The following is a 71,124-nucleotide window of genomic DNA, read 5'->3' as shown; positions in this document are numbered from 1 at the left end:
AAAAATAAAGGGTGTTTTTTTAGAGCTTAGGTTTTCAAGATGAAATAAAACGTATATAATTTAATGTTATGGCCAAGAATTTAGCTTTATTATAAAGATTAGGGTTTGTCATTATGTTTTAAAAATGATTTCAGGCAAGTGGCCGCCGCGGCTGGCTCGAATAAATTCCAGTCGAGAGGCCCAATTTTCGACCACTTTTTGCAGCAATTGGGGCCGTATGTCAGCAATAACGCGCCGAATATTCTCTTCCAAGACGTCAATCGTCTCGGGCTTATCTGCGTAGACAAGCGACTTCACATAGCCCCACAAGAAATAGTCCAGCGGTGTTATATCGCACGATCTTGGAGGCCACGCCACAGGTCCACGGCGCGAGATAATGCGCTCACCAAACGTTTCCTTCAATAAATCGATTGTTGCGTTGGCTGTATGGCATGTAGCGCCGTCTTGTTGGAACCAAAGGTCGTCCACCTCAACATAGTCCAATTCAGGCACGAAAAAGTCATTAATCATGGCTCTATAGCGCTCTCCATTGACTGTAACATTATGGCCGGCTTCATTTTTAAAGAAATATGGACCAATGATTCCCTCTGCCTATAGAGCACACCAAACAGTGACTTTTTGAGGATGTAACGGCGTCTCAGCAATGGCTTGTGGATTATGTTCACTCCAAATGCGACAATTTTGCTTATTGACATACCCATTCAACCAAAAGTGAGCTTCATCGCTGAACAAAATTTTCTTCGATGCGTCGCGCGAACCGAACCATTATTTTCGTAATAAATTTGCACGATTTGCAAACGTTGTTCAAGTCTATTCATTATGAAATGGCAAACCAAACTGAGCATAAATCAAGTGACAGCTGTCAAAAAGACCATCTACGAAAAAAGTAGTGCCAACTTGAAAACCTAACCTCTAAAAAAACACCCTTTATGTGCACTTGTCAATTTCAATGATACAGAAATTTTTACTGCTAGATGTGTGACCTTAATTTTCATTATTTGCGGCATACCAAAAATTTACATCAAGCCTTTCTCAAAACTACTTATACATTTTTCAACAAAAGTATTTTAAACGAATTGTCTATGGATGAAAATCGAAGTACGCCCAATTAGCTTTGTAAGAGTAACTAAAAGCCTTTATCTACCTAAATATTTGGCACTTGTCTTATTAGAAAAGAATTGCTAATTCAAATTAAAACATTTTTATGTATTAATATATTGTTATTAGAAATAACTATTTACTAAGTTAAGCTTAAAATTGATTTAACGGTAATTTTACTCCACTTTAAATGACGACATAACTAACTTAAATTTATTGCTGGCGTTAATAAGTGATAACAAAAAACAGGCCTTATGGTGAATTCCGACAAATTCCAAACAAATAAGAATGATTTCATAGCTAGACTAACGGGTGTTTTTTTAGCTGCATGAGAACTATCGATATCGATAACTATGGTTTGACTGCTGAGAATGGCAAACTTTGAACACATTCCACCTCAATAAGGTTTGGTTCATCATGAATCGTTTAACCCCAGACAGACGTTTCTAATTTGTGGAAATTTACTTTAAAAAATAAATAAATAAATCTGTTCGCGAAGCTCATAGAGCACTGGCGGCATTACCGGGCCTTATTTCTTACGAAGGAGCTGTCGTTACGGTGAATGGCGAACACTATCGATCTATGCTGACCAGTTTCCAAAAAATAGTCGGCTAAACATCGACGATATTTGGTTCCAACAAGACGGCGCAACTCCCCATACAGCGCTTAACAATCGGCCCGATTTGTTGGTAAAAGTAGTCAAAATTTGGACTTATCGAATAGACGATATAATTCGTAGCTGCGGCGAATTATCTACCAGATTATAATAAAAAATTATTCGAACAAAATTTTTGATTTGTATTATAATTTTAAGTTCTCAAGCTCATGTACTCACCGACTTACCAATGTTTAAAACCTTTGTGTATCTCATTTCATAGGGCAAGCACCATTTGTCAAATTGCATTGCATAGCACCTCAATTCAACAGTCCACAGGCAACAATGCAACGATTCGGATGTCAACGCCCTTTACTTATTTTGGCACTTTTTGGATTCGTTTGTTTGAGTCTCGCCGGTTTCGTAAGCGCTGTAACTCAAATCAACCAAGATAGCTATAGTAGCACCGTAGTTGGAGATGTGGTCGTATTCAGAAATAAAAGTAAGCCATAAGGGGTAGTCAGAAGCCCATTTTTTTATTTGCTTGTCAATTGCTTTATTTTACAGAAATAAAAAATAGCATTAATACATCATGTTTCGACTTGACTTTAGCAAAATTTAAAAAAAAAAATTAATAATTGTAAAAGTTATCGCTGTTTTTGTGGAGCCCGTTTCTCCAGAAGTCCTTGGAGATTCATCTAAAATCAATCGGACCAGAGAAATTAGTTTTATTAACAAATAATCTTGTGCCTGATCGAAGGTTTTTTTCAAAATTAACAATATGGCGGCCTCAGGAAATATTTTTCACATTTTCGAGAAAAAAATCGACAATTAATTGTTTAAAAAATCGAATTTTTGAAAAAAAAAATCCTTCGATCAGGCACGAGTTTTTTATGTTTTTCAAAAGCAGTATACATTTTATTGAAATCTACCAAGCGGTTTTTAAGTTACAGTGATCACCACTTCAAAAAAACATAGTTTTGATAAAAATGCATTTAAAGTTTTGCTATCGGCTCCGGAACGCCCAAGCGCCCTTTGTTAATTGTTGAATAGCTCTAAAAGTATTTTTCGGATTCACTTCAAATTTTCACACAATTTTTTTAGGATAAAACTTTGAGAAAATTCTGACTACCCCTAACCCCATAAATCGCCAGAATAAGAAAATAACAGATACTAAAATATCCAATTCTACTTTATCATCGCGCATTGATTTTATAGCTACTTGGCAGTGTGATCGCGTTTTCTGTCCAATAGATACGGAGCAATGTGTGGTAACAAAGTCTATGTCGCCTGATAGTTCAACGGTGCTGATACGGAGAAATATTTGCTTGTCGTCAAAAAACGATGCTCTCATTGATACAACTTTTAATGAAACAGTGGAGCCAAATACAAATGTTGAATTAAGATTGGTTAGTACGAAAAGTGGTTCGTATGTTAACGGAGGATCATCTAGCGACATTAACATCGCGGACGTGAATCAGATTAACGAAAAAATTCAAAAAGATGTCGAGAACATTATACGGCAAAGTACGCAGAATGCACAATTAAACCTTCGGAGAGCACAGAATGAAGCACGAAGAAGTATGCAGGAAGCACACCGCGATATTCAGAAAACAACAGAGGAAGTTCTAAGAAGCCTACAGGAAACACATCGCGAAGTTCAGCGGGCACAATTCGAAGCAGCGCAATCTCTCAGAAACGTGCCCTTCTGGGGGTGGTGGTAATCGTTATGGAATCCAGTGTGCACAGTCCCACACGGAATCATCCTATACTACTGTATATATATTTATATGATATTTGAATAAATAAAATTATTAAACAGTGGCTTTACTTTTACTAAAATAAAAAAGACGACAAGTCAAAATGAAATGAAGCCAGTTGGATGAAGAAATAAAATCAGGCAATTGGCGAACTATAGAAAGACAATAAGTGGCACTTTGCATTTTGATGCCATGAGATGCTACATAGTTGTGGAACGGCAAAAATAATCTAAGTAGACCTGTGACGCTCTTTTCGAAGCGGGTGGTACAGCAAGAAGTAATACACCCATATTTTATATAAGAAAAGAGTCACAGTTATGCTGCATGGCGCACTATTTTATTTTTATTGTAGGACTTTACCCTCGACAGGCAGCTTCGGATGAGCCTACGGATGAAAGCGCACCTCGGCTAGATCAGCCGTCAAAGTCGTCAAAAGCGGGAGATAATTTTCTCCAAAAGCACCATTGCAAGCTGGCAACGTATCTGCTTGGCAAGTTAGGATATCAACACAAGGGGTGAATCACTTTTTTATTTGCTTCTAAGCATAAACAATTGGGGAAGCCTGTAGGTTACTAATCGCAGATTTCTCTGTTAAGGGCAATATCGCTATTCTTTCGGATAGCCAAGCCGCAATCCAGGCGCTGAACGCGACTATAACAACCTCTAAAGTGGTGGAGCAAAGTAGGAATAGCCTCACCAACTTGAGTGAAAACCATAGAGTAACCTTGATTTGGGTCCCGGGACACCGGAACATAGAAGGTAACGAAAAAGCAGATGAACTGGCAAGAGGGGGATCTGCCATGAATAGCGCTCTTGCAGTACCAGTATTCACTCCACTAGGTGCGGTCAAGAATGCAATTTCTCTAAAATACCTTCGAATTGCAGATTGTAGATGGAGAGACCAGACGAAATGCAAAATCAGCAGAACGTTATGGCCCACCTACAACCTCAAGCAATCGTTGACATTAATAAACATGAAACGACGGGACACCTGTAGACTTACGGCAGTCATAACTGGCTTCTGGTCTATCGGAGAACAAGCCGCCAAAATGGGCATCCCTCACAACACATACTGTCATAGTTGTAAACAACCGGAGGAAAAGAAACAATCTTCCATTTCCTCTGCGAATGCCCTGCCCTATGGAAGGACAGAATGTTAACCCTGGGAAAACCGCTGTTCGAGAGTCTCGAGCAACTGTCTGGCGTAGACGTCAACAACCTAATAAGGTTCCTAAACCGCACAGACTGGATATAGTCCTGCTGCAAATAACTGTTAAACAATTTGGTAACGTGGATGTGGCAACAAAATGGTGCGGAAGCGCTAGTTGGATTCTGGATGAATCACCACTCTAACCAACCAACCAACCAAGCATAAACAAAAGCATCTGGAATAGAGGTAGATAAGCTACGTTTATATAACAGCAGCCAATGTGTGATCGATCGTCGTGATATTGAATTTTCTCCTTTTGAAACCCGGTCCAATTAATATCCTACAGATGCATGAAGAGTACGGACTGGAATATTTAATGCAGAAAGTTGAAAGAAATCCTCCATAGGTATCCAATTAGAATATGGATTTAATAAAACCTTTAAAATTAATATTTGAAAAAGGCGAGCCAAGAAGCCCCAAGAAATTGGTAACTCCTAAAACACATCGGCTAAAAAGTCCATTTTATTCAAAGCTCTGGAAAGTAAAAGGGCAGGTAGTTTAGAAGGAAAGGAGAGAAGTAACAGTAAGAAAGAGGCAGGATAGAGTAGAGACAAAGACAGATATAGCCAGTTCTGTGAGAATATTCCAGATTCTTTGGCAAATCTGAAAATATCCTCCAGCTTGAGAGAACGAATATTACTAATTCTCATGGCAACTCAAATTTCGTGGCCTTGCTCTAGCAAGGGCAGGACACTTTGAGAGAAAATGCTAAGTGCTCGCCACCTCCTCTAAGTACGGCAGGCAAATTGGGTCCTCAGTGACTCCAATGGTGGTCATATGCTGACCCCATGGATTGTGTATTGTAATAATAGTGACTATCAATCGAACGTCTTTTCTTCCGAGTTTTAGAAGAAAGTTGGATAGTTTTCTGTTCGGGCTTATCACAGAACACTTGGCAGTTTTGCAGCGTTCTAGACTGGACAATCACTCCTTATGTAAATTACATACATATTCGCTGATCCAATTCGTGATTCCTGGAGAACTGATTCCGATTACTGGCTCTGGTCTCTGTGGGATAATCGCTGATTCGCACTTCAACAATTCATCGTCAATTTCATTTCTTTGAACATCCCGGTGTCCTGGAACCCATATAAGTACGAGCCCATTCTGTCTTGCATTTCATCACATTACAATTTTCAGCTGAACTGAATTTTTTTTGCAATGTGTTTTATTGCTCATCCGCATTTTTGGCACACAAAACTTTCACGAAAAATTTCAAATTAATAAAAATAATCGACCAAATAAGTGAATTTAAGTGGGCTATGCTTGAGAAATTAACATGTCAAAGAAGAAGAACTAACTGAACCTAACAAAAATAACTAAAAAGAGAAAACTTTATTGTGTACATATTCTTGAAATAAAATAATTTCTTAATGAAAACTGCTTTTTTCTTGGCATTGTAAATGTGGCATTTCCCCTTTACCCCTATTATCATTAATTAGTAACTTTTTAGAATGATTGCTTTATTTATCTACCAGCATAGGCTGAACATTAGTCACATTTGAACAGCTAGTAATAGATTGAAGTGCGTAGTGGATGATTTTACCTTGCTAAGAATTGTAGTTATAAACAAAAATTGCCCTTCAGATATTCTCAAAGTCTACGGCAGCTGATAGTGTCAATACTTTGATAAGAAATGTTATTGTATAAATCATATCTAATGTTTAAATTTGATTGCGTCCACCTAGCAGTGAACACATTTTAAATAGGTTTTAATAACATTTTTAAACTGCTTCCAAAGCTAACTCGAGTAGCGATTACTCAAAAGTTTTTAAACAACCTAAAACGATAATGCCTTAAACTCAAAATAAGCAACATCTGCTATGAAATGCGAGCGAGTATGCATTTGTACTATATGTGGGAAGTTGGCTATAAGTAAGTAAATAGTATGTAAATATTTTTCATCGAGCAAAATTTCTGGCAAATTACGTCCACGGCTGGCTTTACAGTAACTGATTCGGTCAGTTTTTCAGTTCATTTTTATGAGTTTCAATTTCATTTTTTATGCTTCAACTCTTGAAACTCTGCCTGGTTGGTGCAACATTTAGCTTAACGGCGCCCCATAAAAAACATAAAAAAAATAGCCTAATGGTCAATGGCCAATAGTCAAATCGCAACTTTTAGACGTTAAATTTGTAACACCATTTCGGCTGATTATTTGATTCTCAAAGATATTCGAAAGGTTATAATATTTCTCAACTTTGATAAATGGAAAAGTAATCGATTTTGTAATTGTCCAACCCTATACCATAAAGGAATCGTAAAAATTGGTGTGGGAACTGTCGAGGAATATCTATTCTTCCAGCTACTACAAAAATCTTCACTCAGAACGAATATCAGCTCTACTAGGTAAGCTTATTAGGCCAAATCAAACCGGTTTTAGACCTGTGCACTCGTGTATCGACAACATCCATGGATGATAGATTTAAAATTCGTTTCATTACACCGCGTTACACACATTCTGTCCTATGAACGAAATATACTTTTTCGGAAAGGGGATAAAAAATAAAAATACACGTGTATCGGCGATTTTCATGTACACGTCATATTTTTTTTTTTGTATTTTATAACTTTAAACGAGCAATTCTTGTATGCATATCTGTATAGCCACACGATCTCAGGATTAGCTTAACGGATTTGAATGAAATTGGGCACACAGATAGTGTATCTCATTTCTAGACATTTCACCTAGGTGTTGCCACTGACAATGTTTCACAAGGTTGCCACCTGTTAGAAATTAAAAAAAAAATTGCATGAGATGATCCGATGTGGGTATCAAAACAAAGGTATTTCACTCTGCATTACAATAGAGATATAAAACCCCGAATTTTTTTATTAATTTTATTATATTAAAATTAAAAATTGTTACATTAAAAATTCTAATGCTTTTAAAGAAACTTAGGCCTTTTATTTTTGCGTTTGTAAGCATTTGTGTCAGTATCGCCAAGCATATGCGTAATGTCTTGTCCTTTAAAGCGCTTTTTAATAGCCGCAATGTCCTGATGGAACCTTTCGCCATGTTCATCGCTACAAGCTCCTAAATCACCAGTGAAACAATCTAAATGATTGTGAAGGAAATGGATCTTTAGCGACATTAATATGCCCATTTCGCTGTGCCTTTCCATGCACGTTGTTCGATAGCATTCAATTTTGATGAAAATTCATAACTTGCAACTATTTTTTTATCTGTGGACCACCGAAAACACCTTAAATTATACACATCATTAAAAAAATAAAGTTACTAAAAGCCTTCGTAAAAAAATACCTGCATGAATCTTTGCGCCGCTCAGTTTCGGAAAAATATTGCGCAAACTTGCAATCGCCTCGCCCTCTCGATCCAGTTTTTTAACAAAATTTGATACGACACCGAGCTTAATGTGTAGTGATGGCAAAATGATTTAAGATGGCTGCACTAATGGTAGATTTTCTATACTTTCTACGCCTACTTTGTAGCATGTTCGCGGCTTCCACTTAAATTCAGTGTAATACTGATCTCTTTTGCGACCTTCCCATGTACACAAAAAGCACTGGTGGGTTGGAAATCCACGCTTAACAACCATGAGTAATCCGACCACTTTTAGATCGTAGCATATTTTTCAATTATGCTCTTGGTAGTTTATCAGCTGTAATATTAATTCCATGCCTTCGTATGTTTCTTTGAGGTTGATGGCATATGCGATCGGGACAGCTGGATGTTTGTTACCGATATGAAGCAGCACTACTTTAAGGCTGTTGACCGATGAAATGTCGCCACTCCTCTGAAATATGAGGGTAACCAATTTTTTCAAACATCGAATCAATATCACAACAATAAGCCAGGTTTTTTCCCGATCTTCATGCAATTTAAAAAATTCGTCATATGGAATACTGCTACGTCGATCACGAGCGGCTGTTATTTTAAAATCATCCGCCACTATATTCCACTGCTTAAAGCGTGATGCAAAGAGTTCGGCTGTTCTCTTTGACAAATTTCCTTCTCGTACAAGGTCATTGAAGTCGGCTTGCATTACTAAATGTGGCACTGTAGTCCCAAGTTCACTGGGTGTTGGTACAAATTCCGATACTTCTGGTTCCCCGCATCTCGCATTCGATGCAAGAAATGTTGATAGCATTGTTGGTGCTACTGTTGGTTCTCCATCCCTTAATTCGGGAACATCATCAAAAATCTCCATTGAAGCCGCTATACGTTCTTCTGGTGAGTACAGAACCGCTGGAATAACCGATTCTACATTAGCGTAGCGAATTTTGTGGCGGCGAAAGTATTGGTACCCTTTAGTTTGAGTAAAAGTTACGCAAAAGTAGCACAGTTCACTGCAGTGCTCCGTACGTGGTAGCCAAATTGTTGGTACAGAGTACTTCATTGTTGACCTTCCATCAGTAAACTTGCATAAATTTCTATAGCAATAGTCGCACACGACTTCCGGAGTATACCACAAGTAAGGAGCATAAGCAGTCTTGAATATTTTCTGAAACGAATTAACCACTGTTTTCGTAATATTTTTAAAATTTTTACTTGGTGCGAATAAGCCACAAACGTAACAAAAGTTATTTCGAGTCGGGCACTGCATTTTTCGTAAGATGAAATATACAGAAAGACGTTTTCGCGCAACAGAACTTAAAACAATTGTCAAAGTATACGTCTCCTAGTAGCGCAACTGTCAGATGATCGGAACTGTAACAAACACACAAACGGCACAGAGTGTGTTGTATGAAACAATAAATTAAAGGTTAATAAGTTGTTTAAAAATTTGGAGTCCCTTCAAGTTATGCCGAAAATTTAGAAAAAATTTGTTTTTTTTTAGAAAAAAAAAATTCAAGAAAATCTGAGAATTGATAAATTTTTTTTTTTAATTTTACATAATAAAAACATTTCCACGAGTCTGCCTGCAGAAATTCAGCGCGATTGGATCACGGAAAAAGGGTTAAAAATTGATCCAAAGTTTTTCACACAGGCAGACTACGAGCTCTATATTTTATACATTAAAAAAAAAATTCTCACGTGTACATGAAAATCGTCGATACATGTGTATTTTTATTTTTTCTCCCCTTTCCGAAAAAGTATATTTGGTTCATAGGACAGAAAAAAAGTTCGTTTTTGTAACGCAGTGTTATGGACAGCATCCATATCGTTAGAATTTTAAGTCTGATGAGTACAGTGACGACTTTATCTGACGTTCGTCGACTTCGCTAAAGTATTTGATGCCTTGAGAGGTGACTTAAGCTGGTATGCACTATCCGCTAGAGTTGTTTCCGACAAAATAATTAACATTATTAAAAACATATACGATAGTAATGCTGCCCAGTTATACACGATGTTGATCCCCGTCGGTGGTACAGCGTCTGACATTCAGCAAAGGATGCCCAAGGATTCCTGGGCTGTCTCGAGTGTGGTCTAACAAAGCGATTAAACGTGTAAAAAAAACGATTTTTGATACTTGTATAAAATCAGTTTCCTTTCAGTGCGAAATGTGCACTTAAAGCAAGAATCGACACGAAAACTGCAGTCATTTGTAAGTACTAGAAATGATTGCGTCGTATTATCGACATTTGATGGCCATGAACAATTTTTAACCACCGTCTGGGGCAATTAACCAAACAAAAACCAAATGAAAAGGAAATTCAGTTTTGCCTCAGTTGACTTGCAGAAGATGTATTGTATTAATAAGGGAATCAGCAAATCATTCAACGAAATAAAATATGTAGCAAGAATATGTGATTTGCGTATAGTAAATCGAATCTCTGGACTAAGTCCTTAATTTCGATGTGACGTGCAATACTGGAACATGTCACTAACAATATTATTGATAATGATAATAATAACCATATACTAAATTTCTGATACATCCGCAAAGTTGTTTCAGCTATTATAGTCCAGAAAAATACCCCCTGTTTGTATGCATATTATTTTTCTGTATGCTACCCTTAAAATTTGGTCTATGGCCATATGCCTTATTTAAAAAACGAAATATAATATTTCAAACTATATTATTTTTGTAGATTCCCTGGCCAAGAAACAGACAGAAATAACAGAGAAAATTGTTCTTCTTTTAATTTGAAATGGTTTTTGAATACCTTAAATAATTAGTGGCTGATAAAATTTTTTTTGTCCTAGCCAAAAAATTGTAGTTTTTTTCAGGCTCCCTTTAAAAATCGTCACAATTATTTTTTTGTTCGCATAGCGTATATTCAATTAACCCCTACTAATACTATATTTTTTTTTTTCTTTAATGCGTTCTACAACTTTCACTTTTTTACTACTAATTATAAATGCAATTTTAGTTTTATTGTTAACTAGCTTTAACCCGCGGTCCCGTTCGCGTAGGAGTAGTTTTGAGGGATCTAGGATATGTATATTCTAAACAGTAGTTGTAGGCATGTGCTTATATATACTTACGTAATTAGCCCTTAAGACTTATTTAGTAAGCTTTCGTTGTAATTAGACCTTAAGACTCGTTGATGGTAGCGTTTGGTACGATATGCCGTTTGGCATAAATAAAGATTCATTCGGTTTATAGCGTAAGACGAATACGGTGCTATCGTCATTTTTAACAAGTCATATATTATATCAGAAGTGGTTTTTTTTAAATAATGGACTCAATTAACGCCGATCTCCCTGATGCAGCTGAAGGCCTGGTGCACCGCTGTGGGCATTAACGCTAGTGGCGCAAAAGCTTCACTGGCCGCCAAGTTGAACGAACTTTCGGCAGAGGCGCGAGGACTGTGTCCATGCGATAAATGGGGAAGTCACACAGAAGACAACGTAGAGGACAACGCAGAGGACAACGTGGAGAGCAGCGATCAGGACAACGGTGAGAATGTACAGCAACGGCAAGGTGATACGGTCGTGGAAGTTACTAACGACGACGGCGCGGTTCGTGTGCAAAACGCGTTAGCACATATTATATATGTAGCGGTACATTTGGAGACCGTTTAACGAGAAACAGTTCAAGCGACGCCAAAGAAAAAAACGGTATGTCCAACGGAACAGTAGAAGACAACATAAAAACTACACTGCTGCAGAAAGAAATAGAGCTGCTTAAATTACAAAAGGCTCAATTGGAAAAAGAGAATACAAATATAAGCAAAGTAGCAACTGAAGGTGTAACGTTTGAAACATTGAAGGACATAATACCTGTGTACGATGGCGACAACGGGTTCAAAGCCTGGCATAACCAGTTGCTGCATTTGCGCGAGGTAGTATAAATAAACGACGCTGTGCTAGGAGTCGTTATTCACACCAAGCTAAAAGGTATATTATAATATAAAAGAATTACAAACAATAATTTCATAGAAAATAATTTTTTATTAATAACCATAGTATTACAATACCCGGCATCCGTTGCTATGCCTCATTGAATAAAATCAAAACATGCAATCAGAAAAATATCAAGCAAAATTATTTTTATAAATTTTCTATCTCAAACCGTTTTTGAACTTTGGGTCATAGTTGAACAGCTTTGCGGATTATGAAGTCTAGAGTGTGTTATAAATAGTGGGAAATAGGAAAAACTAAGATTTTTTAGATTAAATTTAAGCAAAAATTCGATTATTAGTGACGAATGAGAGTGGTGGCGCGGCCTGGGGGCTGTGGGAAGGGAGTTCCATCATAAAAACATGTCTATAACCTTCATTGGGTGAAAATATGAATGTATAAAAATTTGTTCGGCATTTGGTGTTGTCATTTCGTAGTGATGCGCGAACAACGTAGAGACATTCACCTTTATAGTATAGAATTCTTATATCTAGGATTTAATTATGTGAGCTATTCTTAAGCTCAATCATTAATAAATGAATGAAGTGAAGAATAGTAGTCTAACTTTTTTGGCCATAGCACCAATTTAGGGGTTAGCTTCAAGAAAAAACGTTTTCTTTATGTTTTTGAGCCGTACTAATGTGTGTATACACATATATTTTTTCTCTCACTCCTGTAGGTTATCTAATGGCATCAAAACTAACAAGTGCCTAATACGTAAACAAATTTTTTTTAAATATGTGTGGATCGATCGTTACACATGAATAAATGTAAATATAGTAAATGTTTGTATGTGTACAAATTGATGTTTACATGATTCGAAGAACGACTGTTTAGCGCAAAAATATGCAGTTGACTCAGCGTCAACTTTTTAAATGTGCATGAATTAATACGAGGTGTGTTCAAAAAGTATGGCGAATTTTTTGTTTTTTTCAAAAATTGTTTATTTATTCATTAATATCTATTTTGCCCCTTCAAAGTTATCCCCATGAGATATTATGCACTTGTGCCAACGTTATTTCCAATCTTCGAAGCACTTCAAAAAAAATTTTGTTTTCTTGTTCAGCTCCTCCTTCGGTGCCGTCTTTATCTCGTCAATCGTAGCGTAGCGTCGTCCTTTCATGGGCCCCTTCAGTTTCGGGAACAAAAAAAAGTCACAGGGGGCCAGATCTGGGGAATACGGTCATTAGTGTGTTGTTTTTGCCAAAAAGTCGCGCATAAACAACGATGTGTGAGCAGGGGCGTTATCGTGATGCTAAGCCCACATTTTGTTCTTCCACAAATCCGGGCGTTTCTGACGGATTGCTTCGCGCAAATTGCGCATAACTTGCAGATAATATTCCGTATTGACCGTTTTACCCTGCGACAAGAACTCAGGATGCACAACGCCCCCGCAATCGAAGAAAACGGCAAGCAAAACTTTTACATTTGACCGAAATTGGCGCGCCTTTTTCGGTCTTGGTTCGTGCGGCAGCTCCCATTAAGATGATTGAGCTTTGGTTTCCACGACATAACCATAAACCCACGATTCGTCACCAGTAGTCCTCTGGAGCACATTTGGGTCGTCGCGGACAGAGTCCAACATCTCATTAACAATGTTCATGCGATGCTGCTTTTGGTCGAAATTGAGCAGTTTTGGTACGAATTTTGCGGTGACCTGTCTCATGCCCAAATCATTGAAAAAAATCGAATAGCTCGAGCCAATCGATATGTCTAGGTCCTCAGCAACTTCTCTAACGGTGATTTGACGATTGGCCAATACCATTTACTTCACATCATCAATTTTTTCGTCTATTGTTCAAGTGCTCGGGCGTCCGGCACGCTTTTCGTCGTTTGCATCTTCTCGGCCTTCTGAGAACATTTTGTATCACCGATTGTGTTGCTTTGGTCCAAAGTAGCTTCTCCGTATGACACAGTCCACATTCGTTTTTCACACAAAATTTGATACAGGTTCTTTGATCCATCTTTTTGAAAAGGTAAAAATCGAAGACTTAACTTAACATTCAAAATGGCCGAACTCGTCGGCATGAGGGAGGGACATGAGTACCAACATTTCGTCATAAAAAATCGAAATTCGAATATACGTAACCTGCGAAAATTCAAAATTCGCGATACTTTTTGAACACATCTCGTATGTATGGATGTGTATTCGTACATGACTGTAAGTTAAGTTAAGCTAGGTTATGGCGGTTATCCACTATGGTACACACTCAGATTCATAGCCCATAGTTATACCGAGTGGGGAACTTCTCCTATTCTAAGTATTTGGTCACACACTTTCATTTTTTTTATATTCATTTTTTCCTCCAATGCATTTATCTTCCCATTAAGCAAAGTTATTACTGTTTGTAGGATTTTAAATAGTTTTAACCATTGAGCGCTGGCATATTCGTTACACAATACTATGTGGGAAGTAATTCCGCAGCGTAATTGTGGGTGACATGTCAGAAATAGGTTATTGACTCGTCCCCTCCTTCGATATGCAGGAAAAATGATTTTCTTCTTTTTCGAGTAGCGGTTGCCCTCTGGCAGGCATTGAAGCACCTCGGAATGCATTTTTGTTATGAAAAAGCTTTGCATTCGAAGACAGCATGCAAATGTAGAATTGCATTAATAGGAAAAGAAACGCGCAAGTATTCACCAGCTCGTTTGCAACGTTCGAGCTACATGGAACACTTCTCTGAAAATCCCTCGTTTAACCTCTACTCCGATTTGCCATTTGCACCTGTTAGAATAATTGATAAAAATACTACATAGACTTGCCCACGTCTCCGCTCGCAAAGAGTTTTTCATTTGGCATAGCAAATTTATTGGATCCGTATGTTTTTGTTTTAATTCAAAATATAAAACTCGGAAGAGCGATAGTTAGTCGAACTGTCGATATTATAAGATTCGCCCTTTGACGTTCAAATACGAGAAAAAAAGTCACTCATGATCAATGACTATGAGAGGGTCGATAATACAGAGTCGAGAAAGCACCGGCTTATACTAATTCTTGAATGGAGAAGAGAGCAAATGTATTTTAATTTTTTATTTAATTAAATTAAAACAATTATTACACTTAATAATGCACTTGCAATAATCTATAATAATAAATCTAAAGCACTGGCTGCCGTGGCCGTCAGTTAGACCAGCAAAAAGTTGAGTTAGGGAAGCGCCGGATGTAATTAAGAGAATAACAGGAAGTTTTTGATTAAGTTTTTTGCTGTCTAACAGACTAGAGATCAGGCCAGAAGATGTTTCGGATTGGAAGGCGTACCCTTGAAGAAAAATTTACTCTACGAATGAATCCTTTCCTTTGTTCCTTATATTGATAAAAAAAACAAACAGGAAATAAATATCAATGAAGTTCAATTACAAGGAAAATGCCAGGAAATACTTTTAAACTCTCAATTCACATTTCCGGATATGAATATAGTGTTAAAGCCGCTTTAGTTACCCGTAACAGGTAACAGAAAAAGTTTTTTGCTAATAGCGATCGCCCTTCGGAGGGCAATGGTAAACCTCCGAGTGTCATGGAAAAGCTCATCATAAAAACCATTTGCCATTCGGAGTCGGCTTAAAACTGTATTGGTTTTCTTACAATAATCTATAAAATCGAAAAATCTATACGATGCTAACAATTGAACATCTGCCAAATAGGCATAAATGGTTTATCGATTTTAATAAAAAAATAGCTGCTGCATTTAATTAAGTAAGTACTTATTTTATTTCCGCCTCAAAATAAAATACAATTTTTTCATTACATATTTACATATATGAAAACGGTTAACATTTTTCAGGTCAGTCCTTCAACTGACCCATGGACTCATCGACAGCCTTCATATTTTCTCTGGTAATCTTCTGCACCGAAGCCCAGCCTTTTGGATCTATGGTGCCTTTCACTTCTTGATAACTCAAGCTGTAGCTGGTAGTATATAGTGACTTGGCATCCACATACGAGTCGATGTCAATTTCAACAGTCTTCGGCTTCGCCATATATTGTGGTTCTGATACCTGCTGAGTAATGGTGCCACCTTTCAAATAGCATTTGCTCGTGCGAATCAATTCGTCCTTGTTGCTGGGGTTGTTTCGAATCGAAATCTTGCATCCATAGACGTTATTTAGACAAGTCAAGCGGTCACATTGCAAAGTCCCTGGAGATGAAGAAAAGTTATTCCTTAATTGTTAATTTACTACGGTTTGTTGTGTATCAAAACGGCACGTAAATGCTACTTGAAGCGTTACTTGGGGTACTCTTGCCATCTTACGGTTTGTTGTAATTAATTGTTATAAAATGATTTACCATTATTGTAAGAGAGTTGCACGTCGTCAATATAGGAAATACCAGGCACATATTTAGCCTCAGTTGGGGAAAACAAAGCAGCTAAGCTGACGCAAAAAAAGCTGATGAAACGCAACATTTCTGGGCGAGAGAATTTGTGTTGCTTGAATGGTTAAATTTGAGCCTTTATAAACATTTACTTTTTCAAAACAAATAAAAGAAGAAACACGCGCGGAGGCAACAGTTATTGCCAGCTAACTCTTCTAGTTCAGTTGGGAAACTAATTCGGCATTGATCTCAGAGAGTATTTATACCTCATTTGTTTTCGTAGCAAACGGATAACATTGAAAAAACATAATTTGTAAAATTATCAGCAATTAACACTTAGGTGCTTCTGTACATATTTTGTCAAAATGCAAATTTTATGTTGGGTGAGCTGTAAGTCACTCGATTGTGTTTACTCTGTCAATCGGATCCACTTCAAATTTGATAACATAATTTTTGAACTTTACTCCTTAACCCTTTCTTACGAGAATATAAATTTTTTTAACGGGATCAAATCCTAATAATAGAAACTTCTTTCATGTGAAATAATAAAATGCAAATGAAAATAATTAAATACTAAAATGTGCAAAAGCGGCACGACATAAAAATCGTCACGCTAGCAGAAATGGAGCGTTAGAACACAGGAGGTATTGTTGAACATACTCCCAATTGTCAGATGTGCAGATTTTACATTATTTTTATTTAGTATTTTACAGTTGCACATGTCAGAAAATGGCGAAAATTCTATGGCAGTATTATAAGATTATTTAGTATGGAAGCACATACTGGAAAATCTAGGGAAAGAAAGAAATAAATTAATAAAAACTAGTATGTAACCCCCGAAAATCGGGTGGGCTTTTTTCCCACGGAAAGTAAACAGCATAAGTGACACTTTTATATATTAAAAGTTATGATGATTAGAAAAGTGTATATTTTTATTCATATTTTAAAAATTTTTTTCAGTTAAATCAGTAATTTTTTTTTTTAAATTACTTCATTATAAACTACATTCAACGTCAAGTTTTCGTTATTGCCCATTTGAACTCGTATATTTTCCCAGGATCTAACCCGGCTTAACGCCACATAAAATTGGCCGTGAGCAAAGCAATCCTCCTTTAAATGAAGCCACAGCCTTGATAATGTTTGCCCCTGGGCCTTATTTATTGTTATGACAAAGGCTATTGTAATGGGAAATTGGCGGCGCTTCAACGTAAAAGGAAGTGTGGTTTCGCTCGGCTGCAAATTTATACGAGGCAATAGAAATCGCCTTCCCTGAGCCTCTCCGCATAACACTTCCGCGTGCAAACAATTCGGATGCATTTGTTTTATGGTAAGTCGTGTGCTATTCACCAACACAATTATACAATTTTTTTTTTTGCCATTCGTAAAATTTCTTGGATTTGCAAAAGTAAAACATTTTTTTTTCACAGATCCTTACGTTTTAAAAAATTTTAAGAAGAATGGTAAAAAAAATGTTCAAAGTTCATATTCATATATGATTTGATAATGGCTGCATACATAAAAATATACATGTACACACATAGAATACAATACAAAGAAAAAAAAAACACTTAAAAATGTATATCTGTGTCAAAAAGTTCGTTGATTTGATGGGTAATAGTGTTCTTTTAAATGGCGTGGGGCATCGTCTATTACTATAAAATTTGTCTAAGAATAGCCCAATACAATAAATTACCTTTGAAATAGTATCAAATAAATAACTAATTTGTCTCTCTCTCCTCATTTTTTTGAAACTATTTAAAATTTTGAGTTTTTCAAAAAGGATCAAACGCACACAAAATTTTTAAATACATACATACATACGTTTATATATTGTAGTTCAATTGTACCATATATGAACGAAAACAAAAGTGGATGCTTCTACCAATCATATCCAATACGTGACGTTTCAAACATTTATCACTTGCTTACCTGCTCTATTCCTCCACTTAAAGTAGGAACTCTTCTACGAACTCTTTTTGGTCGTCCTCTAGGCATATTTTAAAATTAAATATGGATGTATTTTTTTCTTAAAATAAATTCTATTTAGCGTCTGTCCAAAACTCACTCTAATTTGCACTGTTACCGTTGTTTTAAGTAAATTGACAAATTTCAAGTCAATTGTCAATTCATACCAATTATTGCCATCACAACAAAATTTTGAAAAAAATTCGCATCACCCGTTGGGACTATATTCATGAATACATATTTATTAGTAAAGAGAACAAAACAGAATAATTATTGAGAATCCAAATGTATACAATGCTGTGCTCATTAGAAAGAGAGCTAAACAAAGCAAATGTACTCACATATATGCGTATATTTGTGTGTCAACCCGCTTTGCATAGACATCGCTGTTATCAATATGAAAATTTTGATAACTTTACACGCAAATATTTCATGAACAAATTAACCAATTTTAATTTTTATAATTTTCCGGAAATATGCTCATCAAAACCTTTCTTTCGATATATATTTCATATCTGTACATATTGTAGTTTAGTCAGAATAAGCGCCATGTTTTAAAATAATACTATAGATAAAAGGGCATAATTGTCAAATGCCAAGGGACGTAAAAAATATCGTGAAACTGTAAAAAAGAATATAAAGATTTGCAGCCATTAGAAAATAATGCGTGCATTAATTTCTCAGTCGCACGTTTGATACATAGTAAGAGAGACATGGGAGATAAAGGGTTTTCCAATAGCAGGTATTACAGGTGAATGGATTGCCTATCGAGAGATGATTAACGATTTTTTATGGCCGGAATTGGATGGTATTGATCTGGATAACGTTTATTTTCAACAAGACGGCGTTACGTGCCACACTAGCAACGAAACCTTTGATCTTTTACGGGAAAAGTTTCCGGACCGTGTTATCTCTCGAAGAGGTGATCACAATTGGCCACCGAGATCATGCGATTTAACACCTTGTGACTTTATTCTTTGGGGCCACGTGAAAGAGAGGGTCTACGCCAACAGCCCAGGGTCGATTCAAGACCTCAAAGATGGAATTCGTTAGGTTATCGAGGACATCGGGCAGCCACTTTGCAATTCGGTTATGGAAAATTTCATGAAAAGGATATTGTCCTGTAAGCGTGGTCGTGGTGGTCATTTGCCTGATGCTATTTTCAACTACAGTAGGTTCTGTTTTTATGCGGTAGATACGTTCCGCAAGAAACAGCATAAAACAAAACAGCATAAAAAAAGCTACTAGTTCTATAGTAAAACTATATCTATAGTAAAACTATAGATACGTTTCAAATGCTAAAACCGCATAAATCTGAAATAATATAATAAAATCGCATAAAAAAGGGCACTAGTCCCATATTATAACTATAGATACGTTCCATAGACCGCATGAATCTGCAATAATTAAATAAAATCGCATAAACAAAATATTGTATTTTTGAAAATTATATCTTTATTTAAGAAACGTCAGAATCGAAAAATAAATTTACGTCAGAAATAGAATCAGACAAAAACTGCATGTTGCGCATTCGTTTCGGATTTGGCGTAAAATCACTTTCGTCACTTGAGGAAATGTACACGTCTGATCTAGATAGTTATGCAGGCGGTTCCATACTTGTAGGGTTAGCATTTCTGATGTAATCTGTGATGAGTTTTTGCTTAGCTGGTTTAGAATCTTGTTTATATGTACAATTTCCGATAGATCCACATGCATTTTGTAATTAAAAAAAAAACCGCACTATTTCAAAACCGCATAAAAAAAAGCCGCATAAAAACAGAACCTACTGTATAGCATTTAGAATTTTTCTTTGAATATCACAATAACACCTCTTATTAAAAACCCCTTTAGTTTTGAGGAAGCCGTCGGTACTTCTTCGGAGAGTGAAGATGGAGAACACAGTGAAGTTAATAACAATAACGAATACATAATAAAGCCAGAAAGTTAAGATTTTGATTTAGGTCTGCTCAAGTAAAAATTATCCAATAACTTGCCAGTAACTTAATTTTCGAGAATTCACTCTCAAAGAGAAAATTATTGAAAAAAAGTTCCTGAACGCAAAGTAACAATTTGCAAGTTTCACGAACAGCTGATTAAATTATTGGTGGGAAAATTGAAAATTTTTTTCAGTTGAATTCTTCTTCTTCTTAATTGGCGCGATAACCGCTAACGCGATTTAGGCCGAGTTTAACAAAGCGCGCCAGTCGTTCTTTCTCGTCCGGCGCCAATTGGACACACCAAGTGAAGCCAAGTCCTTCTCCACCTGATCTTTCCAACGCAGAGGAGGCCATCCTCTTCCTCTACTACCACCAGCTGGTACCGCATCGAATACTTTCAGATCCGGAGCGTTTGTATCCATTCGGACAACATGCACAGCCAACGTAGCCTCAAACACTCCAAGCGTCGCTTCATCGGATGTTATCATCGTCCACGCTTCTGCGCCATACGTTAGGACGGGCATGATGAGAGTCTTACAGAGTGTTAGTTTTGTTCGTCGAGAGAGGACTTTACTGCTCAATTGCCTACTTAGTCCAAAGTAGCACTTGTTGGCAAGAGAGATTCTACGTTTCAGTTGAATTACCTCATATTAAAATAACGAGCTTAGCATCGCATGATTTTATTTTGTCCACAAAAATGTGTTCCATTTCATCATCGCTGTCAGATGAAGAACATTCCATTAGCCACTGTATTGTTGTGGCAAACACAACTTTCTTCATATTTTCCTTCCATCTACACATGTACATATGTACCTATGTGTATATATTGCCAAATTAGTTAATAACCAAGAAGTACAAGCAACACAAAAAATACCTTCAATGCGATTTTTGGGATTTATATTTCGGAAACTGCAGCAACGGTGCCTGAAGGCTGGAGGCAGAAGTACATACCTCTTTAACATTGGCCGATTCTATCCATATATATAAAAATTCAGCCGTTTTTCGCGTTGTGATGAACTTTACGGAGAATGGCTCAACCGATTTTAACCAAACTTTGCCATATTGAAGAGACACATGTGGAGAAGGTTTGTGTTTTGAAGTTTTAAGAATCGGATACCAGGGTCTCGAGAAATAGGCCAAAACGTGGACCCGGGTAACACTAGGATGTGTATGTACAATATGGGTATCAAATGAAAGCTGTTGATAAGTACTTTAATACGGGGTAATTTTCATACCTATTGAAGACTAGGGTCTCGAAATATATGCCAAAACGTGGACCCGCCGTGTCTTTGCACCGAATTAAACCAAACTTACGCACATTGTTAAGTAAGTATTGAAAATGGGTTTCGTAAAGTTTGGTTGTAATTCGGAGCACTGGCAACGGGTACAGCGTTCTTTTGAACCAGCCATAATGTCGCTTACTTTTTTAACGCTTGGGGCGGAACTGAACTGTCAAATTGACAGTGTGAGTTACAATGTGTCAATATTTCTTTTTGATTTGGATGCCATAAGGAAAAAACGTAAGTGCAACATGTAAAAATTGTTTGTGCATTTTTTTGGAGTGGATTTTGGAACAGTGAATAATTTCTTACGAAATTTGAGAATTTAATATGAAATCCGAATGAAATTATGTGTTCGTGGAAAAAATTTTTTTTTTTCGTTTTTTTTTTTTTGAAAAATATAAATGGATAATGGTTAAAAAAGCTCCAATGCTTAATTGCTTAATAAAACATATAAATTGAAACGAAAAATTCATGGATGATCAGGAAAAAAGACGATTGTTTCTTAGTTATTCATATGCGTTGATTTGAAATTTAAAAACAATCTTCTTTTTTCCTGATTTTCAATTTATATTTTATATTTACTCAAAAACAAATAGAAAAACAAAAAATATTGTTTATGCCAAAGCGCTTGAATAAAGAATAAAGAAATAAATAATATGAAAATCTTATATTTTCTGTTCTAAACCATATCTATTCTATTTTAGTGTGCCCAGCGAAGGGGGCCGGGTTTGCTAGTACCCTATATCTGATGAGGACTCTTCCTCCTTATCTATGGTAGCATCAGCAATTAAAAATTCTACGATATAGAACTTGAAGTCAAGCAGATCCATGATATTTTTTTTGTTTCACCACATGCATATTTATCTCTTTTATACAAAATCCAAGAGTTGCATGCAACGACATCGACAAAGTGCCAAAATACCTTTAAAGGCCACTTTTTGGTGCGAATAGCAATCCTGCAATAGGAGACGTACCTATCCGCTAAATCTACTCCTCCCATGCATTGGTTATAACGTGAAATCGCATTTGGACAATCGATGTTGATGTATTTTCTGCCTACTTTATCCCATCGTCGAGCGGATTGAAGAGGATGTGATCCACTCGATGTTGAAGCTATTAATACAGAGCGACTATCCATCCACTTAACAATGCACATTTTATCATCTTCTCTTATGAATTCTTCGAAGCTACCTCTTCCCTTTTTTAACAACGCTTTGTCGTTCGATAACTTTGCCCGAAGTTCCGTAGGCACTCTGTTAAGTTGAATAGTACCTGTTGCAAATATACCTTTATCCAAAAAATACTCGAGAATAGCTATAGAGGTAAAATAGAGGTCAATGTATATCTCACAACCTTTAATGAGGTGTGTAGAAAGTTTTTTTACCACTGTACCACCAATTCCCAAATATTTATCAGGCTTTCCGTCGGGCCATGTATTTGCCCCTTGGTATATAAAAAAGTCCAGTATCAAACCATCAGTCGATGCTAAAACAAAGTTTTTCAATCCCACTGGATTTGGTTTACGTTTTACGTATTGTTTAAGACTCGTTTTTCCTGAAAATGGAATCATTTGCTCGTCGATGCTACATTTATTGGGCTTAGGTATCGATCTACACTTTCCCAACAAAACGTCTAGTACTGGTCGAATTCTTCAAAGTTTATCTTTTTTAACCTCTTCGGTAACTGGCATATTGTCAACAAAATGCATGGCATTTCTCAACTTGAAAAATCGATCTCTAGGGATTTGGGTGATAGCTGGAACTTTTATTTGATACATACGTATCCTTGGAAGTTTCATGCACCCCGCTATAATATGAACGCCTACAAGCTTTTTGTACTCAGAAGGAGTTGCGTTTAAAAGGTTGTTGTTTTGATGAGCGTACATATTACTTTTTTCTGAAACCAAACTCCAGAAATCGTCGTTGAAATATTCACAAAAATAATTATAAGGTGTCCACATCTGTCTATTTTCAACATCCCATTCAAGTTCGTCAGGACAATCAGAAGAATTGGTAAAGTTTTTTGAAAACCATTTAAATTTTCTGTTTTGTGTTTGCTGCAGAACTTCGGGTATGGAAGGCTCTTCTTCATCGAATAATTCCGAGGTTGTTTCCTCCTCCAAATCTAGCCCAATTTGCTCCTCCATATCGTCTTCATCATCTGACATTCCCTCAAAATCACTTTCCAAAAGTATATCGAAATTTGCTGCTCTGAAAGTTTACTTGCCATGTTTATAACGGGTTTTTCAATAGGTGCGCTTCAACTTTTTTCCGATAGGGAGGGCGAACGACGCAATATTTTTTATTTTTCGCTTGTCATTTGTAAACTTCATTAGTATACATTTCATCATGGAACGCTACACACTTGAGCAACGATTGCAAATCGTGCAAATTTTTTATGAAAATAATCGTTCTGTTGCTGCTACTTTAAGAGCATTACGGCCATTTTACGGTCCATTTAACAAGCTGTCCCGTTTTGGGGTTATGTGGAGTCATTGGTCTACAGCAGAGTTCCCCAAACTTTTTTGTGTCGTAGACCCCTTGCCATGTTTTTCTGTGTTGGGTAGACCCCCTACTTACCTGATATTGATTTCCTGTAAATTTCTAACTGTAGTGAAGTTTAGTGCTAAAAACTTAAAATAAAAACACATGTTAATTTATACATTTATTAATTGAATATTAATTGAATTTAAATTAAAACTACTCAAAATAAAATTTTGTATCTGTTATATATGTTATATACGTAACAGAAAATAAACTATAAATAAAATAACATAAGCAATAAGTTAATATTTTTAGTGAGAAGGATGAACCTGATGCTTTAATAATAAATTATCAACATTTGGCGTCAATTTTGTAAGGGTTAATCTTAGGGTAAGGGTTTCTTTTTTTCGTTAGGAGATTGGTAACAGCGCTGAACCCCCTTTCCAGTAGGTATGACGATGGAAAGGAAATTAAAAATTTCCTCGCTATATTCCATAATACGGGATAAGTAACGGGTATGTTGTTTTGCAGCCAGAATTGCTGATATCCGTTCTTACACTTGACGTTTCCATTAATTGACGTTGGCAATATTTTAATAGTTAAAACGTCATTTATTACATTCTATAATATATAATAAATTTTTTACTTCATAGGTGCTTTTATAAATAATGGATACATAGATATTTTGATATTATAAGATAGTATGATGTAAGTAAATAGGAACTATCAGTGTATGTGTTGAGACCCCCATTTTCATTTCATTGACCCCCAAATTTTTTTTTCGCTGACGCAGACCCCTTGCAGGTTGTCATAGACCCCCAGGGGTCGATATAGACCACTTTGGGAATCACTGGTCTACAGTAACAAGCCGGCGACGATTTGTGAGCTCAGAGCCAATATTGAACGCGAAATTGCTGGAATTTCGGCCGATTTATGCAAAAGAGTGGTCGAAAATTGGGTTCAACGATTGGACTTGGATTGGCGTAAAACGTGCACGCGGTGGTCATGCAAAAGAAATCGAATTTCATACTTAAATGTATATGTTCAAACTCGATAATGAAAAAAAAAATTTGTTAAAAAAGTCAAACCGTTTGTGTTTTATTCAAAAAAGTTCAAAAGTTGAAGCGCTCTTACTGAAAAACCCTATATTAATACGTTACAAATGTCCAGCTGGCTGGTCATGAGAAAAATTGCCAAAAATAACGGTATTACAAGAAAGTAATTGAAAGAATTTATACATTACCTTGTTAACTGTAGTTTAAACAATAATATTAAATATTATTTCGATTTTTTCTGCTTCACAATTTTGAAAATTTGAAATATTTTGGCTTACTACTTTACCAAAACTGTTTTTCGTTCAGGTGATGAGACTCAATGTGCTTTATTTTACAGTATTACCAGCTTTGAGAAAAAGTGTTTACATTGTAGTACAAACAATATGTGCAGCTGGCTATACAAATGGACACTAGCTCAATAACTGTTTTAAAAACGTTTCTACGAGCATTTTAAATTTGTCCAGTAGGCTGCACGTGAGGAACGAGGAGGATAAAACACAAAGTACCAAATATTTCCTATCCCTTTTTGAAAAAAAGAAGCATTTTATTCACCTCTGTTTTTTATTTTTTTTTTTTTTTTATTTTATATTTTAATAAAGTAATTACGGTATATATGACAAAAGGATCGCTTAAATCGTAGTGTACATACAAATGTATGCAGGTATGCACGCACACACCCAGCTGGGAGTTTCGTCTATACGTAATGACAGTATATAAAGTGGTTATACATATATTTGTATATGTGTCTCTTCGAATATGGAAAATTGGAATAATTCATTTTTTTAATTTTTCGTTTGGAAGTATAATTATTTCATATCCTCTAGAAAGCGCGGAACGGCTCTGATTTATATCCGATCAAGGACTGTGACTACAGCAGTATTTCCTTCCAAATATGCTGCATGATGCTGCAATTTGCAAAATATATATTAATAAAAGCAAATATGCTAAAGCATACGGTAATGGTATTCAGGCAATGTTCCAAATATTTAATTAATCATATTAATTTAGTTTATTTCTAGAAAATATAAAAAATCAAAAGCACTGGAAACGAGTACTTCAGAAAGTTTGACCACACTGGCATTGATGTGGAAAAGTCATCTGGTTCGTAAGTCAAAGTCATTGAATGGCCTCGTATTTTCCGCAAGATGGTATTTCAATATCAGCATTGACTTGTCTGAAAGCACAGTTGGCTATAACAAATATACTGCAGACAACTGCCAGCTGAGTATTCGAAAATCGTACAATAACTGAAAGCTTCTGGCAAAAATAATGACAACTTTAGACATTTAAAGGGAAATACTTTGTGGATATTGCACAACATCAACAAATAAATGATAAAACTATAAACTGAAAACAGCCAATATAAAAAAAATACTATAAAATAAGTTATTTTTTACGTAGAAATAGTTGAACTAAATTTTGGCAATGTGTGTTTGCTTTTATGCACAGCAAAAGAAAGTGGGAAGTATTTTCCATGTTCTTCGTATACACATTCGTAGCTTTTCAGTGCTACAAATCAATCTTGACTAAACGCTTTAGTAGCTTTCTGCTGCAGCGCGCAGCTCGTCCATCAGCGATGGTGCTTCTAATTTGTTCGCACTCAACGCATGCGCAGAAAGCAATCGTTTCAAATCGCTGCTCAGACCTTCAACTGTAGTCTCGAGTTTATATAAATTTGGCACACATTGGTTGCTGCGTTGTATAAGGTCAAGTATTGCGTTGGTCTTCGGCCGTTGCGTGGCTAACGCCGATTGTTGGATTAACTGCAAAAAGTTTATAAATTGTTGTATTGAAATTGTTTTGCACATAAATTAAGGTGGCACCTTTTTATAATCATCAATTAGATTGGCTACTTCGTGCGCCGGCTCGTCTCGCTGTAGCGCTATGGCTGCGCGTGTATATGTCGCCTTACCTAAATCAGAAGCTTCGAATTTCCTACGCTCCATTTCTAGAGCACGTTCGAGTGTCTGGGAATGAAAAAAAACAAAATGTGAAAATGGAATTTAGATAACGTCATTCGTTCGTACCTTAATTGTGATTTGATTGTTATCACATTTCAAGCGCGTTTCCTCCAGCTGGCGTCTTGTCAATTGCAGGCCGCGCAGCTCGTCCATCGTTCTGCTCTGCTCCATCGTTAAATGTGCGGCGCGAGTCTCAGCCGCCCGCAAAGCTTTCTTCAGCTTTTTAATATTGCCCAACAAAGTGTGAATGTACACATCGTAACGCTTCATTTTGCGCCTATACTCCGCTTCAAGCACCTTCGTTAGTATCCTCATATGATCGTTGTTGTTGTCACTGTTACTCATATTTGCATTTCCGTCCTCTGACAATGAAGAAGCTTCAGCCGTACTACTGGCTGTGCCGGCAGTCTGGGGCAAAACCACAAATTCTGGTGGCAGAACAAGTGCCTCCCGTTTGCTCTTCTTTAGCTGTTGCATCTCAATCTCCATCTCTGCCAAGCGCTCTGCATAACTATTTCGTTCCGCCTGTAGAGTTTCTATTTTTGTTTGCAGAGCTCGCAACTGCCTCTGATTTTTAGCTACTTCTGTGGCGTAATCCTCATTCAAGTGGCGCTCGAGCCGTTCATTTTTCTCTTGCAACTCTTCAATTTGCCTTTGTTTGGACTTACTGTCTGCTAACTGGGCGCTTAGATTCGCGTGCATCTCCTCGTACTGCTGCAGGAGTGTCGGTCGCAGTTTCTCAATTTCCTCTTCATTGCCATTACCATTTGACAGTAAGGCAATTTCGTGCATGCGTCGCAGCTCTTCGTTCTGCTGAGCAAAAAGTGAATTCAACTCATCCAGCTCAACGTGCTTCAACTGCAATTCAGCTCTCGTATTTTCCTCCAACTTTTGTGCGGTTTGAAGCGCTGTGAGGAGTTCTTCCCACTCTTCTTGCGATTCACTCAACTGTTTCACTTTGCTACTTTGTTGCTCAAGCAGCTGCTGTATAAGTCGAACTCTGTCATTGCGCCGCTCCTCGTCGCACTGCATGACTGCCTGCAAACGTGTTTCAAGTTCTTCAACTTTCATCCTCAAGTTGAGCACTTCTTGCTGCTCGAAGCTCATTGTTTGCTCTGAGTTACTAACTTCACTTGAATTTTTGTTTTTTTCAAGGCTGACCAACTTTGCCTTCAATTCTTGAACAAACAGCTTTTGCTTTTCCAGCGTATTTTCAACATTACTTTTAGCTGCCAAAACGTTTTGCAATTCACTTAGGAGGCGTTCATTCTCTGCTTGCAGTCGTTGAATAGTGTCCTCATAGGACTGCAATTGAGCTCTATGGCGGTTATCTTCTTCGCTCTTGTCTTTTTCATGTCTTTCATCGCATTGCAGCAACTTTGTTTGTAAGTTTTGCAGCTCATCGCTATAATCGCTAACAGATTTTTCTAATTCCAAGCATTTTGCATTTTTTTCTGTTAATGCTAGTTTTAAAGACTCAACTTCTATTGGCGGCTCCTTTATAGTCGTTAGAAGTATTTTTAGCTTTTTGTTTTCTTCAATCAATTTTTTCATTTCAAAAATTTTTTGATTATTTATAGATATTTCTTGTGGGCCAGTTTCCTCGTTAATTAGAGTTTCAAAACTTTCCAAGAGCTCTCTTTTCTCCAAAGTTAAAAGGCTTTGGTTGTTCAAATATTCCATCAACTGTTCTTGACGTTCCAATAGCGCATCATCACATTGCTTGTCTTGGACATTTTCTGTACAAAGATCTAAGAAATAATTCGAAAAATGAAATTAATTTTTAAACATTGAAAGTTAGTTTTTTACCTTTATTGACTTCTATTGATGCTGCTTCATTGCAAATCAAGTTCTCGAAGGCGGCGATTAGTGTTCGTCTTTCCTTTAACATTTCCTCTTGAGAACTCAAATGCTCCAAAAGTGAATTGCTGGCATATTTAAGGTTGGAACAGACCGATTCCCGTATTGTCTGCGAGTCTGGTTCAACTTTGTCATTAATTTCACATTCGGTTACATCCAGAAAGCCACTATCACCCTCTTCAACTTGATTTACATCCTCCGCGAACTTTTCTGCATCTTTAGAAGCCCTTAAAAACTCGTTGTCTTTGTTTAGCCGATTTATGACCTCTCTATTTTGGTGTAACACCCGCTGTATACTCTTGAGCTCCTTTTCAACCTTTTCTTTTTCTAAAGGACCGTCGATTGATCGCTTTTCCAACTCACTGAACTCAACTTGCAAATCCTCACTTTCAATGGTTGAACATTTCAATTTGTTTTCAAGCTCATTTATTCTGGCTCCCAATTTCTCTGTGTGTTTTAGGTAGCCTCTCAGCTTGCCGCGTAGCAGCTCGATTTCACGCTTATCGCTGTCAGCCTGGAATCTCAACTTGTTCTTTTCGATTTCAAGTAGCTCTAATTCAAAACGGGTGCGTTCACAAAGAGCACACATACTGGCATACTGCTCGTGCAAGGCTATCAATTCGTGTTTTACGCTTTTTAGACTTGACTCTGTAGAATGCAGATTTTCGAGCGTGATGTCATGCTGCGTGCGAACCTTTTCCAAATTCTGTTGCAATTCATTTATTTGTTGGGTCTTTTGTTCGTCAGTTTCTTGCAGATTCGACAACTCACATTGTCGTGTTTCCAAAGCAAAGTTAAGATGTTCTATTTGTCGCTCTTGTTGCTCATTTTGTGCCTGTATTTCGGTTAAGGAACTCAACTCTATTCGGATCGCCTGCAACGACTTTTTAAGTGAAGTAATTTCAGCTGTTTTGGCATTAATGTCATCATGATAAGTAATACTTAGCCGATGCACTTCATCCATGTTTGTTTCATTTTGCATATTGCATTTGAATTTCTCTCGAGTCTCACAAATTTCATTTTCTTTGCGCGCTAGCTCTTGCTGCTGCAGGTTACAAAGCTCCTTTAGTTCTTCAATTAAGGTTTGCAACTTTAGCTTTTCGCTATTTTCAGCATATAGAGCAGCATCTTTTGTTTGTAGCGTATCTTCCAGAGCTTGTCTTTCGGTCAGCAATCGCTTGCACTGCGCTGTCATGCGCGTATTTTCTACTTCTACGCCAGCTAATGTTTCCTGCAGCTCCAAAACCTTGGTATCTTTCTCTTCGTTCAGTTTTCTTAAATCCTCCAGCAGAACGTGCTTTTGTTTTCTCAGAACGTTGATCAGTTTTTGCTGGTCATCAATCATAGATCTTTGCTGCTCCAACTCAAAGGATTTTCCTTTTTTATCAACACAATTCGTACTTTTGTGCTGCTCTTCCTTCTCGACTAGTTTTTGCACAGCTTTTTCCCGCTTAACCTGCAATTCCTTTTCCATCTCACCGCATTTATCATAGAGACGCACACATTCGCGTTGTAATCGCTGATTTTCTTGCATATACTTACGCTCCTGTGAATACAGTCGCTCGAGTGCCTCCAGTCGTGTTCTTTTTTGTGCCCGCAACTCTTTTTTGTACCAGTCCTCCGATTTATTGAGTCGTTCGAGTTCGCTGCGCAGCTTGCGCACATCTTGCATTGCAAGGAACAAAGCTTGATCCCTTTCTCTAAGCAGAGTGTGCACATGCTGGCAATGATTATGTAACTCCATTTCAAACGGACACGCGACTTCACTGGCATTGGAACTGGTAGAGTAATTCCCAGAATCATATGCTAAAACGGTACTTTTCACTTCATTTGGGGCAGACTTTTGAGACACATCCGACATTTTACGAAGACGCACGTCTGAAACCTCCCTTTCTTCGCCATCAGCTTCGATCCGCTGCATAATTATTGATGGCATGATCGGAGCTCCTTCCAAACTCATTGTGTATTTTTTCTTTCCTATGATATAAAAAGTGGTGCAACCATAAATACAACTATGCAAATAAGACTTACTTGTCGTATCTGGTTTATTTCTGTGTCGCTGACATCATTGGTATCATCTATTAATTGTTATTCAGTCTCTTCTAACTCCACATTAGAGTATCACCAACACTTGCCTTTACATTCTCGCAAACTATATAAATAAATAAATTTTCACTAAAGCAATAATATTGCTGCAAAGTGGCAGAGCAAAATATATTTCCTTGGTTTTTCACGTTGTTAACTTCTGCTTTGCTTTCACTATTTTCGCATTTTCCCATTTTTTCTTTTTGCGACGTACACAACTTTTCTTTTGCAAGCGATCAGCTGATGTTTGCTTCTTCCATAGTGATGACTCTCATGGATTTTATTTCGGGACTTAAGTCAAGTTGCCCTTACTAACTTCTTTCAGTAAAAGTTCTATGTATTCGTCAGTTTTCCCCTGATTGGCTTGAAATTTTTATACAAAATTAGGGAAGCGTTAATTTTTAGATAAACCCAAAAAACAAAACTGAAATTGGGTTTGAAAAAAAAAAAATTAGCGAAGTTAGCTTAAAATCTTACTAGTTCAAAGTTGCCCTTGTTGGAGTTCCATGTCTCCGTGGCAGAATACTGGGGCAGAATTAAACTTTAGAAAAAAATCCATAAAAAAAAGAATATTGGTGTTAAAAAACCAACAATTAATGAAATGAGCCTAAAGATTCACTAGTCCCAACTTGCCTTTTCTAAATTGTTCAGCTGAAATTCTATATCCCCGTACGTGTTACACTGAATAGCTTAAAATTTGGACATAATGTTAAGAAACCGTTAAACTTTAGAAATAGCCAAAACATGCCATAACGACTATCTCTCAATACTTTTGAGTTTCTTCTTAGCAAGGAACTTCACATTTTCTCCCATTATATCCACGATGACCCTATTCACCACGTGAAGGAAACTAATAATACGTTCACATATAAGTAGATGATCTACTTTTTCGCGCTTAACTCAAAATCAGTAATTAAAGAGCGCGATTTCCCATACAAAATTTCTCTCTCAAAATCTGAGATTATAAAATAATAACCTAACTTTTTGATATATAGCCCTGTGTTTTCTGTGTTATCGATAATTATTATTACGAATGTAAGAAGAAACATCAAAATAAAAACTAAATGAAATGAACGCTGGCAAAAAAACAGATTTGTATACATAATTCTAATAAAATTTTTGTTAAATATTATTAATTATGGATTCATTTTGCAGAAAAAAGCGAGTGTCCATAAACGTTTTGTCCTCTTATTACTTATTAAAAAAGAGGTTGTCTGTAAAGTCGGTTTACTGACGATAGTTTAACGTGATAACGTCATAAGAAAATACTGATTGAATGGTTGCATTTTTCAAAAGAAAATTTTAATTTTATTTGTTTGATAGATATTTTGTATGGATATAGAGAATGAGTTAACATTAACATTAACATAACATAACATAACATAACATAACATAACATAACATAACATAACATAACATAACATAACATAACATAACATAACATAACATAACATAACATAACATAACATAACATAACATAACATAATATAACATAACATAACATAACATAACATAACATAACATAACATAACATAACATAACATAACATAACATAACATAACATAACATAACATAACATAACATAACATAACATAACATAACATAACATAACATAACATAACATAACATAACATAACATAACATAACATAACATAACATAACATAACATAACATAACATAACATAACATAACATAACATAACATAACATAACATAACATAACTTAACATAACATAACATAACATAACATAATATAACATAACGTATCATAACATAAATGCTGTTCAAGCAAGGTAACGACGCATGAGCAAGATAACGACGCATTTTTTGGTGCGTGCAGCCGGCTACATAGAATTATAAGACGTTATCACGTCAAAAAATAATAATAATATTAAAACAACAAGTATTATTAACAAACTTGGTTTTATTTTAAATTCTTCAAGTAAATCAAATTAATAATAATCAATAAGAAGGCATATGCAAATACAAATATGTGAATTTATATATGTACATATGCGCATATACATACATATATACGCTCACTTAAGTAGGAGAGAGCAAGATGTCGAACGTTGCCGTTCGTTTGCTTTGTTTGCTTTGTCGTTCGCTCCGCGCTTTCGCTTGCAGTTCATTCAAGGTAACGGCAATGAGCACGGTAACACTAATGAGCAAGGTAACGGCAATGAGCAAGGTAACACTAATGAGCAAGGTAACGACACATTTTTTCGTGCGTGCAGCCTGTTAAATCGAATTATAAGACGTTATCACGTCAAAAATGTAATATAGAATATCCCATGCGCATTGCTGCCATAATTTTTTGCAACCTCGGTAAACGTAGCATACGGATTTCCTCCAACTGTTTATTATTAGCAGCCAACTGCACAATTACATTTTCTTATTTTCTTTGTATTTTATTCTATTTTCTTCATATCCTTGTATTTTCTTCATATCGTTAGTAATAATTAAAGAAACCAAAAACACCGAAATATTCCACCAAAATAATTCCTATAAAGAAATACCTTTCAAAACAGTATTGACAGCTGATTGTCAATTTTGCAGGTAATCTGCCATATGTGATCGGATAGATTAATTTGGTGGATTTATAGGTGATTAATGCATATGTGAACGTATTATAACTAACAAACTAAAATTACAAGTAATGAAAAGTTTCTTCTGAACATTTGAAAGCAATAAAGAAATGCTACCATTATATAAATGGATTTATGTGGTTATCAAGTGATTTAACTAGGAAATTTTAATATAAATTTGTAAGCTTAATTAATCATCAGATATTCAGAAGAAAAATGTGGAGTCGAAATTCGCCTAAAGCAATGTAAAAGCTCATGTGTATTAGCAGTAAACGTAACACCTTTATATTGTGCAGAGGCTTAGTATACACTTTTGGGTAATCATTTACATCGATATGGCAACATTTGACGCAATCAGCTGTTCTGCTACATTTATACTTTTATTATCGTTGTGTCAGACTGTTTTGAATCGCCATTAATTGATTTCTCTTTGTATAATTTTCCTTTATTTTCATGCGAAAAAACATTTCGTCAAATTTCCACATAATTGTGTACACAGCAGAAGACAAACAAATCCAGACCTAAAGTAAACAATAAGCAGAATAAAATGTGTTAATTGTATATGTGTGCAAAGAATGGGATAAGATCTAAAAGGCAGAGACATAAAAATTAATAGGAGACTTGAAGGTTCCAAAATTCAAGGTGAACCTAATAACTCAACACCGTTTTAAATAAAATTATAAATTAATGTAAGTTTCTCATTGTTTCAGTTTGATAATGGCTCAGGAGTGTACAGAAGAGGCATTTATTATCTATCGAGAGGGAGTGGCTCAACAGCTACAGTGGGCTCTTGCGCCAGCACTACAACGTGAGCCAGCCGTGCGTCTCTGTGCAGTAGATCAACCAAATTTACTTTTTATTCTAACTGCTGATGGAGCACTTTACATGGCTAACAAAGCAATGCATGCCGCTAATACACTGAATATACAACTTCACCGGACTAAAATAACGGATGTGTCGTACTGTCGTCATATGAATCAGTTGTTTGTTGTTACTACAGAGGGGGAAGTGCAGATGCAATACTTAAAACATACTGGTAGCGCAGCTTTGGACATGGAGCCATGGCAAACACTATCCTTCGACCCGCTCGAACTCTCCGAAGAGGGTATATTCATTGAGCGTATTTGTTGCGCTGCTCGAGGTGTAATATTTATGACCCGCTCAGGAGAATTGTATGTAATGGGCAGTTGTGGTGAGGTATTTAATGCAGAAGTGCAGCCCAAGCATTTGCGTCTAATCGAAGAAAGCAAGGAAATTCTGGATATCGTAGCCGGCGATGAATTCTTTGTTTTACTGATTCAGCGTTCTTATCCAGAACAAGAAGACCCATTGGAACTATGGGGCAGCAAAGTCAAACAAAACCAAGCCTGTAAGAGTACTCAATTACTTAGAATTTACAAGTTTATTAATGTATATTTATTTCTCATGCGTAGCTACATCAACGCATTCTCCTTCATCTGGGCGTGTGCGTTGCGGTAACCATCCGCAAATTGAAACTTCTGCAGGCGAAGAAGCAGTAGATAAAAAGCTTGAACTCAATTCCAACTCGTCAGTACGGTCCTACAGCAGTACAAAATCAAGTCACACACAACCAGATGACATCGATTATAATATCAAAGAAATTCTAAAACAAGGATACACTTTACTGCATACACAGGTATGTACCTTTGGTGCCGAAAATGGAGGCCTCCTGGGCACCGGCGATCACATAAGACGTAATACGGTAAATTATCTGCAAAAGTTAGAAGCGCTGGGAGTATGTAGTGTGGCAGCAGGACGAGAGCACAGCGTGGCTCGCACTCTAGATGGCAGACTCTTCCACTGGGGGCTTAATACACAATTTCAACTAAACAACCAGAACGAAATAACGGATATAAGTTCGCCAACAGAACTTAAATTGGACAAAGTGCAGTTGGAGGTGAGCCAGCGAAACATTCTAAACGCCTGCTGCGGAGACTTTCAAACTATTCTAATGAATGCGCGCGGCGAAATACAACTAAAGGAACATCAGCTATCGAGCTTTGAACAACATTTGTTGACTTTAAATATGCGGGATGCCACAAATCGGAAAACAATTCCCTTACTACTCACTGCAGCGACATATACTTTGCAGAACCGTCGTAATTTTCAGCGCCAGTTTCACGCCTATTACATCGGTCTTCAGCAACAACTTAAACAGTTACTTAGGTATCGTCATGGCATACAAATGATTGAGCTTTTCCAACAGAAGAGCACAGCCTTAGTGCTAAGGCAGCTGCAGCATATATGCCAATACTACCATAAACTTTTGTACCTAATCGCTTGCACATTGCGTTCCTTTGAGGACTTCTACCGCTCAGACTTCACGAACCCTGCAGAATTAGTATTTATTCAGCACTACCGCGAGTGTATTGAGCTGTTTGCACAGTACACGAAGGGTTATTGTGACCTTTACTCTGTCGATGGCTTTACTGAGGCATCGAAACTCTATAACCACTTATCAAGTGTGCCACTCCTACCGGGGCAGCGCGATCATAACGTTGACTTGGTGCGCATCTGCCAGCAGCCATTTCAAGTGTTTCCTCATTACTTACAATTTCTCGAACAACTTATAAAGACACGCCCTGAATTTACAGAACATCTCTTGGCTTGGGATGGCTTCGCGCGCCAGCAACGTATCGATTTGGAGCTTGCCGAGAATACCTTAGAGTTTTGGAGACGCAACGAGCGTAACTCTAAAATACGGCACTTCCGCCGTAAGCAGCGGCGCGTTATACTGACATCGACGACAGTGCCGCTAAAGTTGGCTCACACCACGATGAGCATGTCCAGCACCACATTCATTTTATTTTCCGATTGCTTCTGTCAGGTCGGCAGCCAACTCTACACATATCCTTTGGTGACGCTCTGGCTGAAAATGGAAAACGACACCGCTTTGCGCATCACCACACCGGAGCGCACCTTTACACTTTTGGCCCGCACAAACCACGATAAGAAACTGTGGTTTGATCAAATCGAATCGGCTGTCAAAGCGGCACTGGGACGTTCTTCTGACGGGAAGCTGTCGAGTGTGCGCACTACGGCTCACGTTTTCAGTCGCAACCACGCCATGTACGCCGGCGTGCATGCTTATGGACGCTGGCGGAATGGAGTGCTGCATGGAAAATGCTATCTGGAGTATCCCGACGGGCGAGTCTACTTCGGCCAGATCCGGAACGGTGAGATAGAAGGTAAAACTAATTGATTTGATATGCTAGCAAATGCTATAAATGAATTACATTTTCGAAGGTTATGGCAAAATGGTAATGCCCTCGGTAGGCATATACGAAGGCCATTTCAAGTCGGGTAAATTCCATGGCCATGGTACCTATGAGCTGAAGGAGAACGAAGTTTACGAAGGACACTTTCGCGATGGTCTATTTCACGGTCATGGCACGCAGCGCAGCAACAGCTACACCTACGTCGGTGAATATCAGGCCAATGCCAAATGTGGCTATGGCATTTTGGACGACATGCTAACAGGCGATAAGTATATGGGCATGTTTGCGGACAACAAACGTGTCGGGGCTGGGATTTGTATTACAATGAATGGCGACTACTTCGAAGGCTTATTTGCGAATGATGAGCTGGCTGGTAACGGCATAGCTGTGCTGGAGCGCGATTATTACTATGAGGGTGAACTATCGGTGCACGGACCAAATGGAAAGGGCACGTACTACATGCCTACTGGCATGGCGGATGCTGAGGCAAGTAAAAATTTAATTTCGAGCGTTCGTGCGATGTTTTCACGTGTCTTTATTTCAGGACTCAGGCATAAGCGAAAATGATGAGATCGCGAGTCGTCAAATGATTGGCAATGTATTGAGTGGCCATTTGGGGGGTACTTGGCAAGAAGTGCGCATTTTCTCTGGTGCTATGTCTATGAATAAACATTTTCCCAAATATCCCAAGTACTGTTTGATTGTTTATATTATTCCACCACAAAATATTAATTTTATGCTTCTTTCAAGATCTATCGGTGCACTTGTCGTTGATAATAGCCGAAAATGGCGTTCTTTATTTGAGAATTTCGAGGAAGAGGTGCTCGGCAGCCACACGGGCAACAACAACCAAAAACCTGATGACAGCCTAAACGTCACAAAAACCCTCTGGAATCGTATTGCGGTTTACATGCGTTCAGAACGCGAACGCGAGCGAACGTTGGAGCAACATGATACTGCATATCAATCGTCTCGAAGTTACTTTGCGAAGAATATTTCAATCGGCTTTTCCAACAGCTTCGACAAACTTAGCCTTAAGTCCACAAATAGTTTGCTCACCACAGCAAAGTCGAGCATACTTGATTTGAGTAGTAACCTGTTGGACTCGCGGCGTTCGCACTCACAGGAGACGCTTTATGATGCTGATTTAAACGACTTCGATAGCGTTTGGGGCACACAAAGTGTCACCCACTACAACAACGAAGACAACAACTCCATCAGTGCATTGTTCAATACGCCGCCTAAGAACTGGTTGGACGATGCAAATACGTCTAGTTTACGCTCGTCATTCGATAGTATAATAAATCTAAGTGAAAGCTTTAATAATAACAGGTGATCAGCGTGTCTTCATAAAAAATGTCTTAACATTTGCTAAACATTTGAATTTAATTCTAGCAGTTTCACCTCACAAAACGATCTGGAAATCATGCCCAGCTTCGGCATTACTTCGCTCACAGAAGAGGATGTGTCCGCCATCAAAGATTACCTGCAACAAGCGTTTAAGGATCGGTATCATCCTTTGCACTTGTTGAATCAACGCATAGCCTACTGCTTCTACACTTCATATGGCTGTTGGAAGGTCAAGCCAACACCAATACTAGCAAAACAGGCGATGCGAGAATGGGAATCCATCTCCAAACGTGCATATCGATTTGTGCAAAAAATGTTTCCTGCGTTACCCGATGATTACTGTGTAATAGAGAATACGCGCGAAGTCGTTTCGCACATCACGCTGCTCTATCCAATCGTATTAAGCGAGGGCATATATTCGACATTGTTTGTGTTGTACGCAAACAAGTGCAGTGTGAAAGACGAAATGTACAGGCAGAATCTAATTTATGCGGAAAAGCTGAAGGACGACGAACTGGCCGCTTGTCTGAGGCTAGAGAGGTATGTAGGATTAGTCACCGACACTCTGCCAAATTCTGTCATTGTTTGTTCGCATATTTGCTTAGTTCCTTTTTGCCGATTGTGCGGCATGCGCTCTACGCGGAGGCAATACAAACCCTGAAGCAACTCCAAGAAAAATACAGCCCGAAAGCGATGTTAACTGTGATAGAGAGTTGCATACAAAAAATTACCGATGCACACAATGCAATTGCAAGTGGTAAGAGGCTTTAAAGGCATCATTTCGTAAAATTAATCAATTTAATACTCCACAAAATTAATGTTGCAGCAAATTCTGTGATATTAGCTGCCGATGGCATGATGCCACTCACCCTCTTTCTGGTGTTGCGCGCCGCTGTACCTCATCTTGGCGCCGAATTGGCGCTGCTGGACGATTTGACCGGTGGCACTAATTTCCAGTTCGAAATGAATGGCATTGCTGGCTATTGCTATACAACGCTCAAGGTTAGACGCGTTTCATTTGATTTGAACTTGATTTAATTTTTTTGCTTAAAGGCTGCCTATGAACACATCACCGCGGTGCCGCTAAATAAGACGTAATGGAGCCCACACAACCCTGCTCAAATACATTTAGACAACCAATTGCTTTTTTTCTACAAAAACAAAAAGCTCCTCAACTCCTCGAACTTTCTTCGTTGACACAATGAATTTAAAATCCTTGCGTTCTCGTGAAATGAAGTGAATGAAATGAAAATTAAGTTAACATTTCGCAAAGCCAAATAACACCACGAATATCATTTAATTTTGAATTCGAAATTTATAAATACTTCGAAATGACTTTGTTGCATATACTTATATTTTTATTGCCTGTAAATTTGCAAATTTGCGGGGAAATGTTTTAAAATCATTGCTATTTTAAAGCCACAGTGAACAAATATTCCCAAAATTATTAGTTGTTAGTCATAAAAGTGTAAAGTTTTAGTATTATAAAAATATTTAAAATACGTACTAACATTCCACTAAATAAAAAATGAGAGTAGCAAATATGGATTATCTGTGGATTGTAACGGACAAAGCAGGGATCTGTATGTAAAGTCGAGAAGAATATGTAATAATAAAAGAAATCTGTTACCAAATATATGTGCGCATCCATATAATTTTAGTTAATATCGATAAGGAACTGCTCTGCTTTAGCGCTAGAGTCTACTTTTCATATCCCGTTTCCACGGCAGTCGGTTCTACGTTACCGAAACGACCCGGATTTATATCCGGCCAAGGACTGTCACTCCAGCAGCATTCCCCGTATGTAAGTATGGGGAATGTTTATGCTGCTACAACAACAACAACAACAACAACAGCTACTTTTCATATCTGACCGAGAGTCGAATAATAACTGAAAGGCAATGCCCATGTAAATAAGTCAAAGCATAATAAGGAAAAATATTTGAGACATTCCGAGTATAAACCAGATCAGATAATATTTGCACGACTCCTCGTAGTATCTCGATTACAGCGCCACCTGAGGGTACATTTTTTCCCATAAGTATGTATTTCATTTCATATGGTTCAAACTTATTTCTAGATGAACCACCATACAGGATTATAAATACTATGCATCGGGCGTTCCCAAGACAGTTCGGATTAATGTAAATATTGGACAGATTGGATATTATAATTTATTAAATGTGTTTTTCAGGTCTTAAAAGTCCATTAGTAAATAAATAATATCCGGCCAAGGATCGATACTCCAGCTGCATTCTTCAAATATTTATGAGCAATATCTGTGCTGTTACAACAACAACTATGTTTGGGTTGGGTATATGTATTTTTTCCTAAAAATTGTGTTTAAGTAGGTAAAATACATTCTGTGTGATTTAAATCGAACGGATTTATATCCGCGTAAGGACAGCCACTTCAGCAGCATTCCCCGTATCTGCATGGGGAATGTTTATACTGCTGCAAGAGCAACAACAACGAATACTCGTAAACCTTCCCAGTCTTGCTTACAACACTAACAAAAATTTCATCTCGGTGAACACTGGATGAATCTATGATAGATTGACAATTTATGAGGTTTGCACTTCGACCTCGTGGTTTTTTATGCCTTACCTCATCCAGACCCTATTTCCTTATTCAACTCAGGGTAGAGCTGGGTTGAATTGAGCGTATGCGCCTCTCTTCTGACTGCAGTTGGCGAAGATACCTCAACCTTTTCCGCGCTATAGCGCTGCTGCCCGTGAGCACCCTCAGTTTATCCTTGGGGAGGATTATGCGTTTTTTAAACCTCTTTTGGTTTTACCGCCCCTGTAAGGATTTCACCTGGCGTAGCCCCACGTTTGGTGCCAGCAAACCTCCTTCGAAACTTCTCCTTGATGGTGTGTTGTCCCATAGCAGGGGAGGGCTCGGGTCCTATTAAAGGCGAGGCCGGAGATTCTCTCGCCAATGCGTCCGCTATTTCGTTCGCAGTTATATCCCTGCGTCCTGGAACTCAAATTAGTCGGATGCGATTGTGCGTTCCTAAAAGATTTAGTTTCTCCATACACTCAAGGACCAGTGAGGATTTGATCTCACATGAATCTATAAACCACAAACAAATTTTCAAGTTTATATTTAAGGTATAAAATACGATGGATTTACAATTTTTTGCCACATGTTGAAGAAATACAAGTAAACTAACTAATCCTTAGCTCTATTTTTCATTTTCCTCCAATCTTCCAGGCTCGGCTCCTGCTGTTTTATTTGTAACATCTTGGCTATCGGAATTCGGGTGCCGCATTTGTTCGAAAAATCCATGTGGAAATTTGCTAAAAAGAATCTTGTCCAGATGCTGAGGAAAGTAGCGCTCATGAAACTTGTACGCCACATACTTGTCGGGTAATCGCGTGCTGGCGTTCTCCTTATACACGAACATCACGTTGTCATCATGGTTGACCATTTGCTGCGATTTCGCGTACATTAAGCCGAAGAGGATATGCTTGTATAGCGCGCAGTGGTAATTGTCGTCCGCCTTGCCATTGTAGTACAGCATTGTAACGTTGTGGTGCATCGAAATGAATGTTTCTGCGGATTTCATGCGCGTTATGAAAATGATCTGAGCTTTTGGCCGAAAATGTGCGATCTTCATCGCCATACGGCCGGTCAACGAACAAACAAATATCAAAGCGGCGTTCATTTCGTACGAGGCACAGACGACGGAGCGTGCCAACGAGTCACTGCCTGTAAGCGAGCGATCACAATATGGCATCTTACTGAGCGCCTCTTTGATCAGTAATTCCGAGATTGAGTGGTGCAAGTAGAAGAAGTAAAAACCGCTGAAGGAGCGATCAGAAGGCAAAATATATTTATCGGGATAAAGGAATATGTGGGGATAGCGCGCTGGTGCGACGATTAAGCGTTTATTAGCGATCAAAATGGGATCCAAGACGATCACCTTCTGTAGCAAATACGCCTGCTTGATTAATGCATCGGCGGTAGGGCAAAGGTGTAATATGTCTTGCTCAGGATGCTGTTCGGAAGCGCTCAAATCGATGACGAAGCCATCATAGCCCTCAGCCATCCAGTCCAAATCGTTGTCGCAGCCTTTTATCTCGTTCAAGACAACACGGGCATACAGACGCATTTTCTCACAACCCAGTATTTTCAAAGCATTCTTTACATTATCAAAGTACTCTTCCGTGCCGCCAATATAGGACACAATCACGTTTATGCCCACCTCCTTGCAGAAGGTGATGTCTTCCAATTCCTCCTGTGAAAGAAGAAATTTTGCGCAGTGCGAGGGGAGCAGCACGGGTAGGCGCGACCTCAATTCTCCACCCACCTCCACAGTGCAATACAGATTAGTACCCTTCTTGTGCACACATACTTGTATATCGGGTCCGATGCATATAAAATCGTAAGGCTTCACATCGACGAATAGAAAACCTGCATTTATATAGACGCGCTTTGCCGTACAGTGTGTCGACCATTCGCGCTTGTTGGTGAGTATTATATGATCGCCTTTTTTGAGTACCGCCACCATGTCGGGGGGCTCCATCAAGCCAGTGTACTGTAGTCGTGGACTAAGCTTCGCGAAAACTGTAGATGAAACTGGGAAGCCAATTTCCTTCGAGTAGCTCAATTCGCTTTCGCGAAGACGTAAAATTAGGCCCTGATTTTCGATAAAAGTGCCGTAAAAGAGATCAACAGCAAAACAACGGATACCAGAACCTAGACAGAAGGGAAAGGGGAGAGGAATAGAGTTAATTGACTTTAAAAATAACGGGTTATTGTGGCAAATTTTAACCTTCAACTGTTGAAATAGCAGACGAGTATTTTCTACATAGGGATTGTCCAAATACGTATATGAATGAATATAATCTTTATAACGAACCAGAATGGGGTAAAAACTAAAAAATAGCAATTTTTACGCACCGAAATTACTCGGGCTTAGCCGAAGCTCACACTATGATTCTCCAGCCCACTAACTTCCATCCTGTTTTGAGCCTCGTATGAGGGCCAATCATCCAAGCATGTTACTTCACCAAGCCCCGACTGAAGCCAATGGGAGGTTTTAGCCAATATAAGTGATAGTTTACTTTAGATTGATCCCGAGGGGTGCAACTTGGACATTCGACAACTGGTAAGTCGACAGAAGCGGACAAATTGGGAGGACAACCTAAAGGCATTTAGCTTTATCTCCAGCAAGTAATGGCTCACCTATTAAAAAAGAAAAATCAACACATTTGAGGGCGGTGCAACGTCGGATCCGCAGCAATATGCTTTCTACCTTAGCCGTGAATTTATATTACTTCCTTCGGCAAAGCGTCGTATTACCGAAAGTATTTACAAACTACAGGGTGGCGCACGAATCGTGCTACAAAAACAAAACGTAATAACTTTTTTTCTGTGTGAGTAATCGGCTTTTTTTTTTTTTATTTTGCAGATTAGTATTTAGATTTACAAAAAATGGAGGCTTAGGATACCGAAAAGAGGATTTGGGTAGTGCAGCGGTACCATGCTTTGCAGTCCATCATTTCCGTCCAAAGGGAATTTAGGCGGGAGTTTGGCGGCACTCCCCCGAGCAGATGGACCATTATGAGGCTGGTGAACATGTTTGCTGAATCTGGAAGCATCGCACGCAGACCGTACCATCGAGATCCCCATGTTCGGGTCGAAGCCACATTCGCGGCTGTAGCATCGTCAATTCAGGCAAATCCAAGAGTTTCGACTCGTAACTTGTCGGCGCAAATTGGAGTTAGCAGACGGTCATGGCAGCGGATAGTTCATGATGACTTAAACTTGTTTCCGTACAAAGTTCAAATCACAAGCAAATTAAACCCTCTGGATTTGCCTATTCGCCTGGAATTTTGCCAAAAAATTATTGAAATGGCCGAAAAAGACAACAACTTCATAAATTGCTTGTTTATGTCTGATGAGGCCCATTTTGATCTAAACGGCAATGTAAACAAGCAAAATTGCCGTATATGGAGTCAATCGAATCCGCAAATACTCCATGAGATGGAACTGCACCCAGAACGAGTCACAGTGTGGTGCGCAGTTTCATCAAGGTGCATTGTCGGGCCATACTTCTTCGAAGAAAACGGTGTAACAGCGACTGTAAATGGGAACCGTTATTTAAACATGTTGAAGGAGTTTTTTTATCCAGAACTGCGGCGAAGAAGTATCCCTTTTAACAGCATTTGGTTCCAGCAAGATGGAGCAACTGCACATATAGCCAGACCGGTTATGGAGGAGCTCCAACGGAAATTTAGAAATAAATTGATATCCAGAAATTCCACTTTCCGCTGGCCCCCAAGGTCACCTGACCTCACTGCACCAGATTTTTTTTTATGGGGTTATCTCAAACAAGAGGTGTATAAAGCAAAACCAAGTAATTTGACTGAATTGAAGCAGTCCATCACAACAATAATTGAGGCGATCCCGACTTCAACCCTTCAGTGCGCAATGAACAATTTTCTCATCAGGTGTCGCATATGCGTGAATGAGCATGGAGGTCATTTACGTTCTATTATTTTCAAAACTACAATAATTAGTTACATAAAATAAAATTGAATTATCTATACAATAAAAAAACAAAAAGTTAAATACATTGATTAGAAAAAAAGTTATTACGTTTTGTTTTTGTAGCACGATTCGTGCGCCACCCTGTATTACACATCAATGTGCCCCTTGCGTTCACCAGGGGGGAGCACTCCATAATCTCGACAAGACATAATCCAGACAGGACTTAAGACAGTCATAAAATCTCGAACATGACTACAGGTATATTATAAATTATATAAGAAAGAAAAGTTTCTATATTAGGCAAAGTGTACCCTCTAAATTTTTTAAAAATGTCTCTTCAAAATGATTATCTTCTCCAAACAGCAATGTTTTGCTACTTTTTCTCACAACATCTTTTACTCAAAGGCAACATTTTTATGGCAGAAAGTAATCCACACAAAATAGAAAAATAATTAAAAAAGACTAGCGAAAACCCGCCCGTTCCGCTGGTCGTCTTTAAAAAAATCTAGATTAATTAATTAAATTAAGCCGAAAAATACTGTGTGTATTTTATAAAAATTCTCGCGCATGAATAGTAATGAAAGAAGTTTTGAATAGTAGTAGCAATTAAAAAACGTTTGATGTGATTTACTTTATTACTTTTTTTATTGTAATGCTCTTTGGTATACAATATTCTTCGTTTTTCCATGCGTTGTTGAATAACTGAACAATACCGATGGCTTACCAACTCTTGAGCATGAAACATAAAGTTGGCCATGAGAAAAACATGGGTATTCTAAATCAATACCACAAATTGATAAAGTTCGGCCTTGTGACTTATTAATAGTAATCGCGAATGCAAAGCGAACAGGAAATTGAAGACGTTTGAATTCAAACGGCATATCCGATGGTATCATTGGTATTCGCGGTATTGAAACGTCTTCACCAGAGTATTTTCCATTCAAAATTGTTGCTTCAATGACGTTATTCATCAATCTCTTAACTGTTAATCGAGTGCCATTACATACTCGTGGTTGATTTATGTTTCTCAACATAATAATCGGTGCTCCTATTTTCAAGTTTAGCATGTGCATAGATGCGCTCCCCTTTACACATAAACAACAACATCAATCGTATGATACATACACTTCGTCGTGTACGAAAAAGCGGAGAAGGAGAAGAGAACTGTTCTATTCCCCTCCGCTTTAACCCAGCTATGTGTTCAGGTGCAAATGACTTTTTTGTGTGAAGTCTGATATAAAATAAGTTCTATTTACTCTTCTTAAATTTATATAAACTTTTCCAGGCGAAATAAAAAAACTGACATATATTTGCTTCAACCGTATATTTGTGAGTACACAGGTAATACGTAAATATATGAATGCTATAGGTAATACCTATCTCATATTAGCATAACCTTTCTGCAAAAAATTAAGGATTAACGTTTATATAATAAGCGTATATGTAATATTTTAAAATTTGTTTAGAATTTTTTTTTTAATTTTTAATAATAAGTGGTCTTCCTCTTCCCCTCCCACTTTCTCTTCCTCTTCCTCTGCCTGTAGCTATTCCTTTTCCTCTTCCATCTCCAGCTCCATCTCCTTTCTTTATCCCGGAAACGGGCAGTAAAAATTACTTCACTTAAAAGCTTTCATCAACAGCTTCCATCTGACACCCATATTGTACAAACGCATCCAAGGGTACCTTGGTCCACCTTTTCGGCTATATCTCGAGACCCTGGTCACTCAGAGGTCTAAAAAATACTCTGTATTAAAGCACTCATCAGTAGCTTTGATTTGATACCCACAATGTAAAAACACATCCTAGGGTTACCCGGGTCCTCGTTTTGGCCTTCGGCAGCGCCACCTGGTGGCGAGTGGAATCAATAAGCATATTATACTAACCTTCACCGTGGAAAAATATATATACATACAGGGTTGGCCATATTAAACTGACCCATGTGATTATTAAAAAAATATGGAAAAAGAAACATTTTTTTGTGTTTCATTGTGAAAAACATTTAATTTAGTTCAAGGAGATTCGTTTACATCACTTTTTGAATATGATATCGCGCAAGTGGTCGTCCTTAGCTCGTACAGCGTAATGTGCCCGTTTTTTCGGCGTTTTCCATAGTTTTGGCCAGCGTCTCGGCCGATATGGCGGCTATTTCCCGTCGGATATTGGCCTTACGTGCGCCTAGTGTCTTTGGCTTGTTGACGTAAACCTTAGATTTCAAATAGCCCCAAAGAAAAAAGTCCGGTGGCGTCAAATCCGGTGATCGTGGCGGCCAGTCAAAATCGCCGCTTTTTGATATCAAACGGCCAGGGAACAAAGTCTTCAATAAGTTGACGGTGGCTCGTGCTGTGTGTGGTGGTGCGCCATCTTGCTGAAACCAGAAGTGCTCCATACCATTTTCACGAACAATCGGCATCACAAAATCGGTTATCATGGCCCGATAACGCTCTTGATTGACGATCAATGGTTGGTGTTGACCATTTTCAAAGAAGAACGGCCCAATGACCATATCAGCGCAAATGCCACACCAGACTGTAACTTTTTGGTCGTGGAGAGGTACCTCTTCAATAATTTGAGGGTTTTCAGTGGCGTAGAAACGGCAATTTTGCTTATTTACGGTTCCGTTCAAGGAGAAATGGGCCTCATCACTCATAATGATTTGATGCCAAAAATCCTCATCAGTTTGGGCCATTCGGACGACAAAATTGGCATATTCCAAGCGACGAGGCTTGTCGGCCGGCAACAGTTGTTGATTTAGTTGTATTTTGTACGGGAATATCCCCAAATCCAAACGAATGATACGTCGTAGAGTGGTCCGAGGGATGTCCAACTGAGCAGAACGACGATTACCTGACGTTCGCGGCGATGACTCGATACTGGCTCGTACGGCCGCGATATTTTCGTTAGATCGTCTTGGCCGCTTTTTATTTGGACGTCGGGTATTAGCCACAGTGCCGGAAGACAAAAATCTTTTGTGCATTTGCTTGATTGCGTTCTTTGACGGCGCACTTTTCACTTTATTTTTTTTTCTCCACGCACGTTGCGTTTTTACAATCGAGAAGGAATTTTGAATGTACAGCTGAACAATTTCAGCGCGTTCTATTGGGGTGTACTGTTTCATGGTATAAAGCTCCTTCGACTGACGCTTCCAACGCGGTATGTCATTAGCCGATCTGAAATTACAGTAAAAAGTTATAGGGTTACTCAATGGGTCAGTTTAATATGGCCAACCCTGTATATACCAAATGTCATAATAATCGGCCCAGACACACACGACCAAAATGTATTCAATTCTAATGAATGCTATGTGCGGTACAAAAAATACGTGCGGCAAATAGCAAAAACACACTCACTTAACTGGCGCACCGCACACACACGCGTTATCGGATTTCAACCAAACTTCACAGAAACCTTTGTCAAAGCAACACCAACAATGTGTGAAACTTTCATTGTCTTCCTTACACGCGTTGCTGAGATTACCGGAGACAAATGCACACTTTTTTTCGGCTTAATTTTTATATAGTATATGTATATAGATAGATATCGCGCGTGTTTTCTCGGGACTCTTTTTTGTCTGGATTGTGTATTGTCGGGATTTGGTGGTATCTGGATTTTGGCTTTCGGTACTCGGTGTTTAGGGATATCGTCATACGCCCGTTGTGGCGTAAGCGAGTATATTGCCTTTCCGAGGTAATCTACCTTTCGCTTCCCACCCTAATTATCCTTTAAAAGTGAAAAGCAGGTAGAGTGGTGTCCCTGCTAAAACTTAGAACACCGCCAAACAAAGGGAACTATAAGTAGCTTTTCAGTAGTGAAGACACTTGATGGCGATACTTAGTATAGCACTTGCTCGGCAGGGTTCACGAAGGCTTTTGCAATAACAAGAACTAAGCCAGAAGTAGGTCAACAAATTTAACACCCCTAACCTGGATGCTATCTCAAGATGACACGAAGGCGCCTTTGCTTGCCTTATGGATTGTCTGTTTTCCTAGGTTCGCTGACAGAAGTGCTTAAAGTGCTTACAGCTGAGGTATTCGGAAGCTCTTTAGCTTGCAGTGTGCAGCTCGCCTAATATCTATTTACAATCAATTTTACTTACGCAAATATGTAACTATCGCATCACGACACTCTCCGTTCACCAGTTCGATGCATTTTTTGTTGTCCCCGATGACACTCTCGTGAGTCACACTCAATATCTGAAAACCCTTAAAGTAACCTTGCCACACGTCAACGGCTAGCTCTTCACTTTCAATTGATTTGGATGTAGTTGCTTTTTCTTCTTCTTCCCCCTCCTCCGTCAGCTCTTCCGCCAATTCTAACTCAGATCCTTCGAAAACCTCTGAAGATGTATTCTCAGCGTTGTAACGGTGCAGTCTTGACAACCAGTCATTGTCCATTGCATCGGTATAATCACCGGAGCCAAGCATATCCGTGAAAACGGCCTGATACTGGATGCGAGCTTGCATTTCGCGCACATAATTCAGCTTATCCATATCACTGGCCAGAAGAGTACAGCGCACATTCTCGCATATATTCGCAAAAAGTTCTTCATCCATTCTAAGGCTATTGAAATATTTTCTCTAATACAATTTAGGACGTCGCTAGACCAAAAATATTTATGTAAATAAATTTCAAATTATTTGATTTTGAGAATTCAAAATTTGCAAATCTTTTCAAAAATATTAAATTCGGCTTTTATTTCTAATTATTATTATTTTTTTCATTAACATTTTTTGCAGTCACATCTGAGTAAAAGTGCCCAACGGAAACAAGCATGTCACGGCTGACCCTGCAAAAGTCCTTTTTTGATAATCTCTGGCCGTTAATACTGTCGGACAATGTGTGCGATACGCTGAGTAAAAATCTGTGCCGCTTCTACGAACCTGATCAACCGTTCGACAACGTCTGGCTGCACGCATACCTTGCAGATCGCGGTTTCAAAAACTATCAACCTCCAACAGTTATTCGTTGCTGCTTCGACGATAAAGAAGAAAAGTTAGTGCTATCTGAGACGTCAGTGACCAATGGCACGGAGTTACGCGCATTTGCACCAAATATCAAAACAGAAGATGAGCTTTCTAAACAATCAGTGGAAGAAGAAGAGGAGCTGTATTCGCCCAAGTTAGTAGATATTTCACCAATTGATCAACGAATTGCTGCGCTGAATGAAAATTTCGATCAACGGCGCAGACTTGCCTTTGCCTTCATTAATAGGCAATACCCCTGGTATATGCAACCGCCTGAATATGATGCTCACTTCGAGCTTACAGACAACATTCGAAAATATTTTAATAGCAAACTCGAACAGGCTATTATACAGGACATGCACAGATTTAACTGCAAGCTGATGATAATCGATTTGGCTGAACAGATGTGCCTTCATGAGATGCAGCTATGGTTAAAATTCGGCAGTTACGCTTTCATGATTGTTGTTGCGCGTAGCGAGGACGCTGTAAAGCAAATCAAATTAATGGGAACCAATTTAAGCGCAGTGATGTTAGTTGAAAATATGGAGTACACTTGGCAGGAGCAATTGACAGAGTCGCTGCGCGTAGGGTTGGCGCATGCCGCAGCAATGGGACTTCTCGAAAACTGCATGAAGTCGTTTGTGTTCGTTTTTTCGCGAAATCGCCACAGTTGCAACTCAAACGCATACCGAGTACTGAAAAGGAAGACTTAGTTAGACGCACAAGATTGCAGAATATGCATGCAAAGACTAATGCCTTTTAGGATTTATAACACAAATAGGCCACCCGATTTCGTCTAACTAAATGAACATACATACGTTCATATATAGAAATGTGTTTGCACAAAAGCAGCTACTAATTTCATTATAATAAATCGTACAATAAATTAATATTTGAACACAAGCTAATGATTGCGTTTGCGCTTCAAATTATTTTATAATATTTGATACAAATTGATATATGTAAGTAGTTTGCTCAAGATGCCTACATATTAAATATTTCATTTTATTGCATTTTACTTATAATTCTAAAGTGTGACCGTCATCCGGACAATTTGGTTTTTAACACGTTGACTGCCGAGCGAAATTTGCTGGTTATCACACAGCGCCGCAAGTGTGCATCACCACCACACCAAAAACAATGCGCCGGCACCCATTGCCCGGCGCGGCGCCATTGAAAAGCCATGCGCCGGGCAATGGGTGCCGGCGCGGCAGTCAACGTGTTAAATGTATTCATAAATTTAAATCTAAATACATAAATATGTGTAACTTTAAAACAATAGAAAAAACCCCATATAAAATTTTGTTTCGGGACTCCCTATTCCTTTTCATTCTTTAAGTCAACAACAGATTCATAATGTCGCGCTTGATGGCCCGCTTTTTCTCTGCAGGCATTTTCTTTAACATTGCAGAGACTAATTCACCAAAAATAGTATCTTCGGAGCGCTCATTTGAACTACTATTTTCAATGGCAACGCTCTCAGCGCCGATATTATCACTGCTGCTATCTGACTCCCGAACCTCTACTTTAGTCTCTACTTTTTCTTCGGAGGCCTCTTGGATTTGAGTACGTACGTCTTCGTCTTCTTTGGTTCCATTTCTATTGCAAGTGACCTCTTCTACTTCTTCACTTTCTTTTTTTAACTGTTCACTGTTGTTTTGGTTTTCACTATGTCGCTGATGATTTTCTGTTTTTTCCTGCTTTATATGCACTTCCACTTCAATTTGCCCATTTTCATCCGATTCATCTTCTTCTTGTTGTTGCTCATGTTCCTTTTGCGGCTCCTGCTGTAGTTGCTTTCGAAGTTCACGGTCATTTATCTGCTGTGTTGCTTCGTTATTCGTTTCGTATTCCGTGCCAAGCGCTTCTACTTCCAGAAACACATATTCTTCATTGCCACTGTCACTCTCCAAATCTTTCTGTGTAATAACAAATTCCGGCTTTATTATACTTATTGGCAACATTTCTTTGTTTTCCGGTTCTTCTCGAGGAGGTGGGCGCAAATATGGTAAAAGAAATTCCATTTCTTTTTTGTACGGAAACTGGTTGGTGGCCATCTGGTTCTCTGCCAAGGCATTTCGTTTGTAGTGTTCGCGTAAAAAATGCCAACGACTCTTCAAGAGGGCCTCTGAGTAGAAAGGAAAACAGGGTACATTTTTGATAAAGCCGGAATGCTATTTATGGCCCGGATAAGTATCTACTAAAATGAACATACCTTGCATCTTCATTTGTTGCGCGATTTGCTGCCAACCACACTTACGGTCCGATAAGGATGCATTGTTTTTGTATAGTAAGGGGCACTGTCGCACTGCCTCAATGAGCCGGTTATTTAAATCCATTTTTTGCTATAAAATAAATAAATTGTTGTTAATACGCAATTCCTATGAAGATTCTGCTTTGTTTACAAATTTTGTATACGTGACTGACAGCGCGAATTTGGGTTAGCAAAAACACAGCGCTGCCATATGTATTGGGTAAATCTGAGGGATTTTTGAGTGTCATGAATTAATACGTGTTTTTAATAGTTTTTATTAATTAAATAACGATTGTGTTTTGCAAGCAATTACCGTGCCTCTTTGGGTTATTCGGCTAAGTATTATGATCATTTCTCACTGGATCTATACGTATCATTTCTATGGGTGTTGCCAGTAATGATATAAAACTTGTTTTATGAAATTTTTAGTATAAAGTACGCTACAGACGCTTTGAAAAAAGGTTGTTAGAGGGATGTATTGCCGTCTTAAAACTGAAAATTCGATCCTCCTGAGGCTTCTATTTTTTAAGTAATTTATTGTAAAAGTTGTGCAATTTAGAGAAGGGGTGTATTCCCGTCTTAGCCCTCTCATGCCCGATGTTGCATATACGCAACATTGTGTTTCCGAGCCTCTAACTCCCGTTATTTTCTAGTTATTGTTTTGAATTTTCTTTTAAATTATAGCTTACTGTATTGAGAAAGCAAACAGCAAGTTGTTTGGCAGTCACCTGTACACGCTTTCAGTCTGTAGCTATATTTGTGAGCGAGAAGTTGAAAAATTGATTTTGCGAAAAAAATTATAAAAATAATTATTTCATCCTGAAACCAACATTACTACATAAATATAGAAAGATAAGCGAGTATTTACAATAGAAAAAAACCCTACATGAAAATATTATTTAGTTTGTCTGTAATAATTTAGTTATTTTCGTGTTGCGTATATGCAACATTAGTCTATTGTGGTAATTTTCGAAAAATATAATTTATTTCAGTATACACTTTCTAAGATGCGCCCAAAAAGTCCGACTCAAGCTCAGATTGGAAGAATTGCCAACTTTGATTGGGATGATTCGGCAGACGATGGAATTGAAGAAGAAGAAGATCAAAATATGGAGGAAGTTATAGAGGAAACATTGAAACATTTAGATAACAGAGCTGAAAATGTGGAAGTTGGTTTGATTGACCAAATCATTGGAAGCAAAAATGTTGAAGGTGTTGAAGATTTCAATGAAAATGAAATCGTTGCACAGGAGGTAATGGAAAAAATTGATTTCAATAGTTTGAAGTGGAGTAGTGCTGAGTTTATGGAATGTAAGGCCACCTGGAAAAGTAAATTATGCAGCAATGCGGTGAAAAAAGCAATAGAATATTTTTGTACTTTCTTTACGGATGAACTGTGGCTGAAAATATGTGAGGAAACGAATTTATATGCCATGCAATCAAAGGGGATACAATTGAAATGCACTGTGCCTGAAATGAAAAGGCTTATTAGCATACTTCTTTATCTTGCTGTTTTGAAAATATAATACCAACCTATCGAATGCCGTGGGCATCCAATTTCAAATTATCGGCCGCTGGAAATGCATTGACAAATAACAGATTTGAGAAAATAAAACATTTTTTCAAAATATTTACGAGAGCTGGTGTGTCCGGGATTATATATGATTTTAGTCTGTACATTGGAGAAGGAACGTGCATGTCTTATGGCGTGGGAATATCATCAGATATCGTGCTATTTTTATCATCCAATATGCCAGTAAACGAAAATTTCAAAATGTTTTTTGACAATTGGTTTTCTTCAATAAGCTTGATGTGTGCTCTAAAAGAAAAAGGCATACTGGCCGTTGGTACAATACGAAGCAACCGATTGAAAAATTGTGATCTAAGCAGTGAGAAAATCCTTCAAGAGCGAAGACGTGGATCAAGCGATTTCAAATATGAAGCAACGCACAACTTGACTATGTAGGTAAGAACCCCATGACTGAATGCAACAGATGGTGCCGCAAAGAGAAGAAATTTATAACTATACCTCGTCCAGGTATAGTTGAATGTTACAACAAACACATGGGAGGGGTTGATCTTGCAGACATGCTGCTCGAATTGTACAAAATCAACCACCGCTCAAATAAATGGTACATGCGCATAGTATACTGGTGCATAAATTCGAGTTTAGTAAACAGTTGGTTGTTGTACCGCAGAGACATTGCACATACAGACGGCGAATCAAAGTATATACCGCTATAAAATTTCAAATTCAAACTACAGCTATCGCAGAAAAAGAGAGGTCGTCCATCATTACTCCTTTTGACAAAGAATTCAGGAACTGCACCCCCAGCTGCATCATCACCAGCTGCTTCTACAGCTCTGGAATCAAATCCCTATAGAAGAGTTTATGTTGAAGACCCACCAAATCACTACGACTTGCTGATTATAATCATTGGCCGGAATGGGGAACAAGAGGCAGATGTAGAGTATGCACCACTGGCTTTCCAAGCTGTAAATGCAGCAAATGTAATGTGCACTTTTGTTCCAATCCCCAAAAAAATTGTTTCGTGTCTTATCATACATAAAATATAAATTAACGGCATTTGTAAAAGAAGTAAACTTGTTTTTAAAAAATACCACCATTGCCCAATGTTGCATATACGCAACACCCTGTAGCTCTTGAACCAGGACACCTAGGACCTTGAAACTTTCAACAGTTAATCTTGATGTCAACCCTATCTTATATATCTACCCATTTTAATTTGGGCATGAGAGCGTTAAAACTGAAAACCGCACCCTCCGGAAGCTTATAGTTTTTAAATAGTTCATTTTTTAAGTTGAGTAATTTAGCGAAAATTTTGTGTTGCCAAAGTTCACTGGAAGGTTGTTTCTGAATCTGCAGCATTTTTTGCTTTAGTTTGGAATTGAGCAACATTTTTGAAAAAATAAGCATACAAAAAAAGGGTCGCAGGAGGAAATTTGGAGTGAAAACCGTGTGATTGTCTGGATTATGTTATACACGTATTTAACTCACCGAAACTTAAACACAATGATATTAAAGGTTTTTATAAATTTGTAGTATTTTTGCATGGACCTTTTTTCGCGTGGCGGCCTTCAGACGCGCTTCACAAAACTAACCCTCATCAGTCCAACTCTGGCTACGCCATCCGCAGTATTTTTGCGAAAAACTCCTTACCGCGTTAAAACCATTAAATCAAAAATTAAGCCGTTACATGCGTGTGTGTTGTAAAGCTAAATACACACCAGGCAACCGTTGCAGCAACTCGGCCAAGTTGAAGCAACCGTTGCCTCGTGTGTAGCTGTGTTGCCAAATGATTTGCGTGTTGCTGCAACCGTTGCCTGAAATATCAAATAAATTTGATTTTTGGGATAGGTTGCTGCAACCGTTGCTTCGTGTGTATCATTGCTTACTGCTTTTACTCGTTCAGTTCGTTGAACACAAGCAAAGAAGAAGGTTCGTGCGGAGTAAAATAAAGTGAAAAAGGAAAAAATGGCAATTGAAAATAATGAAAATTATATTATGTTAATTTTATTAACGAATATAAAAATTTAAGAGAGCTGTGGGATATAAGTAGTGAAAAATATAAAAATAAAAATTTTAGAAAAAAAGCATACGAACAATTAAAAAATTAATACAATAAAATTGATAAAAATTTCAAGTCCGCAAAAGCGTTTCCTGTTGCAAGATACCGCAAAGTTATTGCCAGTCTAATTTCTGCTGATATTGCCTCTCTCATTATGGTATCTTGTTTCGTTATTTTGGCCTTTACGAAGTCCAACAATTTTCTAAACAGGGCTTCGTCCATCCTCATGTAATTTTTATAGTCCGCTGGCTCATTTTCCTTCAGTTCTTTCAGCAGCCTCTCGTTCGAAAATTCGATTTTTTTAAAAGCCAATTTTTTGACCAGATTTTTTTTCTCTTCTTTTGTTGCATCTCTTTTTCCTCATTTTCGTACAAAACCTCGTCAATTACAATAAGAGAAGTAATTTTACGCATTTCGTCGATCATTTAAAAAAATTAATTTTACGTATCTTCCGCTTGTACCTTTCCTGCACCACAGTTATACACAATACTGAGATTGAAGCAACGGTCGCAACGTGTTTCTTAAACAAAGGCAACACGTTGCTGCAACCGTTGCTTCAACGGTTGCCTGGTGTGTATTTAGCTTAAGGTGTGAACTGAACTTCATTTTTGTGCATATTTTTATTTTCATTTGCAGGCATCCGGCAGCACTATGCTATTGTCAATTCCAATGAATTGTTATTCTCATTTAAAATTGAACAGGTATTTGGAAGTGCTTTGACTTGATCTCAATCAACGATTGAGATCCGGTTAAAAATTTTGCGCGCAAATTCAACAACGACGATGTGATTCTGGTTCATTTGTGATCCATTCAGTTGGTTTTCTTTTTCGCTTTTGTAATTGGTAGCACTGACAAGTGAATGTATAAATAAACATAAATAAATTAACCCTCTAACCGTTTAGACCGTCTGTAGACGGTCAATAATTTTTTACCAACAACTACGCCTTAAATATTATTTTAGAATAAAAAACCGTTACTCCGCACTGTTGTGAGTATGCTTTTTATGAAGTGAAGCTTACAATCTCAGTTTTCTCTCTATTTTGAGCGCACAAGCTAGTGGAGTGCCGGAGGTCAGTGTGATAAGTGAAATAAATTATTTTGAAAACTGGTTACGATTCGAAAGAAATTGCAATTTTTACTTATGCTGATGCTTCAAAATTTTATGGTAAGCTTAAAATAATATATATTTTGATAATTTATCATGTTCCTTTGAGTAAGCCGAAGGTTATATGTATTATTCTAGCATTTTCTGATGACCGTCTGTAGACGGTCATAACGGTTAATGCGAAATTTTACATATTCATAACAAATATGACTTTCATTTATATATCGGCTATTTTGTAACGTATTTTTTCAAGTAATGGACAAAATGAGAAAATGTAAGTTGTCTACGATGTCGGATGAGGAGATAGAAGCATATATAATGTCAGTTGATGAGCAACTCAACGATGATGGCTTCGATAGTCACGACGATATTTCTGACCCTGACTTTCAACCTGATGATTTCATTGAGGAAAGTACCGAGGAGAGTACCGATAGGGCAATATTGGAGTGTTTAGATGAAATGAAGGAAGCTAACACAAGCTCTGCATTTTTGAATGCTTTAGATTTGTCTTGGAATGTCAGCTCTGTTGAACAAGGAAACTCTGTACTTTCCTTTACATTGAATTCCGATGTAATTTTTAAGAGAAACTAGCCCCTACCACCTCGGCAGCAACACCTTTTAAACCATCAAAGCGACCACGATCTCCACTTCCTGTGATTGAAATCGAGTGACCTTTGTCAATTCCATCTAACGGAGGATTTAGCTGCAAAAATGTGGGGGAAATCGATATCAGATCGAAAGAATTTCAAAAAATTTGTTGGAAGAAAAAGTCATTACAACTTCACGTTAACGACATCGCATTTCGAGGCAATACATCTTTTCCAGCATTCATTAATAATTTAGAAACGCCATTCCAATTCTTCAAATACTTTTTTTCTTCAGAAATTGTCGACCTAATTGTTATGGAAACAAATCGTTCTGCACATCAGGAAAATGTCAATACTTCGTTTTCAGCTACAGAAGAATAATTCACAAATTTGTAGGGATTTTGTTATATATGTCACTGTACCGATATCCAAAGATGGAAAGCTACTGGAGCAAAAACGCATTTGAGCCAATACGAAAAGCAATGTCTTGCAGGCAATTTGAAAATATAAAGCGTTACTTATCATTTGCTGACAAAGAGCAACGCGCTGAAAGAGGAACTGCTGGTTATGATCCGTTGTATCGTGCCAGACGTATTGCGGAACTGTTTAATGAAAGGTTTGACTCTGTGCCAAAAACAGCACGCCTTTGTGTTGACGAACAAATGTGTGCAACTAAAACTAAGCATCATCTACGTCAATATATGCCGAATAAGCCACACAAGTGGGGTATAAAATTGTTTGTTTTATGCGATACTTCTGTTTTGCCAGAAGAACCGGACCTCGGTCCACAGCAAATGTAGTAGTTCGCCTAAGCCAATCGATCCCTGAATTTCAAAATCACATTTTGTATTTTGACAATTTGTATACCTCACTGCCTCTTTTAGTTTATCTGCGTGCAAAAGGAATTTTTTCTTTGGGAACTATTCGCTCTAATCGAATTCCAAACTCAAAGTTCCTAAGTGAGAAAGACGAATAATATTCAGTTTCGAGCAGAGGATATTCCGTTGTGTATGTTGGTGCAGCATATGGTGTGGACATTTCAACAGTGACATGAAAGGATAACAGAGCAGTTCGACTTGCATCGACATATGTAGGGGTGTTGCTCTTTTTGAAGACCAACCCCACAGCAGTCTCAACGAAATTACCATGTTACGATCGTAAAAAAAAATCGTATATCGAAGTAGACTGCCCACAAATAATAAAAGAGTACAATACCCACATGGGTGGGGTAGATTTGATGGATGGACTGATGGGACGATACCACATCCGACTTAAGACACGCAACCCAATGAACCGAATATTTTACCATTTCCTCGATATGGCCATAACAAATGCATATATACTCTACCATCGCGTCAATCCAAGCGATAAAATTAATCTTCCAGACTTCCGCGAGAAAATCGCTTGTGGCCTTTGTTCTTTTTTGCTTCAAAAGAAAGTAGTGAGACCATCAACAACCTCCTGTCAGCCAACTACAAGCCAGGGAATAAGGTATGTCAGACCTATAGATGACATCAGATTTGATAACACTGGACACACTCCCGCTATGTTTGATAAATCAGGAAAAAGGAGATGCAAATATTGCAAACAGTCCGATACTCAAATATATTGCTCGAAATGTGAGATAAACTTGTGTTTGACGCCTAACAAAAATTGCTTCAAGGAATTCCACTCGAAATAAATTTCATTAATAATCTTTTAATATGATTTGTATTTTAAACCATTGCAATGTAGTATATTTTAACTTTAATTGAATTATTAAAATACATTGCTTACCAGATTTCATATTTGATTTGTTTTGTCTCAAACCGTTTTGACCGTCTACAGACGGTCAAACTTTTTTCCTCTCTAATTTCCTCATTTCGGGAATTTTATTGATCTGCAGTATTACAACATTATTCAGACTGCTAAATTCACCGGAAAATGAAATTCGTATGCATTTTAAATCGTTATTTAAAAAAAACGGTTAGAGGGTTAATAGTGCTTTTAGCTATGATGAATGTAGTTTTTGTAGAAAAATTTATTGCTACGTACGCTATTAGACCAATTAATAGCCAAGATGCAGTCCAGGCACTGAGTTCGGCTACAACGACCTCTAAAGTGGTGGAACAAAGTAGGAAAAAAGGAAACAATATTCCATTTCCTCTGTGAATGCCTTGCCCTATGGAAGGACATAATGTTAACCCTGGGCCAACCGCTGTTCGAGAGTCTCGAACAACTGCCTGACTTAGACGTCAATAACCTAATAAGGTTCTTAAACCGCACAGATTGGATATAGTCATGCTGTAAATAACGGTTAAGGAAGTTGGTAACGAGGATGTGGCAACAAAATGGTGCGGAAGCGCTAGTTGGATTCTGGAAGCATCACCACTTAAATCAACCAAACAACCAACGCTATTAGGCATACTCTATTATGGCACATTGATAACATATGCAGTGACAGGCTCTAGAGAAATTATATTATCCGCTGATTTTCAGTTGAAATATCGCTCCCTTGAAATGTGCATTATTTATGGTACTACGAGTACATCTCCAAATGTTCTATTAATATTCAGCTGTAATGGCGCCATGTTCCAAACAGATATTGTTGGGAAGAATACATCCACAAAACATATAATTATATTTATTAGAAGTTTTATATCAACAAAGCCCATAAAAATAATCCGGATCGTTTCAATGGGAATTGATTGGGATACTGAACTCGATAGCTCAAGAAAATAAATTATATGTATCCTAAACTCATCGCAAAATCTCTTTAGTCGATCGCCTCAGGAATACTATGTACCAATTAAAGACTAAAGTTTTGGAGAAATAATTTTATCTTTGGTAATAGCGAGGCTATAATAATCGTACCAATCATTTTGAAGTTTAGTTCTGAGCATTCGCTACCTCGTTGGGCTCCTAGATTGTAAAAATACAAAGAATAACTGTTTGGCAGTTAAACTTGTAAGATAGACAGACACAACCAACAGATTCCAACTACTAAAAAAAAAAAAAACTACTTAAAACAATTATAAAATTTGGGAAGAAATTCAGGATCGAACTGGACGATTAAGTAAGCTTTAGTACACCCATCTGCAAAAGAAAAGTCCAAGAGTCTCCCTGCACTGATACATAGATGCCCCAAAAACAGCCGGGGGTATAGGCGCTGGAATAAATGGTTCCAAAACAAAGCGGTCTGTGCCGATGCGTAGTTTTCCTAGCATTTCCTAAACGGAAGTGTATGCCAACTGTCAGTGTGCCGCGATCAATTTAGATAGAAACCTCCGGAATGGACGCATTGCTATTCTGAGCGACAGCCAAGCTGCATTTAAGGCTTTGTTATTCTTCGAGTTTAAGTCCTCGTTAGTTTTTGAGATTATACCTGAGTTGGTATTTCTACTTCTACTATTCAACTCTGGATAAGATGCGACATGGGAATTGGGCTTGGAAAAACTGAGGTAAGTTCCAAATAAAAGTCTAATTCCCATGAGCTTTATAACTCATGGAGCCTGTTAGTGCACACCAGATTAGTGGGGTTACTACCTTTTTTTGAATCTTGTGGCTCGGGAGACTTTCAGAAAGAGTTAAAAACCTTTTAAGTAGCCTTCATTGCTTGCCAGTAAAAAAATGGAAAAAGTACAACTAGTTTTCGATAATGAGTTTAATATTAACATTATTTTAAATAGTAAGTACGACAAATCCTAAGGTGTACAAGGAAACTATGTGACATATGTGCATACTTATAAATTTGTATATATGTAAAAAACAAATATTTAAACAACAATACACCTTCTCTGCTCAATAAATCAGAGGAGGGATTTTGCGTAACTTAATGATGAATTCGTAAAACTAATTTGGCAGGTTGTATTTGTGTTTGTGGTCGTGGACGCGTTAACTTTGCGGGTTTTTGTAGTGGACCCGGACGGCGTAGCTTGGCTGGTGCTGGACGCCGTCTGGGGCGGAAAGCTACCAACCGTTCAACTCGTGGAAGTGTGAAAACAGTTTGTGGGAATACAGCGCGTGGATCAATGATGGATGCCGTTTGTGGTACATCGACGGTGGCTGGCGGTGGTGGCCCATACTCATCGGCAGGTGTACCAGGTGGGCCATATGTGGCAGCAGGAGCAGCTGGTGGTGGCCCATAGGAGGGTACAGGTTCAGGAAGGGGTTCCTCAGCAGGAGGTCCATAAGTCTGATCGGGTGGTCCGTAGGTCTGATCTGGTGGTCCATAGGTCTCATCGGGTGGACCGTACGTTTGATCTGGAGGTCCGTAGGTTTGGTCCGGTGGTCCATAAGTCTCTTCAGGAGGTCCATAGGTCAGTTCTGGTGGTCCGTATGATGGCTCTGGCAACTCAAATGCGGGTTCTGGCTTCAAACCTGCTGGTGGATAAGGGGCTGGATCGGATGGTGTTGATGGCACTGATTCTTGACGAGCCAAAAATGGCAGAGGCCGATTGTTGGCCGGTCCTGGGAAACGCAAACGTGGACGTGGTGGTTCGGCATGACTCAATGAGGCCAACAAGCCAACTGCAACGAGTGTGTAAAATGTTGTCGACATTATTTTCAAATTGGTATCTCTACGTATCCCTAATGCTTATTAACGATTTAGCAGCTGTTGTTGTGTTTTCCAAGACCGTTAGAAGTGAACTACTATTGACTTGGGGTCAGCATGCCCATTAAATACGTTTCGTTGAGTTCTACTCTTCGGCTGGCTCTCTTTGGGTGTAATCGGTAAGTCGCCGGCAGAACGGTAATTATGAACGCACTGCTGCTTTATGATTGACCTCCTACACCACATTGCTTGTGTGTATGTGTTAGGGCTAAACATATTGTTTTTACCCAGTTTTTCAATTTTTAAGTATCAAGTACATAACTTTATAAACATAAACGTACGTATGTATGAATGTTCGGTTGGATTTGTAATGGACTAAAGCAAAAGTCCGAAATTTCCAATAAAATCATCGCGTCCGATCGACAGCGGCGACTCATGCTGTATGACAAATATGGCGTTGCTGCTGGACGTGATTGCGGTGTTAAATTGAATTACCAACTCGCCACGTCCGCTGCGACGGGTGGCTTTGATTTCAAATGCCTTGGGTATCGAAGAACAGAACGCGTTAGAAAATTATAAAAAAAACTTTATTGTAAATTTCATAAATTGCGTAATGCATATTTTTATATTAATATTATTGTTATTACTCTTCATAAATGTTGTTGGTTTATCTTTTTGAAAAAATAACGAACTACATATGTATAAAAACGTATATGTAAACGTTACTGAAAATGCAATCCTCTATCTATTCACTTAAGTACTTTGAGAAATTTTCTAAGGACACAAAACAAATATTTATTCATATATAACTCAAAACTAGCTGTTTTACAGGAGATCTTTTTTAGAGGAGATTTTCGTATCGAGTTCTCATTGGTACCAATAAGCTCAGCACATGTACAAAACACAGGGATATCGCATGGGCCTCGCAGGTTCACTTCCAACAACCATTAAAAAATAAAAATTAAACAATTGACACTCTCGAATGATAGTCACGCACCAACCCATTCGCTCCTGCGCACACTGGGCCAGAAGACCCGCGTGAGTGGCCAAAACTCTTTTTTCTTAGGAAAAGGCCATAAAACCGATTAAAACCACGTTTATTATAGTTTTTTAACTCTATGAATGCGAATCTGAAGTCAAAATTAAAAAATTCAAAATGGCGGATCCAAAATGGCGGACATGAATTTTAAAAAATCCGTATTTTTGCTTTAAACTCAGAATCTAGGGGTTTAGAACAATGCACATTACGAATATAATGTCAACTTTGAGAAATTCAAAATGGCGGATCCAAAATGGCGGACATAAAATTTAAAAAATCAGTATTTTTGTTTCAAACTCAGAATCTAGGGGTTTAGAACAAAGAAAATACGTCTAGAATTTGCTGTACTCATACACCCAGGATACACCGCGAGGATGATTCTAGTACGATTTAGTATCCCAATTTATTTTTTGGAATTTTTGTAATTTTTAATTTTTTTTTTGTAATTTTTGTAATTTTTAATTTTTTTTGTAATTTTTGTAATTTTTAATTTTTTTTGTAATTTTTGTAATTTTTAATTTTTTTTTGTTGTAATTTTTAATTTTTTTTAATTTGACTTAATTTTTGAATCTGCATTTAAGATCAATTTATTCAGAATCAGAAGTTTCTTCTTCTGATAGTTCAAGTTCATCTAGAAGTTTGTGAACGTCATTAGACGCAATCATTTCATGATCGCGTTCGGCCTCCGTTTCATCTTCCGATTCATATTCGTCTTCAATTGCACTGGCACTGCTATGATCATTTTCCATATTTTGAGTATCTAACAAAAGTAACTGTTTAACTTCTGCTGAAAGTGGTAAACGTCTTCTGTTATTAGCTCTAGACAACCTGTTCTCTCACACTAATATCGATATTTTAGACATGTTTATGAAAAGGCGCAAAAAGGCGCCTATATACCTTATTTAATACTTCTTTACGAACAATTTGGCATAAAATTTAACTCATTTGATAGGGGAACTTCGTTGAACTTTGTTTTCAAAGTAAGTCATGTATGAATAAAAAACAGATTTTGTTGATTAAATGTAAAAAAAAAAAACTTATTCAACATAAATACACATGGTTTCAATTATAAATTATTTTTTGATATCCATAAAGAAAAGTTATGGACGATAATAACATCTTGAGTAGTATTTTTCACAACAACTTATTGATAAACATTGTTTGAAAGTGTTAAAAATCGAACTAAAACTTTGACTTTGAACTGTTGCATAAAAAAAACTAATTGATAAAAACTAATGAAACTTCATAATTTGGTGTAAAAAATTACTCAAAATAAGATGATGTTATAAATTTCCTGTTTAAATTAAGTCGAAAATTTTTATTTTTGGCCACTCACTCGGGTCTTCTGGCCCAGTGTGCTGCGCTCTCAGAGTGGCTTCTTCATACAGAAGCAGTTAGTTAGTTATCAATGGAACCATGCACGGAGATGGTAGGAAAAAATCTCAGGAATCCCAGGACCATGCTTCTCCGTCATTAGAACTCAAACGCTCACACTTTGGCAAACAAGAGGGAACTCTGAACAGTACGGTAGATGGACAACGAGACTAATACTCCATTTTAAAAAGTTGGTAGAAAGAAAGCACGGTGAGGTTAACTATAACCTCTCACAGTTTTTGTACGGACATGGGTTCTTTCGCCAGTATTGTGGCGTCCAAATTACGTTTTTGGAGATACAGAGTATGATGATGCGGAGCACACCTTTTTCAAATGCGAGAGCAAATAATTGAGAAAATTATGACAGGCGAAGGAAACTGGAATGCCGTCGTGAATTTCGTAGAGGATATTATCCGAAAAAAGAGGCGTGAAATGGAAACTTATGCTGAAGAGCATTAAGCATACATATGTTTTTCAAAACAAGCGACCCTGGACGCAGGGTGAGTGAGTAAGAGGGCGCCGTCTTAGATCTCTACCTCGAAGCAACAACAAATTGTCTTAGAGACTAATACAGATGTTTTAACAAAAACCATAATAATAATCTTAATTCCGGGACATGAAGGACATGAGGGAAATGAAATGGCTGATGACCTTGCAAAACAAGGAGCAAATATGGTCCTAAGCCTTTCTGTGGACTCACAAAAGGCCACATTAATGAATTCTTTAGGAAATGGGAAGAAAGAAAACTTGCCGCACACTGGCTAAACTGTGCCGGTCAGCGTCAAGCCAAACTATTCCTAAGTCCCAACAAAGGAATGTCTGACAAACTTCTCTCACTAAACAGAGTAGATCTGCGTCTTTTAACAGGATATCTTACAGGTCACTGCAGCCTGAGGTATCATCTAAATAATATTGGTCTATCTGAGACCAATGTCTGCCGCTTTTGCGAAATGGACATAGAAAGCTCAGAGCATGTGCTTTGTGAATGTCCTGCGTTGGGCAGACAGAGACTTCATCACCTTGGTGGTATCGTAGTATCTCCATGCAATCTTTGGAACAACAAACCCAAAATTGTGCTAAAATTTTTAAAAAGCCTAAAACTCTAGGGTTACAAAATAGGCCTTTCACAATAGATCAGCTCTGGTCGCAGTGTGTAATGGCCTTCTAATAATAATAATAATCTTAATCTCTAAGAAAAATACATATAACAAAGCATATTAAATGACAATATTAAGAAATTTAATGACAGAGTGTTTAGAAGAAAAATCCCCTCCTCCCCTTTGGAAGGGAGGGGTAATACACAAGACCTCGAATAATATCAAAGACGAAGATGAAGACAAAATAGATCGCTGAACCTGCAGAGATTTCAAGTTGATAAGCAGGCATCTGGAACAGTATGAGGATCTGGGCCATGAAAACGAAGGGAACGTAGAGCAAAGCCAATGAAAACTCTTTGGGTATGTTTCATTCGACGGGCATGATAAGGTTTCTAGATGAAGGATGCATATTCCACTTTAGAATGAACAAATGATGTTTGGAGAAATTTAAAAGTAGAAGGTCTGGTAAGTTCTGTACTGTTGCGCCTTACAAACGCTAATGTGGCGTGAGATTTCGAACTTACATAATTAATACGACAAGTAAAAGTGAATTTGGCATCAAAAATCAATATTTCACTGACAACAGTTAGAGATAAATTAAGATGTCTTCAAAGAAGAAAAACACTTGGCGAAAGTAAAGGGGTAGCATTTCGGAATATTTGAAAATTGTTGATTACTAGTCCACGAAGAAAGATCCTTACCAATCTCATTTTGGAGCATTTATGAATCAGATAAGTTTTTTGCAATAGAATAGATTTTACGGTCATCTACAAATAGTAAAAAAACAATTTTTATGTCTTTACTAAACAAGACAAATAGCAAAGGACCCAAAGTACTACCTTTTAGGACTCTATATGACGCAATAAAGGGATATGACTCATGATTGTCAACAACAACAACACATCTACGATTGAATACAGATAGTAATCCAAATAACGGAGAAATGCGGAATGGAAGCCAAGGCATGCTAAGCTTTTAAAATGGATTGAATGCGAAACTCTGTCAAAAGCAAAAGAAATCCGTATAAAAAGCGTGGACTTGAAAGCCTTTCTGAAAAGCAGGCATGCAATCTTCTGAGAAAACAACCAGATTTAAAATAGTCGGTCTACGAGGGTAACTAGCCGTGCTGGTTGGGACATATTAAGCTTTTTACAGCAAACAACTTTTTTTTCTTTTACAATGTAAAGGGTGTTTTTTTTAGAGGTTAGGTTTTCAAGTTGGCACTACTTTTTTCGTAGATGGTCTTTTTGACAGCTGTCACTTGATTTATGCTCAGTTTGGTTTGCCATTTCATAATGAATAGACTTACACCTGAACAACGTTTGCAAATTGTGCAAATTTATTACGAAAATAATGGTTCGGTTCGCGCGACGCATCACAAGAAAATTTTGTTCAGCGATGAAGCTCACTTTTGGTTGAATGGGTATGTCAATAAGCAAAATTGTCGCATTTGGAGTGAACATAATCCACAAACCATTGCTGAGACGCCGTTATATCCTCAAAAAGTCACTGTTTGGTGTGCTCTATGGGCAGAGGGAATCATTGGTCCATATTTCTTTAAAAATGAAGCCGGCCATAATGTTACAGTCAATGGAGAGCGCTATAGAGCCATGATTAATGACTTTTTTGTGCCTGAATTGGACGATGTTGATGTGGACGACCTTTGGTTCCAGCAAGACGGCGCTACATGCCATACAGCCATACAGCCAACGCAACAATCGATTTATTGAAGGAAACTTTTGGTGAGCGCATTATCTCGCGCCGTGGACCTGTGGCGTGGCCTCCAAGATCATGCGATATAACACCGCTGGACTATTTCTTGTGGGGCTATGTGAAGTCGCTTGTCTACGCAGATAAGCCCGAGACGATTGACGTCTTGGAAGAGAATATTCGGCGCGTTATTGCTGACATACGGTCCCAATTGCTGCAAAAAGTGGTCGAAAATTGGGCCTCTCGGCTGGAATTTATTCGAGCCAGCCGCGGCGGCCACTTGCCCGAAATCATTTTTAAAACATAATGGCAAACCCTTATCTTTATAATAAAGCTAAATTCTTGGCCATAACATTAAATTATATACGTTTTATTTCATCTTGAAAACCTAACCTCTAAAAAACACCCTTTAGTCAAACATATACAAATATTTCGTGATTTCTATTAAAATTTTTCATCTATGTCTCCGCTAATCAAAGTATAGATTACGAGACTCCGATCATATCTACAATGTACACGTAAACATACACCATTTGCAAAACAATCTGTACCACCACAGCGATGTAGTCTCGTAAACATCTTAGACAGACCATATTTACATTCGTATGTATGTATGTAGACTTTTTTATTGTATATGAATCCGCTTAGTACCTACTTTAATGACATGGACTCGCACCAAAGCAATGTCCGCCTCCTTGGTGGTGATAGCAGCGATATGTAGCAACATTTGCCACGTCAATTGGCTTGTCTGGGCGTATCCTCGAATATCCTGTCTTACACTATGTCTGCTCCTCTGTCTGTTGGCTGTCTGTTTGGTTTGTGGCGTAACTTGTACTACAATTGCAGCTGTTCTAGTAGTGCTATTGTTGTTTTTGTTTTTGATGTTACCGCCGTTGTAGCGTGATATGTAGCCCTTGGTGCGATACTTTTTGCATATCCTTCTACACGGCGCTACAAGGATATCTGTAAACCCATGCACAAGTGTCTGTTAACAAATGTTCGTATGCGACGAACACTGGCTGGCACCTCCACCGCCACCGGCAACGCCGACGCCACCAAAGCCAAACCTCCGGGGTTTCTACAAACTGTCAGTTTGCTTAGACGGCCAAGTAGACGATGATGTTGTTGGCTAATGTTGAATTTATTTGCTGCTTTGTAGTGCATTATTCACCGACTTTTGAGAAGGTTTTGCTCCTGTTTTGTTATTGTATGCCACGTTGCCACGTGCATTTTACGAAGAAATGCAATTGTGTGGAAGAAAAAATAGAAAAATTGCAGTTTGATTGTTTGCATTGAAATTGTTGAGTTATGTTCCAAGCTCAATGGAGTTGTGGTTAATGTGATGGCCTCGGCACAAACAATTTGCAGGGATTTCCAAATATAATGCAAAATCAAATAAAAAAAACCAAAAAAAATAAAATTATAGGAAATACTGAAAAATAAACAACGCACAGTGGTTAAGCGGTGTTAAATAGTGCATTACTTTTTGACTATTGTAATCATTCGCCGTGGCCGAATGGGCTGGTGTGTGACTACCGTTCGAGAGTGCGTAGGTTCGAATCTCTGTGCATGAACATCAAATATCTTCTGCTCAAATATGAACGAGACGGTATCAATAAAACGGTCCGCGGATGAGATATGGCAAAACTAAATTTTTTATTTTTTGTTAAGACTGTTATAAGCTTACATGGCAAATTTCAGCGTGATATGTCACATAGTTTGTTTTCTGTGCTACTGTAAACAAGTCAAGCTCGAGTGTGTTCTTCGAATTTAACGATGGAAATTCAAGTTGAACAAAGAATTTGTTTGAAATTTGGTTATTCCAACAAAATTTCGGCTTCAGACGCCTTAAAAATATTGCAGACAACCTATGGGGACTCTGCTCTATCGCGTGCACGTGTTTCCCAGTGGTACAAATCGTTCAAAGAGGGCCGTACATCGGTTGAAAACTTGCCTCATGAACGTCGTCCAGCAACATCAGTAAACGACGAAAACATCGGAAAAGTAAAGGAAATTGTGCTTGAAAATCGCACACATCGCAAAATCGGTTAACGCTGAATATTATTTAAACGTTTTAAAGCATTTGCGCGAGAACATTCGTCTTAAAAGGAAGGAATTGTGGGACAACAAGTCATGGTTCTTGCATCACGATAATGCATCAGCTCACACATCACGTCTTGTTCGCGATTATTTGAACAAAAATAATGTTAATATCGTTCCGCAAGCACCGTATTCGCCTGATATGGCTCCATGTGACTTTTTCCTGTTTCCCAAGCTCAAGTTGCCGCTCCGTGGAAAACATTTTGAGACAATCGAAGTCATAAAAGAGAATTCGAAGAACACATTCGAGCTTGACTTGTTTACAGTAGCACAGAAAACAAACTATGTGACATATCACGCTGAAATTTGCCATGTAAGCTTATAACAGTCCTACCAAAAAATAAAAAATTAATTTTTGCCATATGTCATCCGCGGACCGTTTTATTGATACCGTCTCGTTCATATTTGAGTAGAAGGTATTAGAAACGCATTTTTCTCATAGCGGCCGCCCCCAGGCAGGTAATGGTAAGCCCCCGACTGTATTTCTGCCATGAGAAAGCTTCTCATGAAAAATATCGGCTTGAAACTGTAGGTCCGTCCATTTGTGGAATAACGTCAAGACGCACACCACCGCGGATTAATGAATAGCTGATTTTTTATTGGATAGTTTTGGCAGTAAAAGTTGGATCGCAAGCAACAAATACGGGTATTGTCTGCTCTGATACTAAAAAATAATTATTTATTAAAAAAAAAATCCAAATAGCTATTTTTCAGGAAAGCGCAGAAAAGATGGAGCTCCATTTCTTCATGTGCTAGTTCGAAAACCCTTTAGCTCCATTTTAATAGATGGAGGACTTAGAAAGTCCTGGGGCTCAGCGTCATTCAATTCAATTTCCAAACTCGTAGCTGTATTTACCGGTCACTGGACGATCCGCACTCACGCGGAAAAGCTAGGGTTACCATTTAACTTCCATTGCAGAAGCTGTGGGGACCTTTCAGAGAAGCAGATTGTAGCGCACTTTCTTTGTAAATATCCGGGTTTGGCAGCTAGACTGTTAAGGTCACTGGGTGCTATTTCCTTTGACATCCTGGGGCAGTGCGCTAACCTGAATCCCATCAATCTTCTCCATTATATCAACAGCTTTGGCTTGCTGTAGATATTTGCCAGTTGGAGGTCTCATAATGGTATCAAAACGGCTTTAGTGCTACTAGTGATATTTCAGCCATTTCACCTACCTGCCTAAAGGAAATAAAGGACTTAGTAAAAATCGGAAGAATTGTACAAGACTAGCAGTAACGAAAGCGGTTAAACATGATTCACAAATTTCAAACCCAAAATCCGAAAAATTCGTTTTGCGAAAAGTTGAAGCTGAAGAAACGAAAATTAAGAAAAGCAAGGATTACATATTATATATTAGCAAATTCATCCGAAAAAATCGAATTTTGTATTACCTGCATGAAATTCTCTAAAACTCGCCTAAAAAAACAAAAATTCTCTAAAACTCACATTTAGTTAATTTCAAGACCTGAGGAACGGATTGTTTTTTCTAGTAGCCTAAAGCATGCACAAAAACACAAAAGAATGATAAATGCCTACACATGAAAAATTCATGACACTTAAAGCATTGATTAGAGTTGGAAAAATAACACTTGGTAATGAATGGCTCACAACCAAACGCAAATAAACTCATTGGACGATATCGCGCCGATTCTATTGTTCCTCTGAAAATGTTCCGTTCGTTGAGAGAGAGGGAGAGTGAATGCATTTTAATGACTTTCAAATTTTTTTCTTTAAGCAAAACAGTTTTTTTCTATCAACCGTCACCATGACTTTTTCCACGTACCTTCTCGTAGTCGAAACACTGTGCGACGCTAACATTTGTCTAGCAGAATATTGATGGACATACGGTTCCACGTTTTAAAAAATCCTCTCGTGCTTGTGCCCGTTTTTCATTCAACATATTTAACCAAAGGAAATAGAGCAGAAGATAGAGTTTTGTTTGCATTCTCAGAAAAAGATTAAGCTGGTTAGAATATCACTTTATATGCTTAAGCAATTGCATACGAGTGCATCGCCATAAACAAGTTGTGCTTGAACGAACGTATGCGCACTTGTGTATGTGAATAGACTCGCTTCCCACATACACTTGCCACTACAATCACGCTAATGCCCATGTCCTTGGTCGTAAAATGGGAGATTATCCTTGAAATGAAAGGTATTTTTATGATTGCTGAACAAATTTGATGGATTGGCTGGATGAAATTCGAGCGGAAGTAAAAGCAGACTGTTGGAAGTGAAG

At 38.0% G+C, this 71,124-nt stretch overlaps 8 protein-coding genes across 9 annotated transcripts in view; 3 read left to right on the top strand and 5 right to left on the bottom strand.

Moving 5' to 3' along the window:
• Positions 1 to 3,514, top strand: part of LOC129242616 (uncharacterized) — a 5,530-nt gene extending 2,016 nt beyond the window's left edge. Inside the window, exons 2-3 of the mRNA XM_054879370.1 lie at positions 1,977 to 2,195; positions 2,912 to 3,514. Coding sequence (XP_054735345.1) covers positions 2,039 to 2,195; positions 2,912 to 3,417 — 663 coding nt within the window. The 5' untranslated portion in view covers positions 1,977 to 2,038 and the 3' untranslated portion in view covers positions 3,418 to 3,514. The remainder of the gene's footprint in view (positions 1 to 1,976; positions 2,196 to 2,911) is intronic.
• A 12,092-nt stretch (positions 3,515 to 15,606) lies between these two features.
• Positions 15,607 to 16,439, bottom strand: LOC129241800 (uncharacterized). Its single transcript, XM_054878310.1, has 2 exons — positions 16,201 to 16,439; positions 15,607 to 16,051 (listed from the first exon to the last, which is right to left on the bottom strand). Exons 1-2 carry the CDS (start codon positions 16,316 to 16,318, stop codon positions 15,699 to 15,701), a joined length of 471 nt encoding a protein of 156 aa, XP_054734285.1. The 5' UTR covers positions 16,319 to 16,439; the 3' UTR covers positions 15,607 to 15,698.
• Positions 16,440 to 25,950: 9,511 nt separating this feature from the next.
• Positions 25,951 to 31,177, bottom strand: LOC129240935 (early endosome antigen 1). The gene is made up of 5 exons (XM_054877011.1): positions 30,803 to 31,177; positions 28,721 to 30,748; positions 26,978 to 28,662; positions 26,774 to 26,917; positions 25,951 to 26,713 (listed from the first exon to the last, which is right to left on the bottom strand). The coding sequence occupies exons 2-5, from the start codon at positions 30,729 to 30,731 to the stop codon at positions 26,486 to 26,488; spliced, it is 4,068 nt and encodes a 1,355-aa protein (XP_054732986.1). The 5' UTR covers positions 30,732 to 30,748; positions 30,803 to 31,177; the 3' UTR covers positions 25,951 to 26,485.
• A 2,660-nt stretch (positions 31,178 to 33,837) lies between these two features.
• LOC129240343 (alsin homolog) lies at positions 33,838 to 39,666 on the top strand. Of its 2 annotated transcripts, none has more exons than XM_054876095.1 (10): positions 33,838 to 34,085; positions 34,154 to 34,812; positions 34,877 to 36,652; positions 36,711 to 37,168; positions 37,227 to 37,372; positions 37,433 to 38,014; positions 38,081 to 38,572; positions 38,638 to 38,789; positions 38,859 to 39,034; positions 39,086 to 39,666. In XM_054876095.1, exons 2-10 carry the CDS (start codon positions 34,161 to 34,163, stop codon positions 39,128 to 39,130), a joined length of 4,479 nt encoding a protein of 1,492 aa, XP_054732070.1. In that variant the 5' UTR covers positions 33,838 to 34,085; positions 34,154 to 34,160; the 3' UTR covers positions 39,131 to 39,666. The 2 variants fall into 2 exon arrangements, with proteins under 2 accessions (XP_054732070.1, XP_054732069.1); XM_054876094.1 differs by having other exon boundaries at positions 38,078 to 38,572.
• Positions 39,667 to 41,121: 1,455 nt separating this feature from the next.
• Positions 41,122 to 49,190, bottom strand: LOC129240344 (uncharacterized). Its single transcript, XM_054876097.1, has 2 exons — positions 48,627 to 49,190; positions 41,122 to 42,736 (listed from the first exon to the last, which is right to left on the bottom strand). Exons 1-2 carry the CDS (start codon positions 49,081 to 49,083, stop codon positions 41,220 to 41,222), a joined length of 1,974 nt encoding a protein of 657 aa, XP_054732072.1. The 5' UTR covers positions 49,084 to 49,190; the 3' UTR covers positions 41,122 to 41,219.
• LOC129240345 (uncharacterized) lies at positions 48,064 to 50,402 on the top strand. Its single transcript, XM_054876098.1, has 2 exons — positions 48,064 to 48,217; positions 49,267 to 50,402. The coding sequence occupies exon 2, from the start codon at positions 49,302 to 49,304 to the stop codon at positions 50,205 to 50,207; it is 906 nt and encodes a 301-aa protein (XP_054732073.1). The 5' UTR covers positions 48,064 to 48,217; positions 49,267 to 49,301; the 3' UTR covers positions 50,208 to 50,402.
• A 314-nt stretch (positions 50,403 to 50,716) lies between these two features.
• On the bottom strand, positions 50,717 to 51,901 carry LOC129241001 (chromo domain-containing protein cec-1-like). The gene is made up of 2 exons (XM_054877111.1): positions 51,710 to 51,901; positions 50,717 to 51,622 (listed from the first exon to the last, which is right to left on the bottom strand). Exons 1-2 carry the CDS (start codon positions 51,831 to 51,833, stop codon positions 50,829 to 50,831), a joined length of 918 nt encoding a protein of 305 aa, XP_054733086.1. The 5' UTR covers positions 51,834 to 51,901; the 3' UTR covers positions 50,717 to 50,828.
• An 8,940-nt stretch (positions 51,902 to 60,841) lies between these two features.
• On the bottom strand, positions 60,842 to 61,570 carry LOC129242614 (uncharacterized). Its single transcript, XM_054879369.1, has one exon. It carries the CDS (start codon positions 61,568 to 61,570, stop codon positions 60,842 to 60,844), a length of 729 nt encoding a protein of 242 aa, XP_054735344.1.
• Between the last annotated feature and the right edge of the window lie 9,554 nt (positions 61,571 to 71,124).

Source organism: Anastrepha obliqua, chromosome 3, assembly GCF_027943255.1.
Source record: "Anastrepha obliqua isolate idAnaObli1 chromosome 3, idAnaObli1_1.0, whole genome shotgun sequence".
Classification (NCBI taxonomy): Eukaryota; Metazoa; Arthropoda; class Insecta; order Diptera; family Tephritidae; genus Anastrepha; species Anastrepha obliqua.
The sequence above is the reverse complement of the archived record's forward strand: the minus strand, read 5'-3'. Positions and strand labels throughout refer to the sequence as shown.

Coding starts and splice junctions, on each gene's coding strand:
- LOC129241800 (XM_054878310.1), bottom strand. CDS start 16,318: ATGTTGCGTTTCATCAGCTTTTTTTGCGTCAGCTTAGCTGCTTTGTTT. Junction 16,052..16,200: donor GCAACTCTCTTACAATAATG/GTAAATCATTTT, acceptor CTTCATCTCCAG/GGACTTTGCAATGTGACCGC.
- LOC129240935 (XM_054877011.1), bottom strand. CDS start 30,731: ATGAGTTTGGAAGGAGCTCCGATCATGCCATCAATAATTATGCAGCGG. Junction 28,663..28,720: donor ATCAATAGAAGTCAATAAAG/GTAAAAAACTAA, acceptor ATTATTTCTTAG/ATCTTTGTACAGAAAATGTC. Junction 26,714..26,773: donor TAATTGATGATTATAAAAAG/GTGCCACCTTAA, acceptor AACTTTTTGCAG/TTAATCCAACAATCGGCGTT.
- LOC129240343 (XM_054876094.1), top strand. CDS start 34,161: ATGGCTCAGGAGTGTACAGAAGAGGCATTTATTATCTATCGAGAGGGA. Junction 36,653..36,710: donor CCGGAACGGTGAGATAGAAG/GTAAAACTAATT, acceptor ACATTTTCGAAG/GTTATGGCAAAATGGTAATG. Junction 38,573..38,637: donor GCTTGTCTGAGGCTAGAGAG/GTATGTAGGATT, acceptor ATATTTGCTTAG/TTCCTTTTTGCCGATTGTGC.
- LOC129240344 (XM_054876097.1), bottom strand. CDS start 49,083: ATGGATGAAGAACTTTTTGCGAATATATGCGAGAATGTGCGCTGTACT. Junction 42,737..48,626: donor TGCGATAGTTACATATTTGC/GTAAGTAAAATT, acceptor CCTTCTGTCTAG/GTTCTGGTATCCGTTGTTTT.
- LOC129240345 (XM_054876098.1), top strand. CDS start 49,302: ATGTCACGGCTGACCCTGCAAAAGTCCTTTTTTGATAATCTCTGGCCG.
- LOC129241001 (XM_054877111.1), bottom strand. CDS start 51,833: ATGGATTTAAATAACCGGCTCATTGAGGCAGTGCGACAGTGCCCCTTA. Junction 51,623..51,709: donor GCAACAAATGAAGATGCAAG/GTATGTTCATTT, acceptor CTTTCTACTCAG/AGGCCCTCTTGAAGAGTCGT.
- LOC129242614 (XM_054879369.1), bottom strand. CDS start 61,570: ATGTCGACAACATTTTACACACTCGTTGCAGTTGGCTTGTTGGCCTCA.